Below are 64,860 nucleotides of genomic sequence, written 5' to 3' on the forward strand. Positions count from 1 at the left end.
ACCAGACGACTAGACTGAAATAACACCAGACGACTAGACTGAAATAACACCAGACGACTAGACTGAAATAACACCAGACGACTATACTGAAATAACACCAGACGACTATACTGAAATAACACCAGACGACTAGACTTAGATAACACCAGACGACTAGACTGAAGTAACACCAGACGACTAAACTGAAATAACACCAGACGACTAGACTGAAGTCATAAGAACCTTTTCTAATTCCTATTAACTCGATGTTCTTTAACTATATTTATACATAAATGCATATTGTAAAGCAGTATGCATTGTTAGAGGATGTTTTTAGTAGCAGTGTTTAAATGTCGAAGCTGCTTTTCCCAGGTTTACCTAAGAGACTGACTGTATATTGTGTTATTGTATTTGTCAGACTTGATTGTACCAAGTCCCTACACATGTTGTAATGCGCTTAGAGCCAAATATTCTTGTTTTTTGAAAGGGATAGGCGCAATATAAATACACTTTATTATTATTTATTAAGTAACACCAGACGACTAGACTGAAGTAACACCAGACGACTATATTGAAATAACATCAGACGACTAGACTGAAGTAACACCAGACGACTAGACTGAAGTAACACCAGACGACTAGACTGAAGTAACACCAGACGACTAGACTGAAGTAACACCAGACGACTAGACTGAAGTAACACCATAAACTAACAATGTTCCATAAAATTATTCACGACAAGACCCCCCCATACCTACAAGCAGCACTCCCACCTCTCGTAGCAGCCAACAACCCCTACCACAGACGCCGCCCCTTAGAACGAAGTATACCCCCACATCGAACAGAAACGTACAAAACATCCTTTTTTCCTTCGACAACAATACTCTGTAACCAACTACCTGAACAAATACAGTTAACCGACTCCCTCGGGGAATTTAAACATTACTTAACAAAAGACGACACACAAATTCCCGTTTACTTCTACAGTGGCAGTCGACAAACACAAATAATCCACACAAAAATGAGACTTAATATTAGTGATCTAAAGAAAGACTTAGTTGAGCGACACCTTGCGGAAAACAGCGTATGCGACTGTGGTGATGGAACAGAAACTGCAACACACTTCTTACTAGAATGCCGTTTACACTTAGCTGCAAGAAACAACACAATCAACAAACTAACCAACAACCTCATACACACAGATATTCTACTTCATGGAAACCCCTCCTTGCAAAAAAAAATTAAAAAAAAAAATCTGTTTAACAGTACAGGAATTTATTGGACAGTCCGGCCGTTTCAAACAGATAAACATGTAAAGTGAAAGCAAAATCGATACGTCTACTCCGTCTCTCTCTCTCTCTCTCTCTCTCTCTCTCTCTCTCTCTCTCTCTCTCTCTCTCTCTCTCTCTCTCTCTCTCTCTCTCTCTCTCTCTCTCTCTCTCTCTCTCTCTCTCTCTCTCTCTCTCTCTCTCTCTCTCTCTCTCTCTCTCTCTCTCTCTCTCCTTCTCTCTCTCTCTCCCTCCCTCTCTCCCTCCCTATCTCTTACTCGCTAACACCATAAATATTATATATGTATTCTTAAACGGATTTTTGTTTTGATGTACAATTTTCATTCAATTTTCCTTTCATGTTTGCTTGCTTTTCATTTAAACTGTACAATAGCCGCCATTTATATGTAATTTTCTAGAAAACTGTAAACACCACTATAAGCATTATGCTTGTTGTTGTTTACTCAATATGCGTTTTTTTTAAATAATGCATAAACGTTGAATAAAACAGTTTAAGCCAAGTAACACCAGACGACTAGACTGAAGTAACACCAGACGACTATACTGAAATAACACCAGACGACTATACTGACATAACACCAGACGACTAAACTGAAATGACACCAGACGACTAGACTGAAGTAACACCAGACGACTAGACTGAAATAACACCAGACGACTAGACTGAAATAACACCAGACGACTAGACTGAAGTAACACCAGACGACTAGACTGAAGTAACACCAGACGACTATACTGAAGTAACACCAGACGACTATGCTAAAGTAACACCAGACGACTAGACTGAAGTAACACCAGACGACTATACTGAAATAACACCAGACGACTATACTGAAGTATAACACCAGACGACTATATTGAAGTATAACACCAGACGACTATACTGAAATAACACCAGACGACTATACTGAAGTATAACACCAGACGACTATACTGAAGTATAACACTGGACGACTATACTGAAATAACACCAGACGACTATACTGAAATAACGCCAGACGACTAGACTGAAGTAACACCAGACGAATTGACTGAAGTAACACCAGACGACTATACTGAAGTAACACCAGACGACTAGACTGAAGTAACACCAGACGACTAGACTGAAGTAACACCAGACGACTATACTGAAGTAACACCAGACGACTAGACTGAAGTAACACCAGACGACTAGACTGAAGTAACACCAGACGACTGAACTGAAGTAACACCAGACGACTAGACTGAAGTAACACCAGACGACTAGACTGAAGTATAACACCAGACGACTAGACTGAAGTAACACCAGACGACTAGACTGAAGTAACACCAGACGACTAGACTAAAGTAACACCAGACGACTAGACTCAATGTCATCGAGTAACACCAGCCGACTATACTGAAATAACACCAGACGATTATACTGAAATAACACCAGACGACTAGACTGAAGTAACACCAGACGACTAGACTGAAGTAACACCAGACGACTAGACTGAAGTAACACCAGACGACTAGACTGAAGTAACACCAGACGACTAGACTGAAGTAACACCAGACGACTATACTGAAATAACACCAGACGACTAGACTGAAGTAACACCAGACGACTAGACTGAAGTAACACCAGACGACTAGACTGAAGTAACACCAGACGACTTGCCTGAAGTAACACCAGACGACTATACTGAAGTAACACCAGACGACTATACTGAAGTAACACCAGACGACTAGACTGAAGCAACACCAGACGACTGAACTGAAGTAACACCAGACGACTACACTGAAGTAACACCAGACGACTAGACTGAAGTAACACCAGACGACTATACTGAAGTAACACCAGACGACTATACTGAAGTAACACCAGACGACTAGACTGAAGCAACACTAGACGACTGAACTGAAGTAACACCAGACGACTAGACTGAAGTAACACCAGACGACTAGACTGAAGTAACACCAGACGACTAGACTGAAGAAACACCAGAGGACTATACTGAAATAACACCAGACGACTATACTGAAATAACACCAGACGACTATACTGAAATAACACCAGACGACTATACTGAAATAACACCAGACGACTAGACTTAGATAACACCAGACGACTAGACTGAAGTAACACCAGACGACTAAACTGAAATAACACCAGACGACTAGACTGAAGTCATAAGAACCTTTTCTAATTCCTATTAACTCGATGTTCTTTAACTATATTTATACATAAATGCATATTGTAAAGCAGTATGCATTGTTAGAGGATGTTTTTAGTAGCAGTGTTTAAATGTCGAAGCTGCTTTTCCCAGGTTTACCTAAGAGACTGACTGTATATTGTGTTATTGTATTTGTCAGACTTGATTGTACCAAGTCCCTACACATGTTGTAATGCGCTTAGAGCCAAATATTTTTGTATTTTTTTGTTAGCGATAGGCGCAATATAAATACACTTTATTATTATTTATTAAGTAACACCAGACGACTAGACTGAAGTAACACCAGACGACTATATTGAAATAACATCAGACGACTAGACTGAAGTAACACCAGACGACTAGACTGAAGTAACACCAGACGACTAGACTGAAGTAACACCAGACGACTAGACTGAAGTAACACCAGACGACTAGACTGAAGTAACACCATAAACTAACAATGTTCCATAAAATTATTCACGACAAGACCCCCCCCATACCTACAAGCAGCACTCCCACCTCTCGTAGCAGCCAACAACCCCTACCACAGACGCCGCCCCTTAGAACGAAGTATACCCCCACATCGAACAGAAACGTACAAAACATCCTTTTTTCCTTCGACAACAATACTCTGTAACCAACTACCTGAACAAATACAGTTAACCGACTCCCTCGGGGAATTTAAACATTACTTAACAAAAGACGACACACAAATTCCCGTTTACTTCTACAGTGGCAGTCGACAAACACAAATAATCCACACAAAAATGAGACTTAATATTAGTGATCTAAAGAAAGACTTAGTTGAGCGACACCTTGCGGAAAACAGCGTATGCGACTGTGGTGATGGAACAGAAACTGCAACACACTTCTTTCTAGAATGCCGTTTACACTTAGCTGCAAGAAACAACACAATCAACAAACTAACCAACAACCTCATACACACAGATGTTCTACTTCATGGAAACCCCTCCTTGCAAACAAAAATTAAAAAAAAAAATCTTTTTAACAGTGCAGGAATTTATTGGACAGTCCGGCCGTTTCCAACAGATAAACATGTAAAGTGAAAGCAAAATCGATACGTATACTCGTCTCTCTCTCTCTCTCTCTCTCTCTCTCTCTCTCTCTCTCTCTCTCTCTCTCTCTCTCTCTCTCTCTCTCTCTCTCTCTCTCCCTCTCTCTCTCTCTCCCTCCCTCCCTCCCTCCCTATCTCTTACTCGCTAACACCATCAATATTATATATGTATTCTTAAACGGATTTTTGTTTTGATGACAATTTTCATTCAATTTTCCTTTCATGTTTGCTTGCTTTTCATTTAAACTGTACAATAGCCGCCATTTATATGTAATTTTCTAGAAAACTGTGAACACCACTATAAGCATTATGCTTGTTGTTGTTTACTCAATATGCGTTTTTTTTAAATAATGCATAAACGTTGAATAAAACAGTTTAAACCAAGTAACACCAGACGACTAGACTGAAGTAACACCAGACGACTATACTGAAATAACACCAGACGACTATACTGACATAACACCAGACGACTAAACTGAAATGACACCAGACGACTAGACTGAAGTAACACCAGACGACTAGACTGAAATAACACCAGACGACTAGACTGAAATAACACCAGACGACTAGACTGAAGTAACACCAGACGACTAGACTGAAGTAACACCAGACGACTATACTGAAGTAACACCAGACGACTATGCTAAAGTAACACCAGACGACTAGACTGAAGTAACACCAGACGACTATACTGAAATAACACCAGACGACTATACTGAAGTATAACACCAGACGACTATATTGAAGTATAACACCAGACGACTATACTGAAATAACACCAGACGACTATACTGAAGTATAACACCAGACGACTATACTGAAGTATAACACTGGACGACTATACTGAAATAACACCAGACGACTATACTGAAATAACGCCAGACGACTAGACTGAAGTAACACCAGACGAATTGACTGAAGTAACACCAGACGACTATACTGAAGTAACACCAGACGACTAGACTGAAGTAACACCAGACGACTAGACTGAAGTAACACCAGACGACTAGACTGAAGTAACACCAGACGACTATACTGAAGTAACACCAGACGACTAGACTGAAGTAACACCAGACGACTGAACTGAAGTAACACCAGACGACTAGACTGAAGTAACACCAGACGACTAGACTGAAGTATAACACCAGACGACTAGACTGAAGTAACACCAGACGACTGAACTGAAGTAACACCAGACGACTAGACTGAAGTAACACCAGACGACTAGACTAAAGTAACACCAGACGACTAGACTCAATGTCATCGAGTAACACCAGCCGACTATACTGAAATAACACCAGACGATTATACTGAAATAACACCAGACGACTAGACTGAAGTAACACCAGACGACTAGACTGAAGTAACACCAGACGACTAGACTGAAGTAACACCAGACGACTAGACTGAAGTAACACCAGACGACTAGACTGAAGTAACACCAGACGACTATACTGAAATAACACCAGACGACTAGACTGAAGTAACACCAGACGACTAGACTGAAGTAACACCAGACGACTAGACTGAAGTAACACCAGACGACTTGCCTGAAGTAACACCAGACGACTATACTGAAGTAACACCAGACGACTATACTGAAGTAACACCAGACGACTAGACTGAAGCAACACCAGACGACTGAACTGAAGTAACACCAGACGACTACACTGAAGTAACACCAGACGACTAGACTGAAGTAACACCAGACGACTATACTGAAGTAACACCAGACGACTATACTGAAGTAACACCAGACGACTAGACTGAAGTAACACCAGACGACTAGACTGAAGTAACACCAGACGACTAGACTGAAGAAACACCAGAGGACTATACTGAAATAACACCAGACGACTAGACTGAAGTAACACCAGACGACTAGACTGAAGTAACACCAGACGACTAGACTGAAGTAACACCAGACGACTATACTGAAATAACACCAGACGACTAGACTGAAGTAACACCAGACGACTATACTGAAGTAACACCAGACGACTATACTGAAGTAGCACCAGACGACTATACTGAAGGAACACCAGACGACTAGACTGAAGTAACACCAGACGACTAGACTGAAGTAACACCAGACGACAATACTGAAGTAACACAAGACGACTAGACTGAAATAACACCAGACGACTATACTGAAGTAACACCAGACGACTATACTGAAATAACACCAGACGACTTTACTGAAACAACACCAGACGACAATACTGAAATAACACCAGAGTCAGACGACTATACTGAAATAACACCAGACGACTATACTGAAATAACATCAGACGACTCTACTGAAATAACACAAGACGACTATACTGAATGTCCACGAGTAACACCAGACGACTAGACTGAATGTCCACGAGTAACACCAGACGACTAGACTGAAATCGTATCGTCATCCTGATCCTGATCTTCAGCCACAATTGCTTTCTGAACTAAACGAAAACAAACTCATGTGCTTCACTTCTTCGTCGTTTTTGTTAGAAACTGTTCATTTTTTAAGCGAACGAAGAAGAAGAAGTAAAAGCAGAAGACACCCAAGACACATACATTTCTTCCTGGAAAAGAAGAAGAAGAAGAAACAGGTCATGATCATATTTGATCAAACAAATCGACAAAAAATGTACCAGCGCAGTTCAACTACTACACAATTCAATGTTCTACTCACGCTAAAAGTTGACACAACAAATCTCCGCCGTGCAGTTTTCACTTGAGGGTGCGAGAAGAGTTCAGGGTGGCTACCCCGCGTGCTTTATACCCGTGTGAAAGCCTTGTTGACCCTTGTGAGCGAGCACCGTGACAGTGGAGGCCTACTAGACCTTTGGCAGCTTCATCCAGTGGAACCCGCATGTTAAGACCTCCTCAACTCTGCGGACATCAGACAGGAGGGAGCGTTTGTTTGTCTGTTTGTTTGCTTAACGCCCAGCCGACCACGAAGGGCCATACCAGGGCGGAGGAGGGAGCGTTAACATCGAGGTCAATTTACAAGAGGTACTCAACAGACAATCTGGAACAGCAAGCTCATACAGGGGGAGGGAGTCTGATATTTGGGGAACGGGGGAGGGAGTCTGACATTGGGGGAAGGGGGGAGGGAGTCTAGCATTGGGGGAAGGGGGGAGGGAGTCTGACATTGGGGGAAGGGGGGAGGGAGTCTGGCATTGGGGAAGGGGGGAGGGAGTCTGACATTGGGGGAAGGGGGAAGGGAGTCTGGCATTGGGGGAAGGGGGGTGGGCTTAAAGGGCGGTTCCGCTGTACGTAGAAACAGTGTACGTGATGGTGGATGAATGGGTATGCGGGTGGTAGGGGGTGAGGGTGGGGGCATTGACACGTGACAATGGCTAGGGGTGGGTATTATAGGAGGTAGGGGTGGCGTGGGATTGTTCTTGTATTTACAACTTGGCAGTAACGGTGCCATAACGTGACGCACAATGACTGATGTATTGACGCTACAAGCAGTCTCCAGTGTGTGATTACCCGTTGAAGAGGAGCGCCAAGTCGGTTTTTAAGACTGTCGCACATGGGTCGGTAGAAGAAAATCTGCGTCCATATGGGAACATGCAGGCACTCCTTAAGCTAAGACTAACATGCAGGCACTCCTTAAGCTAAGACTAACATGCAGGCACTCTTACAGCTAAGAATAAAAATAAGTCAAGAGTAGTTAGTCATTGGAACTTTAGGGTGGACAGACAGACGGACAGACAGACAGCCAGCCAGCCAGCCAGCCAGACAGACAGACAGACAAACAGAGAGACAGAGAGACCGACTGACCGACAGACCGACCGACAGACAGACCGACAGACAGACAGACAGACAGACAGACAGACAGACAGACAGACATACAGACAGACAGCCAGACAGACAGACAGACCGACAGACAGACATACAGATCGACAGACAGACCGACAGATAGCCAGACAGACAGCAAGACCGACAGCCAGCCAGCCAGCCAGACAGACCGACAGACAGACAGACAGACAGCCAGACAGACAGACAGACAGACATACTGACAGACAGACATACTGACCGACAGACAGCCAGACAGTCAGACAGACCAACAGACCGACAGACAGACAGACAGACAGACAGACAGACCGGCCGACCGACCGACCGACTGACATACAGACTGACAGACAGACCGACAGACAGACCGCCAGACAGACCAACAGACACACCGCCAGGCAGCCAGACAGACAGACAGACCAACACACAGACTGACAGATAGACCGACCGACCGACCGACAGTCAGACAGACAGACCGACAGACCGACCCACAGACAGATAGACATACAGACAGCCAGACAGACAGACCGACAGACCGACCCACAGGCAGATAGACATACAGACAGACAGACAGATCGATCGACCGACAGACAGACCGATTGACCGACAGACAGACCGACAGACCGACAGACAGACCGCCAGACAGACTGACAGACCGACAGACCGACCGCCAGACAGACTGACAGACAGACCGACCGCCAGGCAGACCGACAGACCGACAGACAGACCGCCAGACAGACTGACAGACAGACCGCCAGACAGACCGACAGACCGACAGACAGACCGCCAGACAGACCGACAGACAGACCACCAGACAGACCGACAGACCGACAGACAGACCGCCAGACTGACTGACAGACCAACAGACAGACAGACAGACAGGCTGACCAACAGATAGACCGACCGACAGACAGATCGACCGACAGTTAGACCGACCGACCGACCGACAGACCGACAGACATATCGACCGACCGACCGACCGCCAGACAGCCAGACCGACCAACCGACCGACCAACAGACCGACAGACAGACAGACAGACAGACAGACAGACAGACCAACCGACAGACAGACAGACAGACAGACAGACAGACAAAGACATATGGTACAGATAATAAACTTAGCTTCGAAAAAGTTGCTGATACTCAGTTTGTGGCAGGAACAATACCTCGTGACACTGACCATCATACCTCGTGACACTGACCATCATACCTCGTGACACTGACCATCATACCTCGTGACACTGACCATCATACCTCGTGACACTGACCATCATACCTCGTGACTCTGACCATCATACTTCGTGACACTGACCACCATACCTCGTGACACTGACCACCATACCTCGTGACACTGACCATCATACCTCGTGACACTGACCACCATACCTCGTGACACTGACCATCATACCTCGTGACACTGACCACCATACCTCGTGACACTGACCACCATACCTCGTGACACTGACCATCATACCTCGTGACACTGACCATCATACCTCGTGACACTGACCATCATACCTCGTGACCCTGACCACCATACCTCGTGACACTGACCATCATACCTCGTGACACTGACCATCATACCTCGTGACACTGACCATCATACCTCCCGACACTGACCACCATACCTCGTGACACTGACCACCATACCTCGTGACACTGACCATCATACCTCGTGACCCTGACCACCATACCTCGTGACACTGACCACCATACCTCGTGACACTGGCCATCATATCTCGTGACACTGACCATCATACCTCGTGACACTGACCATCATACCTCGTGACCCTGACCATCATACCTCGTGACACTGACCATCATACCTCGTGACACTGACCATCATACCTCGTGACACTGACCATCATACCTCGTGACACTGACCATCATACCTCGTGACACTGACCACCATACCTCGTGACACTGACCACCATACCTCGTGACACTGACCATCATACTTCGTGACACTGACCACCATACCTCGTGACACTGACCACCATACCTCGTGACACTGACCACCATACCTTGTGACACTGACCACCATACCTCGTGACACTGACCACCATACCTCGTGACACTGACCATCATACCTCGTGACACTGACCACCATACCTCGTGACCCTGACCATCATACCTCGTGACACTGACCATCATACCTCGTGACACTGACCATCATACTTCGTGACACTGACCACCATACCTCGTGACACTGACCACCATACCTCGTGACACTGACCATCATACCTCGTGACACTGACCATCTTACCTCGTGACACTGACCATCATACCTCGTGACACTGACCATCATACCTCGTGACACTGACCATCATACCTCGTGACACTGACCACCATACCTCGTGACCCTGACCATCATACCTCGTGACACTGACCACCATACCTCGTGACACTGACCATCATACCTCGTGACACTGACCATCGAGTTTGAAGACAATTGGGTCGACGTTTGTGTGATTAGTGTTTGTGTGTGTGTGTGTGTGTGTGTGTGTGTGTGTGTGTGTTGGTGTCTGTGTACCCCCGTTTCCACAGGTTTGGTTGCCTAAATCACCATAAGGCAACCATCCACACGTGGATGGCAACCTAAACTCTGGATGGCAACCTAATTGTGTGGATGGTCGCTTCATTTAACAACGTTAAATTGACTTTTTTGACGGAAAGAATGTCATAACAATGTTCAAAATGACATTCTTTCCGTCCTCTATAGGCGACGAAATAGGTCAAATTTTGTGCATTTTTTAGTGCAAAATTCTTCGATGCCGGAGCGAGTACTGCACCCAGTGCTGTTGTAGTGCAAGTGCACTAGAAAGGCACTACACCCAGTGCCGCCTCTTAGGTAACCATCCACACTTTAGGTATCTGTGTGTGTGTGTGTGTGTGTGTGTGTGTGTGTGTGTGTGTGTGTGTGTGTGTGTGTGTGTGTGTGTGTGTGTGTGTGTGATACATAAGATGTAGAGGTTACATGCCGAGTCTCAGTGATTATTAAAAATAATGGTCGAAGTTAGCGGATCATGAAAAATGCGAGCTTCAGCGAGCTTTTTCATGACCGCGAACTGAGACCATTATTTTTAATAATCACTGAGACTCGGCATGTAACCTCTTTATTCCTCCTTTCTTCAGTTATTCAAAGAAAACAGGAGTTTTTGTGCGAAAGTTTCATCGAATCCGACTCACTCAACCAGTCAACCTGCGCAGGCGATCGATTGATGCGCGGTTGTATAGTTCCGTGCAAATCATTCCATTCTGTTAACACTTCTTGTCAGTTTCCTTGTTTTGGACTAAAATCAAGTACACAGATATGCTGTTATTCTGCTGTGGCGGTAAAGGCAGGTATTGTGTGTTCTGTTTATGTTTTAGTATCGCTTAAGATAATGTTCTTGCGTCAAATGGGACTAGCAGACGAACTTTTGCACCCGTGTTCCAACGTTAATTACTGTATGAAGTTCAGTTTTCTGGGGAAAATAGTGTATGAAACCGCTTTATGTTGTTTAAATTGATGAGATGTGTGCATTTGGTTGCGTGTGATCTGTTTATAAAATGAAATATTGTTGAAAACTGACCGTCGGATTGCAGTCAGTGTTGTCGAAGAAACTGAGTTAAAAGAAGGGGAACTACTCTTGTCGCGAGAGTATGAGTTACTTGCCTTGGGAATTTGCTTGTGATGAACGGTTTGTGCACAGCAGATCTAGATTCAGAAAACAACCGAACTCATGGATTTTATATGGATATTCATGTGTTCAGGCCTGTAGTTGTTAATTTAAATGCGGTATGTTTGTATTGTTTGCTCCAGAGATGTATACTTCGTACGTATAGAGCGTTCGGAACTTTTCAGTCGCAAAAGTAGTACCGAAACAGAACAGCTTCTCAACCCATTGCACTATCGAGGATTCAGGCTGTTGCTGGCTCGTTATTTGTTTGGTTGCTGGGTCATTATCGAAAAATAACTAGCTCTACAAGTTTACAGAGGTAAAGAAGCAGAGGGGGGAATAAGTTCCAATAACACCGTTCTTTGTGTTTTATTCTGGATTTTGGAATGTGTAGCAGTCCTTTTGTTTTTGGAATATTGTTTAAAGCTTATTCAAAATACTGAACTTCAGATACTGACTCTGTGTCACTGTGTGTGTGTGTGTGTGTGTGTGTGTGTGTGTGTGTGTGTGTGTGTGTGTGTGTGTGTGTGTGTGTGTGCTAACTGCTCTTCAGCAGACGCATTTGTGCTCAATTTATGATCCACTAGGTATGTGCCAGTCAGCATAACGTGTTTATCACTGTTTGTTAGGCCAGGGAAGAACTGAACCGTTGTGGTAAAATGCCGTCACCGTAATAAATAACAACTTGAAGACGAATACAAGTGCTCTTGACAAAAAGAGTCGGTGCATTTCTCACAAATAACCTATATGCTGGGTTAAGTTTAAGTTGTGTGCTAGTTTACTTTGAGACACACACACACACACACACACACACACACACACACACACACACACACACACACACACACACACATACACACACACGCACACACACACACATACACACACACACACACACACACTCACACATACACACACATACACACACATACACACACGCACCAGCGCATGCACGCGCACAGAAACATAGCCCCTTGCCACCCCCCTCCCCGGCCCCCAACAATATTCTACCATCATGGATGCTATTGTTAAACAATATTCTACCATCATGGATGCTATTGTTAAACAATATTCTACCATCATGGATGCTATCGTTAAACTCGAAATTGGCTGCTATGACGTGAACTGACGTAAATTGAAAATATCACGCACACACCACAGTAACAACAACAACAACATCACGCACACACCACAGTAACAACAACAACAACATCACGAAAACACAAACACTCGTCACCACCACCACAGTAACAACTGCAGGGCCGGACTAGGCTAAGAGGAGGGGGGGGGGGGGGGGGTTGCCAGTGGTGGTCCAGGGGGATGTTCCCCCGCCACCAAAACCCCCTGAAGCTGATGGGTAGGTCATTTTCTGAGATAGGAAAATGGTCGCTTCTTGCATGAAACGGCATAAAATAAACAATAATAAAAAAATGTTTTAAATAAGTGAGGTACATGTTTAGGCTAGGGGGGGGGGGGGGGGGTTGCACAACCCCCATAACCCCCTGCCTGTAGTCCGGCCCTGAACAACAACAACAACAACAACAACACACCTCTCTCTCTCTCTCTCTCTCTCTCTCTCTCTCTCTCTCTCTCTCTCTCTCTCTCTATCTCACTCTCTCTCTCTCTCTCTCTCTCTCTCTCTCTCTCTCTCTTTTTTTATTTGTATAAAATATTATGAAATATTTTGAAAGAAAAGGGTTGAAGTTATCACTTGTTCGCCATGTCTTGTTATCAGAATGTGTATTGATTATCAGTTTTAGAACGTGTCCAAGCTTCATTGCTACAGAGTCTCTTATATCACTGGCATTATCAGCTTCATTGCTACCGGTCAACGGTAGGCAATGAACTGGCTTTACACTGTATAAGCTGTATTCAATAAAGGGGAGGTCCATTATCTGAGAAAGGAAACAATGAACCAAGAAACAAAATTCCAGGAGCACATCCGCGACCCATACACAGTGTGCATGCACACTATTTTGTTCCTGCCTCTTGCCATCTCTGAGGTATGACAGACACACACACACACTTACATCCATTATAGTAGATATACAAACAGAAATACACACACACATACACGAACGTGTGTCTGCTTGCGTGTGTGTGTGTGAGTGTGTATGTGTTAGCTTGTATGCATGCATTATGGTGTTTGAGTCGAGTGTGCCTCTGTGCGGCACTCGCGCGCGCGTGTGTGTGTATGTGTGTGTGTGTGTGCCTATATATGTGCGTGTGTGTGTCTTCGTGTGTGTGTTGTTTGTTTTGTGCGTGCGTGCAGGCGTGCGTGCGTGTGTATGGTAGCGCGTCCGTGCGTGCATGTGTCTTTGTCTCTGTTGTTTTGAGTGTGAGAAAGCAAACTTTTGATAAATCAGGGAAAGAAAAACAGTTTGGGGCAGTGATCTTCAAAGTGACAGTGGACGTCCATTTCAGCACTGCGAAGCGGTCCTGCGCATCTACGCGACTTTGTTTGTTTGTCTGTTTATTAATGTGTGTGTGTGTGTGTGTGTGTGTGTGTGTGTGTGTGTGTGTGTGTGGATGTGTGTGTTAATTTGTATGTATGTGTGTGTATGTATGTGTTGGGGGGGGGGGGGAGTTGGAACGTATGCCTTTAGTTTCACAGTACTGTCACTGAAACGAATTACTATGCTAACAGTTCATTTTTCACACCAAAAAAGAAAAAAAAGCGCAGAACATTTTGTTTCTGGTTATAGCATGTTCGCGTAGAACAGACGCTTGGTCACAGATAGCACCTACTTTTAACGATTCCATGCGGAAGAGGTTTATCAAAATAACTTGTTTTAACACTATCTAAGTGATCTATGTCGGATATGTTATCCTCAAGGACATTTATTGAAAAAGAAACAACAGATCTAAATATTATCCGGAACAATGTTGTGTGCAAAGTTTCATGAAGATCTGTCCAGTGGTTTCCTCTGAATCGCTCACACACACACACCCGGGGCGGATCATTTAGTTTTTAAGAGGGGGTGGGGGTGGGGGGGGGGGGGGGGTGGGGTACTTAGAAAAACAAACACGGCTTCTACCACTCTTTTTTTCTTTGTCCTTTTACAACTATACGAGGAGGATGATGTCAGGACAAGCACACATTGTGCGACAGTCAGGTTTGATTTGCGGGATGGGGTCCGAGGCATTTGAGGGTAGGAGAGACGGGCGGGGCGGGGAACACAGCCATTGAAAAACTCGTCCACGTGCGTTTTAGATCTATTTACTTAGGTGACTAAAACTGCCGTAAAGGCAAAGGCCGCTTCGCCGGAAAAAAAAAATCACAAAGCTTACCAGAGTCGCAAAGCTTGGGACCTTTTTTTTTACAACAAAGTCACATTTCGTTGTTCTAGTCCGAGTGGATATGAAGATAATGGCGAGTTGAAAACACCGATTCTTTCGCCAGAAACACGTCTGTTTCCATACCGCAAAGAAGAAATGGACCGAGAGCTACTATATTAGCACGGCGCCGTGCGCACACTTGACCTCATTGAATTATTCACACAATACCATCTGGCGATCTCTAAATATAATTTAACAAGAAGAGCAAACGCTCGATCGAGTCACTTTCGCAGTTCTGAATATTATATGAGGCATCAGATGGACAGGAAGAAATTGCTATTCACAACACAATGAGTCACGTTCACATAAAATTTGAGCCCGGTCACTTTTATAGTTTCCGAGAAAAGCCCAACGTTAAGTTGTGTGTTGCCGAACAGAAAAGGCTAGTTATCTCCCTTGTTTTTCTGATAACGTTCGTAAAAGGCTACAGATGTAAATACTTTGATGTAAAGAATAATCCTACAAAGTTTCAATCACATCCGATGAACTTTGTCAAAGATATAAAATGTCTAATTTTTCCTTTGACGCTGACCTGTGACCTTGAAAAAGGTCAAAGGTCAACGAAACCATCGTTAAAGTGTAGAGGTCATTGGAGGTCACGACTAAACAAAATATGAGCCCGATCGCTTTGATAGTTTCCGAGAAAAGTCCAACGTTAAGGTGGTGTCTACGGACGGCCGGCCGGACAGACTAACACTGACCGATTACATAGTCACTTTTTCTCAAGTGACTCAAAAACAAACAAGTTGACATGTAAGCTTGATGGAACCGTTTAGTGAAATCAAGAAGTATCTCACTTCTAGCAGTGCAAATTAGACACCCGTACACACCCGTGGCGAATGCACACTGGACCGTGCGTATTCGCCGTCGCAATCAAGGCAAGTCATTTTATGAGAAACATTTGCAAGCGATGCAACTTGAATACACTCATATAACACCTTAAAGGTGGTCGTCTACATTTTTGCTTTTTCTCAATAATCTTATGGTTAGATTTCGCTAAAAAGTTATGTCAGATGATGAATGAACCATGGGGAAAAAAGTTATAGAAAAAAAAATATATGCAAAAAAAGATTTTATTTTTGGGTAACGTGACTCACGCTTCCAATATTTTGTTTTCTGTTTGCTGAGAACATGTGCTTTGCCTAAAAATACTGACCAATCAAATTCATGTCACTATGCTTATACCCACGCCCAAATAAGTGCAGCAACACTGAAGTGCTGTCCACGCTTTTTTTTTTAAACGCACGGGATATGAGAGGAGTTTTGCGCTTGGCATTTACCAAATAAGGATATCCTACTATGAGTACTGCGCTGGAATACTACAATGAATGTTCAAACGGCTACACTGGCTTCGTCTTTCGTGATCGAAAGAGGGTGTATTGTTGATATTTGTAGATAATATACTCTGCATTTTAATGGTCAAATGGCGATTGCGGTATAAAAATGTAGACAAGGACCTTTAACAAGAAAATGTGTTGCAGACTATTAGTACTATCTTGTGTTAAAAAGATTAAATACTATCCCTAATCGTTTTGACTCTACCCTCGTAAATGTTTTAGTGATACGACCAAAAACGGGTAAATATCAACCCCGAAAGAGCCTCAGTAATGCACCCCATTGCCCTCTCTACTGTGCCGGGTGTACGGTTTTTTTCAGACCTGTAAAGTTCCGTCTCACTGCATTACTTGGCCAGGCTCTTTCCTGTAAGCGTGACAGTTTTAAAAAGCACGAGAGTTCAAACGTATATATTGAAATGTGACATTGAGCGTGGGGCTCTTTTCGGGGAACAATGTGAGTGGGGCTCTTTTCGGGGAACAATGTGAGTGGGGCTCTTTTCGGGGAACAATGTGAGTGGGGCTCTTTTCGGGGAACAATGTGAGTGGGGCTCTTTTCGGGGAACAATGTGAGTGGGGCTCTTTTCGGGGAACAATGTGAGTGGGGCTCTTTTCGGGGAACAATGTGAGTGGGGCTCTTTTCGGGGAACAATGTGAGTGGGGTTCTTTTTGGGGAACAATGTGAGTGGGGCTCTTTTCGGTGAACAATGTGAGTGGGGCTCTTTTCGGGAAACAATGTGAGTGGGGCTCTTTTCGGGGAACAATGTGAGTGGGGCTCTTTTCGGGGAACAATGTGAGTGGGGCTCTTTTTGGGGAACAATGTGAGTGGGGGGGGGGGGGGGAACAATGTGAGTGGGGGGGGGAACAATGTGAGTGGGGCTCTTTTCGGGGAACAATGTGAGTGGGGCTCTTTTTGGGGAACAATGTGAGTGGGGGGGGGGGAACAATGTGAGTGGGGGGGGGGGGGGAACAATGTGAGTGGGGCTCTTTTCGGGGAACAATGTGAGTGGGGCTCTTTTTGGGGAACAATGTGAGTGGGGCTCTTTTTGGGGAACAATGTGAGTGGGGGGGGGGGAACAATGTGAGTGGGGCTCTTTTCGGGGAACAATGTGAGTGGGGCTCTTTTTGGGGAACAATGTGAGTGGGGGGGGGGGGGAACAATGTGAGTGGGGCTCTTTTCGGGGAACAATGTGAGTGGGGCTCTTTTCGGGGAACAATGTGAGTGGGGCTCTTTTTGGGGAACAATGTGAGGGGGGGGGAACAATGTGAGTGGGGCTCTTTTCGGGGAACAATGTGAGTGGGGCTCTTTTTGGGGAACAATGTGAGTGGGGGGGGGAACAATGTGAGTGGGGCTCTTTTCGGGGAATAATGTGAGTGGGGCTCTTTTCGGGGAACAATATGAGTGGGGCTCTTTTCGGGGAACAATGTGAGTGGGGGGGGGGAACAATGTGAGTGGGGCTCTGTTCGGGGAACAATGTGAGTGGGGCTCTTTTCGGGGAACAATGTGAGTGGTTTCCCGCTTGATTTGCGAAACTGTACGTGTATAGGGCTTAAACTGCGAAAGCTTCAAACAAGTGATTTTAACAGAAGTTAGTACTAATCGTTCTAAAACAAACTCTTCTTGATCACAATACTAAAGTTGTCTAGGTTATTTTTAGATAATTAAAAACGTCCTCTGCTAGCCGTCCGGACAGACCGACTTACTCTCTTGACTCTGTATTCTTCATAGCTTGCTCCATCAAGAACGTAGTTAAAGCCAAACTACAGAAAAGACTGCACTCTTTGAATTTGTGTCTGCAATTCCCACATATTGTTATCATTAGCAAAGAAGGAGCGCAATATCAATTTTCAGCAAAGAATAACTTTAGAAAAACACCTTTTTATGGACCGTCGTCCGTTTTGTGAGCACCTTTTTGGACTAAGTCATATAAAGAGAGAAGAGATTCAGATTCAGATTCAGATTCAAAACTTTAATACAAAGGGATAAAGGTTTTAGGCGATGCCTAATCTTCCAACCTGTCCCTTTTAGACATACATGACATTATACATTACAATTATATATTTATATAACATGTATTGAACAGCCAAACGAATAACTAATTAACTAAGAATTTGTAATCAGGTTAAAAGTAACAAAACACTAGTTATAATAACGTGGTTCATTGATTAATAAAATGATGATTAAGATGTTATGCAGTAACAGTTATGATTTTAAAGCGTAGGGAGAGAATTATTTTTGACAAAGATATTTTCGAACATTTTTTTTAAAAGATGAAAGGGTTTGACATGTTTTACAGTACATTGGAAGTATATTCCACACAAGCGATCCCCAGTAGGATAAACTAGATTTATACAAATCAATGCGTGGGAGCGGTAGCGTATAATTCAAAAGCCTCGCTCTACCAGGAGGACGCTCAAACAGGTCTTGGATGTATGAAGGTGTTTCATGGTTGTACATTTTAAACATGAAAACACTAGCATTTAAAAAGAACTGCTGATGTAGCGGAAGAATGTTCAGTTGAGTGTATTTTTCTTGAGTAGTCATATTGGGATCTCGGTTTAATAACTTTACACCTCTCTTGTGAAGTGTGTTTATTTTCTTTATATGAACATCACTGGCATTGCACCAGACAGTAGATGCATAGCAAATGTGAGAGAGACAGTGTGCGTGGAAAAACATTTTGAGGGCATCCACAGAAACAACGCACCAGAGCTTGTTAAGTAAGAAAAGGTTCCTAGAGAGAGAGAGAGAGAGAGAGAGAGAGAGAGAGAGAGAGAGAGAGAGAGACAGAGAGACAGAGACAGAGAGACAGAGAGAGAGACTGACAGACAGACATATACTGTGTGAGAGAGAGAGAGAGACAGAGAGAGAGAGACAGAGACAGAGAGACAGAGAGAGAGACAGAGTGAGAGACTGACAGACAGACAGATACTGTGAGAGAAAGAGAGAGAGAGAGAGAGAGAGAGAGAGAGAGAGAGAGAGAGAGAGAGAGAGAGAGAGAGAGAGACGATGGAGAGAGGGGGGAGAACAAGAAAGCAAAATAGAGAGAGAGAGGGAGATGGAAGGAGAGAGAGAAAGAGACGGAGAGAGATAAAGAGAGAGAGCCGGACAGAGAGAAAGCATAAAGATACCAACAAAGATACGACATGACAGATGCTATTACAACAGTGCTTTGTTCACAAACTCTAGTTCTTAACATTCCAACAACTTCAACTGTAATCAAAACGTTTAATTGTTAACAGCTCAAAACACATAAACAATAAGTGCAAGATTGTTGTTTGTTTGTTTGCTGAACGCCCAGTCCACAACGAAGGGTGATATCAGGGCGGTGCTGCTTTGGCATATAACGTGCGCCACACACAAGACAGAAGTCGCAGCCCAGGCTTCGTGTCTCACCCAATCACATTATTCTGACACCGGACCAACCAGTCCTGGCACTAACCCCATAATGCCAGACGGCAGGCGGAGCAGCCACTAGATTGCCAATTTTAAAGTCTTAGGTATGACCCGGCCGGGGTTCGAACCCACGACCTACCGCTCACTGGGCGGACCCCTTACCACTAGGCCACCGTGTTGCGGTAATTAGTGCAAGATCATGTCTGACCAAATAATTGACAAAAGTTAAAAGTATAATAACAATGGCAAGGCATTTTATTCGAGAAACCCCATGGGGGTACATAAACAAACAAAAAAACCAAAAAAAATATACAAGATCATGTCTGACCAAATAATTGACAAAAGTTAAAAGTATAATAACAATGGCAAGGCATTTTATTCGAGAAACCCCATGGGGGTACATAAACAAACAAAAAAACCAAAAAAAATATACAAGATCATGTCTGACCAAATAATTGACAAAAGTTAAAAGTATAATAACAATGGCAAGGCATTTTATTCGAGAAACCCCATGGGGGTACATAAACAAAACAAAAAAAACAAATATACAAGAACAAGAAAAAAATGCAGATTGTTTCAACTAATACATGTATCAACTCATTCCGTTGAAATGTTTTTTTTTTTTAAAGGTATGGATTTCATGTCTCAAACATAGAAATTCCCGGATTATGACTATCTTCATGTGTACATAACTTTGAGTGAAAAAAGCTACAATAAACTGCCTCATGTGACATGCACTTAACTTTGTACACTTTGCAAAGAATGGTGCCATGACATGTGTGCCAAGTTTCAGAAACATTATTTCATGGGCTCAAAAGTTATGATCGTTTGAAAAGAGGTGAAATCTACTGTCCCTGGTGTCTTTACCGCATCTTTTTTTAAGGACTTTTTCTATAATTTTGTTTCTCGTTCTCCGATAGGATGCGTATAGCCTTCACGGATGATGCGAACAACTTGCTCAGTAGCAGTTGCAGAAAATAACTGTTCACTCACGTGTTTTGAACACAGCTGTGCTGTATAAGAAAGAAGTAAAGAAGACAAAGAATCAAAAAGACAGAAGAATGAAGACATGATGTCATATAATTCCAAAAATATGACGTCAGATGGAGGCAACACTGTTTTTGGCTCACGAAGTGTAGCCTTTGCGTTCGTAACTTTTGTCTGTCTGTGCGTGCGTGCGTATGTATGTATGTGGTAGAAACTTTAACATTTCGTCATTTGAAGACGTCACATTATGACGTAAGAGGGTTAGACGTCACGCGAAGGAATTACTGAAAGTCTCGGTCATTGTTTTTATTTTGAGCGGGCCGAGACTAATTGGCAGTCGTGTCCCTGTAAGTAGGCTACATGCAGACAGACAGATCTAGATCTAGTGTCTCGCTTTCTTGCTCAGTGTCACCTATGCTTACTGTGTGTGTGTGTGTGTGTGTGTGTGTGTTTGTGTGTGTGTGTGTGTGTGTGTGTGTGTGTGTGTGTGTGTGTGTGTATGTGACGGAGTGATTGAGTTTGTGTTACTGTTTGTCGATTTCTTACGTGAGCCTTGAAGGCTTCGCCTCTTGTTTTTGGCTCACGTAAGTGTAGCCTATGCGATGCTAAACTTTGTCTGTCTGTGCGTGCGTGTGTGCGTGTGTGCGTGCGTGCGTGTGTGATAGAAACTTTAACATTTCCGAGTCTATGGATAAAGTTCGCATAAGAAGATTACGTCTCGGTCAAAAGTGTTTGACGTCAATTAATGCATCACTGATGACGTCATGCCTCCCTGTAGTCTTTCTCTCTCGCGCGGTGTGTGTGTTCATTTTGTGCACATGTGTTATTGTTACTGTTTGTGTATGTGAACTCGTGTGTGTGTGTGTGTGTGTGTGTGTGTGTGTGTGTGTGTGTGTGTGTGTGTGTGTGTGTGTGTGTGTGTGTGTGTGTGTAAGAAAGAGAGACTGAGAGAGAGAGAGTGTGTGTGTATGTGTTTGTGTGTGTGTGTGTGTGTGTGTGTCTGTGTGTGTGTGTGTGAGTTTGTGTGTATGTTTGTGTGTGTATGTGTGTTTGTTTGTAAAGGTGTGTGTGTCCGTCTGTCTATGTGTGTATGAGTGTGTGTTTTGTATGTATGACGGAGTGATTGAGTTTGTGTTACTGTTTGTCGATTTCTGACGGGAGCCTTGAAGGCTTCGCCTCTTGTTATTATTGTCGTCTTGATAGCGGCGAGACACAATCTGGCATTTGCTCTGACGAATCAGACAGTTGGAATGCTACGAAATGGAGCTGTGGAGATGGACATCGCCAGGTTTTTAAGAGCCTGCAAGAGCATTGTCTCGAGGTCATAACGGCTTACTAATTCGTAAATCGTGAACATCAAGCTACGGGAACAGTCACACAAACTCAATAATTTTAATTATTTATAGCGCTTCGGATTATTTTTTTATCATGCACACATGCAAACACACACGTAGTCACAGACAGATAGATGCATAAACTCACGCACTTGCACACCAAAACACCATGTCAAAGACATATTTAAAAAACAACACATAACAGCAGATCTTATATAAAGGAAAAAAGGTTTCAATCGCTGAGCTTTGTGCATTTAACCTTGATTGTGTAAAGTGTGTGTCCTAATCACTTAGCCACCTTGATATGAGTTTTGCAGACGTCATCGTCTTAAAATAGAACAGCGCTGTGGAGTGAGATTTTACTTTTTATTTCTTCAAAGTCATGAGGCTATATCTTTTGAGCCCATAAAAGAATGCTTCTGAAACCTGGCACACATGTAATGACACCATGGTTTGCAAAGTATGCAAAGTTGTGTGCATGTCACATTTGTTACCAGGACGTTACGAACGTTTGCAAATTGTTAACGAAAAACCGTTACAACGTCCATTCTGGGGTTCTGTTTGCTCTAAGCACTAGCGCGAATCCAGATGAGGGTCTTTGTCATCGTTCTGTGAAATGTAGAGAGGCTGCTATTTGTAGTTTTAGATTTATTGCATATCAACTGCAGCTACCCAGCAAAAACACCATTAAAACCCTGGATTTGTTGCCGTTTTTCAGGATTGTGGTCGCTCTTTTTTACACGCTGGATCAGCCTGACTGCGCGGCGGATTTGAACAAAATTTGTATGACTTGTCAGGTAAGACACCAAATACACTTTTTGATGTAAAATATGCAAAATATCATTCAGTTGAAGTCACTGTTTTGACGGTTGAAAGTGAATCATGCCGTAAAAAAACGCCATTTTTGAGGGTAGGCGTGGTCACGGACCCGTGACGTCATACCCAGACATTGCTCAGATTCCAGAAATTTTTGAGCAGAAGAAAGTATATTTCTGACCGAAAAAAAAGCTGTTTAAAACACACACACACACACACACACACACACACACACACACACACACACACACCATGAAGAACAATAACAAGCTAAATGCTTACGGACACAAACGCACTTGCCATCCCAACCCACACACACTGTCACACAAACAATGCCTAGTTTGAAGCATGGTTAATTGGTAATTTGGTATTCACACAGGATTTGTGCGCTTATCACATTACAAGCACTATCTTTCCAAGTGCCTGGCTCCTGGCGTGCTTGTACTTCTAGAACGACGCAGGGTGAGGCAAATTGGACCGGTACGTTCCAGAAGCTCTCGCTGCTCGAGGGACCTCCCAGGGTTTCGCCGTTGGACCATCTATAGATATAGTCCATACCTTCCAACCGTGCCCCCAGGTAAAGACGGTCACCCGACAAGGCTGAGGAAGAGACCCAGAAAGGGGAACTTTGAAAAACCCAATTTGGCTACTGCCCTTTGACGCGAACACCCGCTTACTTGACAGATACCATCTTACATTTGCTGAGACGCATAAGGCAGCTGGAATTTTCTTTATTTCTGGTCAAAAAAGGGGAAATCAGAGGTTACAAAATAAAACAGCTCTAAGTTAGCATGATCGCAAAGTAAAGTGCGAAGTGCTCTAGCCACTGAACTATCTACCTGTTTACTGCTCTACCCACTGAAATACCTACCTGTTTACAGCTCTACCCACTGAAATACCTACCTGTTTACTGCTCTACCCACTGAAATACCTACCTGTTTACTGCTCTTGCCGCTGAACTACCAACCTGTTCGCTGCCCTAACTACTGAACTACATACCTGTTCACTGCTCTAACCACTGAACTACTTACCTGTTCGTTGCCCTAACTACTTAACTACATACCTGTTCACTGCTCTAGCCACTGATCTACCTGCATATGTTCTCTGCTCTCGCCACTGGGGAACTACCTACCTGTTTTCTGCTCTAGCGACTGAACAACCTACCTGTTCTCTGCTCTAGCCACTGAACTACTTCCCTGTTCGTTGCCCTAACTACTTAACTACATACCTGTTCACTGCTCTAGCCACTGATCTACCTACATGTTCTCTGCTCTAGCCACTGGGGAACTACCTACCTGTTGTCTGCTCTAGCGACTGAACTACCTACCTGTTCTCTGCTCTAGCCACTGAACTACCTACCGTTGTGCAATTTCAGGAGTTCCACAATCCAAACATTTTTGCGGGGGTTGTCCAAGATGGCCAAACGTCCGTGATTGTCCTCGCAGAATGCCTTGCTGTCGTTGTAAGTTCCCGCCTGTGGCGAGAGGTCGAGAAAGAAGCACATGTTGTCCGGACGACTCAGGTAGTAACACTTCTCGATTGGACATGTGTCTGCACAATAGAACAGATATTTTCGAAAGACCTTTCCACGCGTTTTCATGCACATGTAGATGACAATCATTTTTGAGTTGGCTGTCAGACCGTACAACAAAACTTTCTTTTGGGAGGCAAAAGTCTCTTGGGCTAACCACACACACACACACACACACACACACACACACACACACACACACACACACACACACATACACACAGGGGCGGACGAGGGGGGTGCACAGGGTGCAGGTGCACACCCCCCCCCCCCCCCCTCCAGCAAAAACAAGAAGGGCAAAGCCCATACGACTCACATGCTTGACCTTGACAGCAATGACATCATACACTAAGAACTGCTTTACACATTTTTCCTACCAAAATACATGTGACCTTGACCCAAGGTCAAGGTCATCCAAGGTCATGCAACACAAAGCTGTTAATTCAAGACATAGGAAGTACAATGGTGCTTATTGGCTCTTTCTACCATGAGATATGGTCACTTTTAGTGGTTCACTACCTTATTTTGGTCACATTTCATAAGGGTCAAAGTGACCTTGACCATGATCATATGTGACCAAATGTGTCTCATGATGAAAGCATAACATGTGCCCCATATAATTTTTAAGTTTGAAACAGTTATCTTCCATAGTTCAGAGTCAAGGTCACTTCAAAATATGTATACAATCCAACTTTGAAGAGCTCCTGTGACCTTGACCTTGAAGCAAGGTAAACCAAACTGGTATCAAAAAATGGGGCTTACTTTGCCCTATATATCATATATAGGTGAGGTATTGAATCTCAAAAACTTCAGAGAAAATGTGAAAAATGTGAAAAATAGCTGTTTTTTAGGCAACATTTATGGCCCCTGCGACCTTGACCTTGAAGCAAGGTCAAGATGCTATGTATGTTTTTTGGGGCCTTGTCATCATACACCATCTTGCCAAATTTGGTACTGATAGACTGAATAGTGTCCAAGAAATATCCAACGTTAAAGTTTTCCGGACGTCCGGACGGACGGACGGACGGACGGACGACTCGGGTGAGTACATAGACTCACTTTTGCTTCGCATGTGAGTCAAAAAACCAGTCTGACCCAGCATATTTTAAATGGAAATTGTGAATTTGGAAAGCTGATTCTATGACCATTTCTAAGTTCAAATGGCACCAGATGGCACCATTTTGCTTCTTTGGGCCAAACAAATTTCCGGGGGGGGGGGGCATGCCCCCGGACCCCCTAGCAATTTCGGGCGCTTCGCGCCAATCACATTCACTTTCGATTCAAAGTGCACCCCCCCCCCCCCTTACAAAGCAACTGATCCGCCCCTGACACACACACACACACACACACACACACACACACACACACACACACACACACACACTCATACACGGTTTGAAGATTAGGCTGTAAACCTTTAATGTTTTCATTTTCAGCGCACTTACCCCACTCATTCAATGTTTCACTCCCTTACTCACTCTGTGGCTCACTCCCTCAGTCATTGTCGCCATTACTCACTCTGTGGCTCACTCCCTCAGTCATTGTCGCCATTACTCACTCTGTGGCTCACTCCCTCAGTCATTGTCGCCATTACTCACTCTGTGGCTCACTCCCTCAGTCATTGTCGCCATTACTCACTCTGTGGCTCACTCCCTCAGTCATTGTCGCCATTACTCACTCTGTGGCTCACTCCCTCAGTCATTGTCGCCATTACTCACTCTGTGGCTCACTCCCTCAGTCATTGTCGCCATTACTCACTCTGTGGCTCACTCCCTCAGTCATTGTCGCCATTACTCACTCTGTGGCTCACTCCCTAAGTCATTGTCGCCATTACTCACTCTGTGGCTCACTCCCTCAGTCATTGTCGCCATTACTCACTCTGTGGCTCACTCCCTCAGTCATTGTCGCCATTACTCACTCTGTGGCTCACTCCCTCAGTCATTGTCGCCATTACTCACTCTGTGGCTCACTCCCTAAGTCATTGTCGCCATTACTCACTCTGTGGCTCACTCCCTCAGTCATTGTCGCCATTACTCACTCTGTGGCTCACTCCCTCAGTCATTGTCGCCATTACTCACTCTGTGGCTCACTCCCTCAGTCATTGTCGCCATTACTCACACAATCTCTTGCTTATTTACGCACCAGGACAGTTAGCAAACAAACATCATGTGAAATTCGGACTCTATGATAACCGGGCACAAAGAACAGTGTCTATTTTATTCCATGTAGATCTCAAATCCACAGGCACACATCCTCTCTGCACAGTTCAAAGGTGCTACACATGAAACTATTCTTGGAATTCGAGCACTTTTCAACACCTGTATATTGGATTGGATTGGATAAGATTTACAGTCCAGTCACACACGTGTAAATGTTGTGCCCAGTTTTTGTTTCTGTCTCTGTTATTATTTTAGTTAGCAGGTCTAGTTGAGCACGTATTGTGTATCATGTACCCTCTACTAGTCATTGTGCATTTCTGCCGTGTGCTGACAAAACCGAGTAAGTCCATTTTTTTCAAAAATGATATTTTTTGTTCATCAAAGCTTAGAAATTAAGGCGCACCTTATGTGTAAATTGTGACTTTGTGAAATAAATAGATAAGGAGATATACAAAAGTAAGTCCACACCTTAAAAACTGTTTAAAGTACATCTGCCATGTGCTGACAAAACCGAGTAAGTCCATTTTTTCCCAAAAATGATATCTTTTTGTTCATCAAAACTAAGAAATCAAGAAGCAGCCTGTGTGTAAATTTTGACTTTGTAAAATAAATAGATAAGGAGATATAGAAAAGTAAGTCCACAACTTCAAACATTTCTCAAAAAAAATTACATGTCAATTTGCTGGTAAAGCCAAGTAAGTCCATCCACCAATCACAAGAACCTTTATGACGCTATAACCAATCAGAATGCAATGTTTTTGCCAGTATGACGTCAAAGTCAATACGAATATGACACGTGACGACTTAACTCCACAAGATTGAGCAATCTTGGGATCACACGCAAACATACACCTCACTCACTAACGCACACCCAAGAAAGTTTACAAGTGGAGACAGACATCACTGTGTATAAAAAGACTAAAGGAACCACATGTAACTTGCAAGCTTTATATAATAAACACAAATTTATGCACGAAACATCCACACATTTAACGTGTACACTCTACAAATACTACGAAAATTGACAACACATGAATTCACATGAAATTATCCTGGAACTCCAGTCCTAAGCACCCCCCCTATGGTTAAATAGCCTGTTAGTATACGGCGCTCAATAAGGTCGCATCACCAAATTACACGAACACAGACACATGATTTAACCACGACAGAGTACTTAGCTTTTCGGGATACACAACGCCCACCAAGGCCTCACATGTCCTTCCCTCCTCAGAAGGCCGCAGCTTCCTGATTCCGACCCCCTAGAAGAGTCCCCGACTGCCTAAGCACGTCGAACCCAGCTCCAGTCCTTCGGAGCTGTTCCCCAGATTCCTAGGCATGTAGAGTTGACCAGACTCCTTCCTCATGCTGTCTTCTGGTGGTCCTGCGTACACTCTGGGGGGAATCTACTGGTCGGAGTAACCCACGCCGCTCTTCTTGCGTTGCTGTGAGCCGTAGTCGCCTCCTGACAGCGTCCCATATGTCCAGATCACAACGCCTTCACGTGAACACACGTCCCTCCTCCGTTCTCTCTCCGGCCAACTGCATGTAAATAAAATCAGCACGTTAATACTGAACAATAACATCCCTAGCTACCTGGCGTGTATCGATGGTTGTGTTGGTGTTCATCGGTGATGCAAACCTTTAGCGCATCATACCGATGGACATCAAGATCGAAACTTTACACCAAGTAACCATGTATGGAAAAGGATAATTATTTAATACATTAGCTATACAACGGGGCTTCACAATATAGATTTATAGTTTGCTTAAACCTATAAACTTATTGTATTTGTCATGACCATATACGCCATGTGATATGTTACAAATAACTGGACAAACGTTCACTAAATGTTAGATTGTGGTATCCAACTTTAACATTACATCACACGACCACAATTGCATGACACAACACCCATATCCCCACATGTATGATACATACCCGCGTAATATTACACACTATAATATGAAGGTATAAAACAACATGCTCAATAACATGAGTATACAAAAGTTGTCGGAAAGTAGACCGCCATCTTGTATAAAATGTAATATTCCGTGTAAACAAATATTTAACAGTTATGTGCAAATAATCACACACATATAATTCCACTGTATGTTCACTGTATATCACTTCCAAACATGCATTAATATACATATAAATCCCGAGGCTCCCTATACGAATAGGTAGTAATGGACCGGTCGATGTAACTCTCATATTTCCCGTGCACATACCCACGGACATAAACACGCTTCAAAATCAAACGTGTCCCACAATATTACAACACTACTGAAACGTAAGCACAAACAAAACAAACATTAGACAACGACATCTACTCAGCCACAGCAATTCGAAACAATAGTCCACCCGCCAAGTCAATGACAACGCTCACCGTAAAAAACCGCCGGGTGATGGAATACTCGTGCCCGCCAGTACGTCTGCAACCGTACCGTTGACTCTCTCGGGTAGCACTGAACCAAAACCGTGCTAGTTCGCTGACGGGGTGCCAAAGTGTATTCGTACACCGCTGACCCGGACTATGTTAATTCTTCTCTTACTAAATAGCCTATAGATACGCTATAATATGATTTATGCATTACACTATATTATCTTACCAGGTGAAATGAAATTTTATTTAATTTGCACTACTGTGCCCAACAAATATTTACAAACTTTCGTTTTCTGCAGCTTGACCTGGTTTGTTCACCGCGCGTTACCGGGTGACTATAGCCCGTTCCACGATTCGGACACAAACTTGCAAATACGCGAAGTTACAGGCGTAAAGCATCTCACATCCCACACGCATACATTCTACAATAGTATTTGGACTCCCATGCTTATGTTGTAAATAACACAATTATTATATACACTCAAACATATAACAATTACATCATTTCGTGTATCTACAAAAAGCCTGTTTAAGCTTCTTTTGCAATCTCTAAAACCTCGGGTTGTGACACACCTCCATCACCAGCTCGAACTAACGGTAACCACCAACAGTGAGCACACTATATGTCAAGAGCAACCCGACTCATGAAGTCAGCGTCCACGTTGTTCACTCCTTCCTTATGCAATCCATGGCCACGTGAGGCAATGGGTACTGTCTCACTCGCACTGGTGTATCCTCGAGGACGGTGATTTCACATTCCTCAAGATTTGTAGTACGAGGAAGATCGGTGAATTGGTTCTCAAACTCAATCGTCAAATCCCTCAGCTCTTGTTGTTTTTGGGCGGGTAACACGTCATTGATGCTAACATCTTTGGGTCCCTCTCCCGCTTCTAATGGCACTAATGGAATGGTGTTCTGTCCTGCTGAGACTTCAGGCACTTCTTCCAGTTCCTCTTCTTCCAGCACCACTCCGACAACCGCTGGGATCTCTCTCCTCCTGACGTATCTCTTCAAGAGGTTGACGTGGAATAATTTCTTTTTACTCCCCACTTGAATCCGGTAGTCGTTCATGCCGCATCGCTCCTTGATGACGTAAGGTCCACGCCAAGCGATTTCCAGCTTGTTCTTTTTCATTGGAAGAAGCAGCAACACCTCATCTCCTTCCTTGAATTGTCTGTCTTCTGCCTTCCTGTCCGCTGCTCTTGCGTATCGCTCTGTCGCCTTCCCGAGGTTTTCTCTGGCAATCCTGCATGTCTCCTCAACTCGATTCCGCAGGTCCACAACATACTCGGCAGTGGTTCTCACTCCTTGGTCTGTCTCTTCCTTGGTCCACAGCTTCCGTAATACCTGCATAGGTCCTCTCACAGTTCGCCCATAGAGTAGTTCAAACGGTGAGAATTTTAACGACTCCTGAGGAACTTCCCTATATGCAAACAAACACGCCGGAATGAACCTGTCCCATTCCTTGGGTTGCTCCTGGCAGAGTCGTTTCAGCATCTGTTTCAGCGTACCATTGAAACGTTCAACTAGACCATTGCATTGCGCGTGGTATGGAGTTGTGTACATTCCATGTACTGACATCAGGTTGTACACCTCCTGCATCATTTCGCTCTTGAACTGGGTACCGTTATCTGACAACACTTTTTCAGGTATGCCCACTCTGGTCCAGTTCTCCCACAACGCTTCCGCCACATGTGGTGTATCGATTTTCTTGAGAGGGGTTGCTTCAGGATACCGGGTGGCATAGTCTACTGTTACCAGTATGAAACGGTGTCCTCGGTCTGACGGCGGATGAATCGGCCCTATGATGTCCACCGCTACCTGCTTGAACGGGACATCGATCAACGGCATTCTTTCCAATGGTACCGGCTTCACTTTCCCTTTTGCCGTAGTTCTCTGGCAAGCGTCACATGATGCCACGTATCGTCTGATGTCGGGGCACATACCAGGCCAATAGAATTCTGTCCATATCCTATTCCTGGTTCTCGTTCCCCCTAGGTGTCCTGCCATGGGTGCATCGTGAGCTAATCTCATCACCTCATTCTGGAACTCACTGGGCACCACTAACTGTCGGTGATCCACTCCATCTGCACCTGAGTATTCTCTGTACAACAAAGCTTTACGTATCACGAATCGAACATTCCCGGTTCCTTGTTGACGCCATGGCTTCTTTTCCACCGCCAACTCGTGCACACGTTTTAGGTGTGGATCCTCTTCTTGTGCTTGAGCCATTTCAGCACAGGTCCTTTGTGCTAAGGGGACTCCATTAATCTTCAATGTTAGATTCCCTCTCTCGTCCTTCCTTGCTTGTCCTCGTGTCTGAACTGCTGCGCACAAAGATGGAATCACATGTTTCTTTCCGTACACCGGAACTCTCACTTCCTTTCCATTTGGCAGGACCATGTAGTTTCCTATCAATACAGGAATTGCCATATTCTGAATAGCGACAGCTTCCACGTTCCCTACAAACACCGAAGATTCTAACTTCACGATGGCTATGGGAGCCTGTACTGTTCCATGCTCTCCAAACACTCCTGACACTTCACTTGTCCTGTTTGTGTACGTAGTCGGGTCGATGAGGTCAGCGCTAACACACAGCATTGGGCTTCCCGTGTCACGTATGGCTACCACTGCCTTCCCGTTCACCCTAACTGTCATGTCGAAAGTTTCTCCCTGAGTACGACGATCACACTTCCCACATAACCCTGAATGGATCTTGTAATTCGCTTCCACCTCCCGCATCAAGAAAACTTCTCTCACTGCAGTCTCCTCCGGTTCTGGACTGATGATAAGGGTTATTCCTGGACAGTTCCTCTTTACATGTCCGAACTTATGACATTTGTGACATTGTATGCCTGCCCCATACATTTCTCCGCCACCCCTCGGCTTCCCCGCTTCCGGGCAATTCCTTATGAGATGATCCCCTCCACATCCGAAACATTTGACAGTACTATCTTTTACCCTTTGTCCCTGGGTAAGTTGCACCTTACTGTCTGTCTTCCCATTGTTTCCTTTATCTTGGTTTTTCCCCCCTTTCTGTGATGAGTCGAAACCAGGACGTGCATCCACAAAACATTGAGCTTGCTCAACTGAATCAGCTACATTGGTGGCTTTGGACTGTCGAATGAACGTAGCGACAGACTGCGGGATGCCAGTAAGCAACTGTTCCAAAAGAACCAGGTCGAAGAGGTCCTTGTAAGTTCGTTGTTTTTCCGCTAGGTCCATCCAACTGTGCAGGTACCGCGTTATCCGGCTCACGTAGGTTGAAAACGTTTCTTCGCTCTTCCTTCTCGCTGCCCTGAACTTCTCTCGGTACGATTCTGCTGTACATCGGAATCCTCTCAATAACTCTTTCTTCACTAACTGGTAATCTCGAGCGTCCTCCTTCGACATATCCCCAATCAAGGTCGTCGCTTTCACGTTGAGTTTGGTACTCACGCGTCTCGCCCATGTTGTCTGGTCCCAGTCTAACTCCTCTGCGAATCTCTCGAATTTGGTAAGATAAGCTTCTATATCCTCCTTGTTCTCGTCGAATGCAGGAAGTGTTACTTTGGTAGATTCTACCATTCCATCCCTCGCCTTCTGATGAGCTCGTTGATTATTTGCTCTTTGTTCCTCTAATCGTTCTGCGTGCCTCTGTGCTTCATCTTGAAGTTTCTTCATCTCATCGATTCTTTCAGACTCCATTCTTTCCATACGTTGAACTTTGGCCTCCTCAAAGTCACGCTGCTTTTGGGCCTCTTCACGTGCTTCTCCCAGTTTCCTTTCCTCCATCTCACGCTGCTTCTGGGCTATACTCTCCATACGTTGAGCTTTTGCATCCTCGAAGTCACGTTGCTTCTGAGCTTCCACCCGTGCTTCTTCCAGCTTCCTTTCCTCCATCGCCAATTTCTTCTTCTCTAAGCTCAACCTCTCCTTGTTGGCCCGTACGTCCTCTATCTCCTTTATCTTAGCGTCGGCGAATGCTCGAAGACTATCTCCCTTCAACTCCATCTGCGTTCCTAAAGTCATGAACTTCTGGTAGTACGTAATGGACTCCCCTTCTTCACGTCCTGGACTATGTAGAAGCTTCTCTCGAGTTGATTTTGCCTTCCTCATGAGTTCAGATGTAACTAATCCGGTTAAACTATCAGTCGGCACGTCCTGTGACCTAAGTCGCCCTGACACCGGAGAATCCACACTATCACCTCCTGTCGCCATTTCAGATGAAAACGCGCTACTTGAAAAATATTTGCATGCACGCGAAAGGAAAACGCATCAAACTGCGTACCGAAGCCCACCGAGAAATCGGACGAAATCCGCGTAAGTTATTGACATTTGGTTATACTTTACCACAATCAATAGCCACATAGCCTTAGCGTAATACCGGAATGAAACTTTACTTTAACCGAATCCGAATATAGAATACATGCGTATTTGCTAGTTCGATCTGCTTCAGTGGCGCCGTCTGACTTTAACGGATGGACTAAAGATGAATCCTTTGTGGCTAAGTAACCCAACACCTCTCAACCGCTGAGAGATGTCCAGTCCCCTCCAACCGCCCACGGGATGTCTAAACAGTCACCACATTTCAAATCAAACGGTCACCACTACCTCACACAAACCAACAAACACCACACACAAACTATGCCAACAACACAAACAAACACAACAACAAACAAATTTGGTTCCAAAAAAAAATAAATAACTAAAGGGTTCCAGAGCTTCGCCTCGAAAGCATATCACTCATGGTTCCCCGGCATCTCCACCATTGACACGTGACGACTTAACTCCACAAGATTGAGCAATCTTGGGATCACACGCAAACATACACCTCACTCACTAACGCACACCCAAGAAAGTTTACAAGTGGAGACAGACATCACTGTGTATAAAAAGACTAAAGGAACCACATGTAACTTGCAAGCTTTATATAATAAACACAAATTTATGCACGAAACATCCACACATTTAACGTGTACACTCTACAAATACTACGAAAATTGACAACACATGAATTCACATGAAATTATCCTGGAACTCCAGTCCTAAGCACCCCCCCTATGGTTAAATAGCCTGTTAGTATACGGCGCTCAATAAGGTCGCATCACCAAATTACACGAACACAGACACATGATTTAACCACGACAGAGTACTTAGCTTTTCGGGATACACAACGCCCACCAAGGCCTCACATGTCCTTCCCTCCTCAGAAGGCCGCAGCTTCCTGATTCCGACCCCCTAGAAGAGTCCCCGACTGCCTAAGCACGTCGAACCCAGCTCCAGTCCTTCGGAGCTGTTCCCCAGATTCCTAGGCATGTAGAGTTGACCAGACTCCTTCCTCATGCTGTCTTCTGGTGGTCCTGCGTACACTCTGGGGGGAATCTACTGGTCGGAGTAACCCACGCCGCTCTTCTTGCGTTGCTGTGAGCCGTAGTCGCCTCCTGACAGCGTCCCATATGTCCAGATCACAACGCCTTCACGTGAACACACGTCCCTCCTCCGTTCTCTCTCCGGCCAACTGCATGTAAATAAAATCAGCACGTTAATACTGAACAATAACATCCCTAGCTACCTGGCGTGTATCGATGGTTGTGTTGGTGTTCATCGGTGATGCAAACCTTTAGCGCATCATACCGATGGACATCAAGATCGAAACTTTACACCAAGTAACCATGTATGGAAAAGGATAATTATTTAATACATTAGCTATACAACGGGGCTTCACAATATAGATTTATAGTTTGCTTAAACCTATAAACTTATTGTATTTGTCATGACCATATACGCCATGTGATATGTTACAAATAACTGGACAAACGTTCACTAATGTTAGATTGTGGTATCCAACTTTAACATTACATCACACGACCACAATTGCATGACACAACACCCATATCCCCACATGTATGATACATACCCGCGTAATATTACACACTATAATATGAAGGTATAAAACAACATGCTCAATAACATGAGTATACAAAAGTTGTCGGAAAGTAGACCGCCATCTTGTATAAAATGTAATATTCCGTGTAAACAAATATTTAACAGTTATGTGCAAATAATCACACACATATAATTCCACTGTATGTTCACTGTATATCACTTCCAAACATGCATTAATATACATATAAATCCCGAGGCTCCCTATACGAATAGGTAGTAATGGACCGGTCGATGTAACTCTCATATTTCCCGTGCACATACCCACGGACATAAACACGCTTCAAAATCAAACGTGTCCCACAATATTACAACACTACTGAAACGTAAACACAAACAAAACAAACATTAGACAACGACATCTACTCAGCCACAGCAATTCGAAACAATAGTCCACCCGCCAAGTCAATGACAACGCTCACCGTAAAAAACCGCCGGGTGATGGAGTACTCGCGCCCGCCAGTACGTCTGCAACCGTACCGTTGACTCTCTCGGGTAGCACTGAACCAAAACCGTGCTAGTTCGCTGACGGGGTGCCAAAGTGTATTCGTACACCGCTGACCCGGACTATGTTAATTCTTCTCTTACTAAATAGCCTATAGATACGCTATAATATAATTTATGCATTACACTATATTATCTTACCAGGTGAAATGAAATGTTATTTAATTTGCACTACTGTGCCCAACAAATATTTACAAACTTTCGTTTTCTGCAGCTTGACCTGGTTTGTTCACCGCGCGTTACCGGGTGACTATAGCCCGTTCCACGATTCGGACACAAACTTGCAAATACGCGAAGTTACAGGCGTAAAGCATCTCACATCCCACACGCATACATTCTACAATAGTATTTGGACTCCCATGCTTATGTTGTAAATAACACAATTATTATATACACTCAAACATATAACAATTACATCATTTCGTGTATCTACAAAAAGCCTGTTTAAGCTTCTTTTGCAATCTCTAAAACCTCGGGTTGTGACAGAATATTCTTGCGGCATTTTACTTGTTAGTAGGGGTGCTAGATTTGGTGCAAGCATGGCTGCTAAAGAAGAAGTGTTGTCAAGATAAATAACAAAACAGTGAAAATAACGTTAACATTACGAATTTGCACAAGATGGAGAGAGAGAGAGAGAGAGAGAGAGAGAGAGAGAGAGAGAGAGAGAGAGAGACTAAACAGGGAGAGAGAGACTAAACAGGGAGAGAGTGAGAGAGGGGAAAGAAATCAGGGTCGAGGGGGGGGGGGGGAGGATGGAGGGAGAGAGAGAAACAAAGGGAAAGAGGAATTAGGGAGGGAGGAAGAGAGTAAGAGGGAGAGAGATAGCGAGAGAGGTAGGGAAGGATAGAAAGAGAGATGGAGGGAGGAAAAGAGAGATATAGGGAGGGATAGAGGGAGAGAGAGAGAGAGACAAGGATCGTCAGGATAATTATATATAGATAGAGAAGAAAAATGGTTAAAATAAAACGTCATAAGGTGACGTCATTATGTCTCGCCTTATCGAAAGAGGTCATTTGTGTGTTCTAAACTTTAAATGACGTCATTTGTGAGTTCTAAACTTAAAATGACGTATTTTCTGTATGGGTCGTCTGACAAGAATTTTAAAACTATCATTATAGGAAAATTGGGAACCCCTTGGACTTACTTGGTTTTGTCAAAACATTCATGCACACTTAAAAAGTTGTTTTTTTAGGTTGTGGACTTACTTGTTCATATCTGCTTATCTAAGCACTCTAAAAAGTAGAAATTAGCACACAAGATGCGCATTGATTTCTTCTTTTTGATGAACAAAAAATATCATTTTGAAAAAAAAATGACTTACCAAAGCGGAAGGTCGTTGGTTCGAATCCCGGCCGCACCTGACGGGTAATTAAGGTGAAGATTTTTCCGATATCCCAGGTCAACTTACGTGCAGGCCCGCTGGTGCCTTATCACCTTTCGTGTGTACACGCAAGCACAAGACCAAGTGCGCACGGAAAAGATCGTGCAGTCCAAAGCAGAGTTCGGTGGGTTATAGAAACACGAAAATACCCAGCATGCTTTCACCGAAAACGGCGTATGGCTGCCTAAATGGTTTTGTAAAAACGGTCATCCACGTACAAATCCACTCGTGCAAAAGCACACGTGTACGTGGGAGTTTCAGCCCACGAACGCAAAAGAAGAAGAAGAAGCAGAACTAAAACGCCTTCACAAAAATTGCGTCCTCGCTGTTAAAACCCGTCAATCGGGACAGTGAATATTTCCGTACCATGTCCACACGGCACCTGAATTGCTTAATATCAATTCAAACGTAACCCATCTATAAATAGATTCAGGAAACATTGACACCTGCAATAAAATCACTTTCGTGCCTGTGCTAGCATTTTAATGTCCAGAAATATTTCTTAATAACAATTTCAAGAAACGATTTTTAAGACATCAAACCCGGGTAAATAGTGTTTGATTTGAATTTCAAATAATGTGATTTAAGGCTGTAACTATAGTAGTAACCGTACCACCCAAACTTACAACAACAAAACATTACCGGAACAAAACAACATGCTGTGTAGCTTAAAAAATTGTACGTGAATAATATGTATTTTAGCAAATCACCGCAATCTGATATGCTCATCATTCTCCAAGGCACTCAAACTAACACTCACGTACACAGTCATACACAAGAACCAGCTTTTACTCTTGACTGGACATAGTCCTTAGATCAAGACTGGTTTTAATCAGAACAAACACACAAACGCCCACATTGTTACAGGTTCGCTTCGAAAGTATCTGTGAGAATCGTACCGAAATGAGCCAGAGCGTTGTTTAGAGATCAAATAAGCAAAGGGAAGTAAGCGCTCTAATGTGCACACGACATGTGTAATAGAGTAAGCGAGAGTTATACGGAACGTTTCTCCTGGCACCTGAGAGAATAACGCATTGAAATGAACAAGCGACTTTCATCCTCAAAAAAAGCATTACTTTTTCTTCCAAATGTTTTGACAAAACCAAGTAAGTCCACTTGCTTAGATCTGTCACATTTTTTAGATCTGATATAATGGAAAAAAGTGACAAAACCAAGTAAGTCCACAAAATGCCCAACAAAACAAAAACCATCCATCAGATCATTATCAAACTCGGGTTGTAAACGTACATTAATGCTATTTATCTTATTATCTCTGTAGGTTGATCAAGATAATCGTCACTTTTGAGAAATGTAATAAAACAGAAAAAGTCGTTTATCTCAGAACTAGCTTCAGTGGACTTACTCGGTTTTGTCAGCACACGGCAGATTTTAGTTAATGGACTGATGATGTCATTTGTATGGAGTCGACGCACGTGCGAGGATATGTATGTGTGGGAGGGGGGGGGGGGGGGCGCGGGAGATGGATGTTATGTAACGTATATATTGTGTGTGATACGTGGAAAATGTGATACTATCTATTTGCATGTGTGATACAGGGACAAAGTGATATCTGTAGGCCTAGGCCTATACTAGTGATTACTGTGTGTGATACATGAAATGTGATATGAATGCTGTTTTTATATGTTATACTCTTACTTTCTGCCTATGTCTTAATCCCAAGCGCAAGACACATTCTTCTATGTGAAAATTGAAGCCAATAAAATTTGAGTTGAGTGAGGTTACCCTCATGGAAATTCGGGCTGCTTTCTCCCCGGGGAAAGCGAGCTGCCATACATACGGCGCTACCCATATTTTTTTTTCCTGCATGCGTGTATTCATGTTTCCTGAGACTTAATGCCGTGTGAGATGGAATTTTTTTTGTTTTGTTTACTTTATTCCAAGTCCCACGGGTATTTGATGGACATTTTTATCTATGCCTATACAATTTTGCCAGGAAAGACCCTTTTGTCAATCGTGGGATCTTTAACGTGCACACCCCAATGTAGTGTACACGAAGGGACCTCGGTTTTTCGTCTCATCCGAAAGACTAGCACTTGAACCCACCACCTAGGTTAGGAAAGGGGGGAGAAAATTGCGGCCTGACCCAGGCCTGAACACGCAACCTCTCGCTTCCGAGCGCAAGTGCGTTACCACTCGGCCACCCAGTCTTCCTATATTTGTTCTGCACAAGTTTTACTAGACCTGTGAATTCAACGCATTAATCAATATACTTTCAGGACACTAAGGGGAGGAAGAGAAAGGTGGACCCACCTGACGCAATGCGGTAGTAGTCAACACCAATTTGCGGACGGAGGAACTTTCTGTCGACGTAGATCCTTTTGAACAGAAGGCAGTGGTTGTTTTGATTGCGGTGAAAGAACGAAGAACACCAGGGCTTTGTCGAGCACAGACCAGCGCAGGTCATCAGGGTGACGTTTTTCTCTAGGTCAGCCCTGCTGACGCTGTCAGGCCAGTAGTTTCTGAAGTAAAGGTCAGGGCCCCAGTTGATTGGAGCTTCTTGGCTGAAGCAAACTTCCACACACAGGCTGGTCACCAACAGTAGGAATCTGTCAACAACGTTACGCGTTTGGTTTATGTATGTTTTGTTCACATTTTGCTATTCCCAGCGAAGCTGGAGGTATCCCACGAACGCATTTTCATACCGATAATACATGATAAAGAAGGATTCTTTGTGCCCGGCCATTGAAGATGGAAGTTCACCAAAAATTGGGACCATACTAACAAAAATACGGTGGGTGCAATAGGCGCCCTCATTTTTTGAGCAAACGCCAACCAAGGCCGCTTTGGACGGGTAGAAATTCTGTAGTTTCCAAGACTTGGTTTGTGTGGTTGTTCAAGACTATGGATAAAGCTCGCGTAAGAAGATTACGTCACGGTCAAAAGTCTTTGACATCAATTAATACATCATGACGTCATGCCTCCCTGCAGTCTTTTTCTCTCGCGCGGTGTGTGTGTGTGTGTGTGTGTGTGTGTGTGTGTGTGTGTGTGTGTGTGTGTGTGTTCATTTTGTGCACATGTGTTAGTGTTAGTGTTAGTGTGTGTGTGTGTGTGTGTATGTGTGTGTGTGTGTGTGTGTGCGCGTGCGTGAGTCTGTACTCGTGTGTGTGTGTGTGTGTGTGTGTGTGTGTGTGTGTGTGTGTGTGTGTAAGAAAGACTGAGAGAGAGAGAAAGAGTGTGTGTGTGTGTGTGAATGTGTATGTGTGCATGAGTTTGTGTGTATGTTTGAGTGTGTATGAGTGTGTATATGTGTTTGTTTGTAAAGGTGTGTGTGTCCGTCTGTCTATGTGCGTATTTGTTTGTTTGTTTGCTTAACGCCCAGCCGACCACGAAGGGCCTTAATTATCAGGGCGGTGCTGCTTTGAGATATAACGTGCGCCACACACAAGGCAGAAGTCGCAGCACAGACTTCATGTCTCACCCAGTCACATTATTCTGACACGGGACCAACCAGTCCTAGCATGCACTAACCCCATAATGCCAGACGCCAGGTGGAGCAGCCACTAGATTGCCAATTTTAAAGTCTTAGGTATGACCCGGCCTGGGTTCTAACCCACGACCTCCCGGTCTCGGGGCGGACGCTTTACCACTAGGCCAACCGTGTATGTGCGTACGAGTGTGTGTTTTGTGTGTATGAGATGTGTGTGAGTCAATGTGTGTGTGTGTGTGTGTGTGTGTGTGTGTGTGTGTGTGGGTGTGTGAGTGCGTACATGCGTGCGTATGTACATGTGTGTGTGTGTGTGTGTGTTTGTGTGGGTGTCTGTTTGAAAAGAGAGAAAGAGAGAGAGAGAAAGAGAGAGAGAGAGAGAGAGAGAGAGAGAGAGAGAGAGAGAGAGAGAGAGAGTGGGTGGGTGTGTTTGTGCGTGTGCGTAAGTGTTTGTGTGTGTGTATGTGTGTTTGTTTGTAAAGGTGTGTATGTCCGTCTGTCTATATGTGCGTATGGAGGTGTGTTTTGTGTGAATGAAGTGTGTGTGAGAGAGTGAGTGAGTGCGTGTGAGTGAGTGTGTATGTGTGTACGTGTGTAACTTGGGGTAAGTGTGTGTGTGTGTGTGTGTGTGTGTGTTCGTTCGTGTGTGTGTGTGTGTGTTTGAGAGAGAGAGAGAGAGAGAGAGAGAGAGAGAGAGAAAGAGAGAGAGAGAAAGAGAGAGAGAGAGAGAGAGAAAGAGAGAGAAAGAGAGAGAGAGAGAGAGAGAGAGAGAGAGAGAGAGAGAGAGAGAGAGAGAGAGAGAGAGGTTTGTCTTTCGCTGGGGTATGCAGTGCCTTGGCGTTGCACATCTACTTAATTACAATTGTTGCCCACACACTCACACACACACACACACACACACACACACACACACACACACACACACACACACCATAAAGAACAATAACAAGCTAAATGCTTACGGACACGTTACGCTTTGACGGATGGCCCTACCTCTACCCAGTCGTCAATATATGTGTGAAATACAATGGGCAGTGAACAGATAGAGCGCGACACGTTTGAAATGTTGAACATGTCAGTTTGAACGGACACTCTCATTCCATGGAACTTTGTCAACACATAATTTTGGTTCATGTTTCGATATTTGAGTGTTCGAATACCATTTCCCCAAATCAATCCCTACTTGAATGGGCATATGATATTGCCTTATCAATGAAACCTCTCTTACTCTGCATCGCGGGAAAAATAAGAATACTTACAGGACAGCCATGACTGAGTTTGTCAAAGAAACAAAGAAAGTTTCCGTTGCGACGATAGCTAACACTGGCTCCTGCAAGGTACCTACACCAGATCCAGACATAACACGTCTTTGTCCATAATGACGTCGTCCCCTATCATGTTGATGACGTCGGATTATTTTATTGTGAAAGCAATGACGGAGGTCTCGGTCAATCTAACCTTCGGCATCTCAAATTTTGAAGCAAAAGTTGTTGTTTCGGCTTGCAATTTCTTTTTTCGATTTGACTGGAGATATAAAACAAGTCGCGTAAGGCGAAAATAAAATATTTAGTCAAGTAGCTGTCGAACTCACAGAATGAAACTGAACGCAACGCAACGCAGCAAGACCGTATACTCGTAGCATCGTCACTCCACCGCCCGTGGCAAAGGCAGTGCCCGTGGAATTGGCAAGAAGAGCGGGATATTCGTTGCGCTGAGAAGGATAGCACGCTTTTCTGTACCTCTCTTCGTTTTAACTTTCTGAGCATGTTTTTAATCCAAACATATCATATCTATATATTTTTGGAATCAGGAACCGACAAGGAATAAGATGAAAGTGTTTTTAAATTGATTTCGAAAAAAAAATTTGATAATAATTTTTATATATTTAATTTTCAGAGCTTGTTTTTAATCCGAATATAACATATTTATATGTTTTTGGAATCAGCAAATGATGGAGAATAAGATAAACGTAAATTTGGATCGTTTTATAAATTTTTATTTTTTTTTACAATTTTCAGATTTTTAATGACCAAAGTCATTAATTAATTTTTAAGCCACCAAGCTGAAATGCAATACCAAAGTCCGGGCTTCGTCGAAGATTACTTGACCAAAATTTCAACCAATTTGGTTGAAAAATGAGGGCGTGACAGTGCCGCCTCAACTTTCACGAAAAGCCGGATATGACGTCATCAAAGACATTTATCAAAAAAATGAAAAAAACGTTCGGGGATTTCATACCCAGGAACTCTCATGCCAAATTTCATAAAGATCGGCCCAGTAGTTTAGTCTGAATCGCTCTACACACACACACACACACACACACGCGCACACACGCACGCACATACACCACGACCCTCGTTTTGATTCCCCCTCGATGTTAAAATATTTAGTCAAAACTTGACTAAATATAAAAACAAAAACATTTCTGTGCCCAATTTTGAAGCTCAATTAGAAGCATAAAACAGCCAAACATTAATTAAAAGTGTAAGAGTGATTACAGTGTTCAGAAATTGTGTTTGATACCAAGTTGAGTTATCCCGCTTCACCACAGAAGAAATACACCTCTTGTCCTGCAAAATCTTGAACAGTGATGCTTTTACTACCCCCACCCCCTACCCACTGGGACAGAAAAGAGTGCATATTCTCCTCCAATTAGAAAAGTAAGATAATCAGATGATCAGAAACTGAAGAAGAGAAGTAGGAAAGCAAAATAGAACATAAAATATAGTGATTTTACTGGTGAATTCAGAAAAAACAACTTTTGTACCCATTTTTAAAGCTCAATTAGAAACATGGAACACAGACACAGATACATTAAAAGTGCTAGAGTGGTTACAGTGTTCAGAAATTGTGTTTGATACCAAGTTGAGTTATCCCTCTTCACCACAGTTAAAAGAAATACACCTCTTGTCGAGGAAAATCTTGAACTGGCATGCTTTTACTACCCCCACCCCCTACCCATTTTGACAGAAAAGAGTGCATATCCTCTTCCAATTAGAAAAACAAGTCAAAGTAACTGGATTTTTTTTAAATACATTTTTTCTGTCAGTCCAAGGATTGCTTAGTCCATTAAAAACAAACAGACTAGGATTAAACGCACTCATTTTAAGATAACATTAACATGATATATCAGACATAGACTTATTCATGCAATTACTACTGAAGAAACTGTTTACATTTTACTGTGATTTTGTAAACAAATTACCAATTAATTGATCAAAATTCAAGAAGACTTACAAAATTCAAGAAGACTTACAAAGGAACAAAATAAAGTATGAAACATAGTTACTGTCCTGGTAATATGAGAAAAAAAACTCTTTTGTATCAGTGTTGAAAGTAATTTTCAAGCATGAAACACAAATAAACATATGATATAAAGTGTTAAAGTGGTCAGGATGCGCTGAAACTTAGGTAAATTCAATGGAAAAAAGATACACACCGTCATGCGCAAAATCTTGAAATGTAATGATTTTACTAACCCTACCCCCTACCCATTATGAGAGAAAATAGTGCATTTGCTCTACCTATGAGACAAGTAAGTAAAAGCGACATGTCACTTTTCAAATATTATTTTGATGTAAGTTCTGGCTTGTTGAGAGAACAAAATGAAAATAAAAGGGGCATTTTGCTGATTCAGTAGATAATAAATACAACTTGAATATGGTGTCGCTCTTACGTAACGTAACTATTCATTCATTTAATAAAATTCTACTGTGCAAATGTTAATAAATGAAATCGTGTTTGTCCACACATGAAAAAGACTGATAGTGATAGAGGATCAAAATAGAGTGTCACGGTCCGTGACAGAGAAAGGGCTGCGTAGTGTAAAATTTGTCACGGGATTTACCTGTTACCTGTATTTTTGCTGAGTGTGTGAGCGAAGGTGACGGGCGTGTGGAGTTTCCCGTGTCATTCTTTTTCACGTGTATTACGATTTTTCGTGTGGGGTGTGAAGGGTTGAGTTGTTGTTGTGTAGTCTGTTCAGGGCAGACCCCACCAGTCTTTGTATTGCAGGTTCATAGTAGTTGTTATTGACCGTATGCTATGTTTTGTTCTGTTTTTGTTACGTCGTTTGTTCCGTTAACTTCAGGTAGCGACAGGATTAGAAGAAAACACGCTCATGTTGTTTGTTGTTTGACCACGTGTATGGTTTCTTTGCTAAGTTAACCTGAAATGTTAAAGCATAGGTCGGCGTTGATTGTTTTGCTTATTGTCTGCTTTGTAGACGTATGGCTCGCCATTTTTGCCGGAGCTAAATTGTGAAACGTGTTTTGATTCAATGTGGAACGGGGCTTTTTCCCGCATTGATATTATAATGTTGATATGGCAGTGTATGGAGGTAGGGCTATTTCGTATAAACCATGTGCGAACCTGACAAAAGCCGAGTTCTTTTTCAGGCTTTTGTGTGTTTACCTCGACACTGTACTGTCCTGTCGAGGGGGTCTCGCCAACACCATGGCTCGTCGTACGAGGGCTGGAGCTTGGCTGGCAGTGGTGCCAGTCTCCTGCTACGGGGATGCAGCGTTTTGCGGATGGCACGTCGCCGTCGCATCATCGACGGATGTGTTTTTTCGTGTAAGGTTCTAACGAATTCGAGTTCATAATTAATTATTCTTGCATTGACAGTCTGGTTTGATATCGAACTGAACTTATCTCAAATAGGCTGGTTAGTTACAAAGTCCGAATGTCCTGATGGAAAGTCTGGATTCACATGATGACCGTAGCAGTGACGAACTTGATTTTTTGTTTGTTTGTTTGTTTGCTTAACGCCCAGCCGACCACGAAGGGCCATATCAGGGCGGTAACGAACTTGATGAAGATCACTTGATGATGATGATAATTAGTAGACGAGCTCCTTTTGCTCCTCGCTGGTGGAACACACTGGTGGCGTAGCTTGATTAGTTCACCCTTATTCCAGCGGATCCTAGACGCTCGAACCCCTGGATCAAAGTATTACAACGGTATCCTAGGATCAAGGTTAATTTTGACTTCCAGGGCCGGACTACCGGGGGGGTTAAGGGGGTTGCGCAACCCCCCCCCCCCCCCCCCCCCTAGCCTAAACATGTACCTTACTTATTTAATTTTTTTTATTGTTGCTTATTTTATGCCGTTTCATGCAAGGAGCGACCATTTTCCTGTCTCAGAATATGACCTACCCGTCAGCTTCAGGAGCCCCCTGACCCCCACAACGAGGGGGGGGGTGGGTTCTAGGGTTTCCGGCCCCCACCCCCCCAGCCAAAAAATAAAAATATTGAATGAGGTATGCATTTCTTTATTTTACATTGAGTTTCAATTTTTGGGGTATTATTCAGTGACAAAATCTGCTGCCTGAAACTGGTAATGATCATCCTCAGAATGCACCAGATTGCACCATTTTGCATCCTTTTTTTCAAATTTTTCCGGGGGGGGGCATGCCCCCGGACCCCCCTAGCAAGCTAGGCGCTTCGCGCCGTCGGCTCGGCGCTTCGCGCCTTCACACCCATATCTTCACAATATACTTTTGAAAAAAAACAGTCATAAAATGAACTGATCCGCCCCTGCCGCCAGGGGGGACATCCCCCTGGGCCACCACTGGCAACCCCCCCCCCCTCCTCTTCGCCTAGTCCGGCCCTGACTTCTTGCCCCATCTTCATGTCGGGCGGTTCGCAGACAAACCAAGCATGGTTACTGAATAAAATACTATATGCCGAATTAACTTGCAACATGTATGTTTATGATTAACTTCCTTAAACATTCTAAAACACAATATATGCGATATGGATGTGTGTGTATAATAGCTGTTCCTTGATGGACGCTCGATATTATAACGACACCTTACCTTCTTGATGCTCAGTTTGAGTAGGACTAAAGAACACTCCTTACTTGATGGACGCTCGATATTATAACGACACCTTACCTTCTTGATGCTCCGTTTGAGTAGGACTAAAGAACACTCCTTACTAGATGGACGCTCGATATTATAACGACACCTTACCTTCTTGATGCTCCGTTTGAGTAGGACTAAAGAACACTCCTTACTTGATGGACGCTCGATATTATAACGACACCTTACCTTCTTGATGCTCCGTTTGAGTAGGACTAAAGAACACTCCTTACTTGATGGACGCTCGATATTATAACGACACCTTACCTTCTTGATGCTCCGTTTGAGTAGGACTAAAGAACACTCCTTTCTTGATGGACGCTCGATATTATAACGACACCTTACCTTCTTGATGCTCCGTTTGAGTAGGACTAAAGAACACTCCTTACTTGATGGACGCTCGATATTATAACGACACCTTACCTTCTTGATGCTCCGTTTGAGTAGGACTAAAGAACACTCCTTACTTGACGGACGCTCGATATTATAACGACACCTTACCTTCTTGATGCTCCGTTTGAGTAGGACTAAAGAACACTCCTTACTTGATGGACGCTCGATATTATAACGACACCTTACCTTCTTGATGCTCCGTTTGAGTAGGACTAAAGAACACTCCTTACTTGATGGACGCTCGATATTATAACGACACCTTACCTTCCTGATGCTCCGTTTGAGTAGGACTAAAGAACACTCCTTACTTGATGGACGCTCGATATTATAACGACACCTTACCTTCTTGATGCTCCGTTTGAGTAGGACTAAAGAACACTCCTTACTTGATGGACGCTCGATATTATAACGACACCTTACCTTCTTGATGCTCCGTTTGAGTAGGACTAAAGAACACTCCTTACTTGATGGACGCTCGATATTATAACGACACCTTACCTTCTTGATGCTCCGTTTGAGTAGGACTAAAGAACACTCCTTACTTGATGGACGCTCGATATTATAACGACACCTTACCTTCTTGATGCTCCGTTTGAGTAGGACTAAAGAACACTCCTTACTTGATGGACGCTCGATATTATAACGACACCTTACCTTCTTGATGCTCCGTTTGAGTAGGACTAAAGAACACTCCTTACTTGACGGACGCTCGATATTATAACGACACCTTACCTTCTTGATGCTCCGTTTGAGTAGGACTAAAGAACACTCCTTACTTGATGGACGCTCGATATTATAACGACACTTACCTTCTTGATGCTCCGTTTGAGTAGGACTAAAGAACACTCCTTACTTGATGGACGCTCGATATTATAACGACACCTTACCTTCCTGATGCTCCGTTTGAGTAGGACTAAAGAACACTCCTTACTTGATGGACGCTCGATATTATAACGACACCTTACCTTCTTGATGCTCCGTTTGAGTAGGACTAAAGAACACTCCTTACTTGATGGACGCTCGATATTATAACGACACCTTACCTTCTTGATGCTCCGTTTGAGTAGGACTAAAGAACACTCCTTACTTGATGGACGCTCGATATTATAACGACACCTTACCTTCTTGATGCTCCGTTTGAGTAGGACTAAAGAACACTCCTTACTTGATGGACGCTCGATATTATAACGACACCTTACCTTCTTGATGCTCCGTTTGAGTAGGACTAAAGAACACTCCTTACTTGATGGACGCTCGATATTATAACGACACCTTACCTTCTTGATGCTCCGTTTGAGTAGGACTAAAGAACACTCCTTACTTGATGGACGCTCGATATTATAACGACACCTTACCTTCTTGATGCTCCGTTTGAGTAGGACTAAAGAACACTCCTTACTTGATGGACGCTCGATATTATAACGACACCTTACCTTCTTGATGCTCCGTTTGAGTAGGACTAAAGAACACTCCTTACTTGACGGACGCTCGATATTATAACGACACCTTACCTTCTTGATGCTCCGTTTGAGTAGGACTAAAGAACACTCCTTACTTGATGGACGCTCGATATTATAACGACACCTTACCTTCTTGATGCTCCGTTTGAGTAGGACTAAAGAACACTCCTTACTTGATGGACGCTCGATATTATAACGACACCTTACCTTCTTGATGCTCCGTTTGAGTAGGACTAAAGAACACTCCTTACTTGATGGACGCTCGATATTATAACGACACCTTACCTTCTTGATGCTCCGTTTGAGTAGGACTAAAGAACACTCCTTACTTGATGGACGCTCGATATTATAAGGACACCTTACCTTCTTGATGCTCCGTTTGAGTAGGACTAAAGAACACTCCTTACTTGATGGACGCTCGATATTATAACGACACCTTACCTTCTTGATGCTCCGTTTGAGTAAGACTAAAGAACACTCCTTACTTGACGGGCACTTCGTTTACGGAATAACTTACCTCTTGATGCTCCTTTCCGGACACGACTAAACGAGTCTGTGCGGCTGCGGCTTACATCTCATGGCCTTGGGATGGCAGCTCGGATGCCGGCGGCTTTCAACGGTGGTTACAACAGGATTCTTGTTTCGACTTGCTTTACGGCTCGCGCAAATCTTATTTCCATTCCTGACACTGTCCTGTGTCTTGTTTCCCACTTATAGCCTATTCAGAACCCGGCAAATAGAGCGACGGTAATGGCTCTAGTTCTCTTCCATTAGCGGTTCAGCTGCTTCTCTCCAATGACAGTTTGCATTCCCACAATGCAACTCCATGACGTAAATTCTCATACTAATGACGCAGTAATGACGTCGATTCACCATGTAGATTCTCATACTAGTGACGAAGTAATGACGTCGTTTCTACATGTCTCCAAAGTCTCGTGTAGACTCTTACCTTAATGACGCAACAAAATATTTCAGTCTCGGCTAAACAAGAGTTGTTTGGAGTTGAGTCGTAACAATCAAAACGTGTAATTGTTAACAGCTCGAGAAACATAAACAATGAGTGGAAGATCCTGTCTGACCAAATAAATGACAATAGTTAAAGTGTGTCTAAACCCTGCAAGTACAGGTTTGAGTGTGTGTAGAGGGGTTCCAGTTACGACATTTTTCTGCACTTTAACCGCTCTGCGCTCAGCCGTTCGCCAACTGGCATGCGTACTAAATTTGCTCATCCGGACTTTGCCGAGAAAACCCGAGAACTCCCGACGCGCCAGCCAAGTGCCTGTGACGTAGACATGGGAAGAGAGCACAATGGACGACAGTCAGTCGTGGCGCACAAAACGTGGTGAACCACAATCGTGTTGTACCATATATGTTTGAACCTCGGGCACGAGAAAATGAAAGGAACGTGGAGGAAAATCATCTTTCTGACAACAGCAGCATGATTAATCGCCTTGGGAACACAGACTGGTGAGTAACGAAGTCACGTTTTATTTTGGGTACAAGCAACCGAGAAAAGGACATTCTGACAGGATGTGTCAAGCTTGGAGTCTAGATCTAGATCTGAACTGTGACATGAGTACCGTTTGTGTGGGTGTTTGTGCACTAGGCTATGCTAACTTGGTTTTTCAGTCTGTCTCCAGAGCTAGTGTCTATTTTGGACATGACCTGGTTATATGCAAGAAATTCACTAGGCCTCCAGAATGAACATTTTATAGAAGCAAACTCACGAAGATCGACACGCACGAGCTTTTGACGAAGGCGAATCTGGCAGTCCCTAGTGTTTACATTTTGAGTTGGCAAGTTACATTTTTAGAACTAATGTTATTATTTCTTTCTGATGAAATCTAAGAATACTTCCAACATGTGTGCATTCGCAACACTCGGCGGAAGGATAGAAACGAGTGAAGATTGTTTGTGATACTTTCAGGTCTGAATGTGCCAACTGTGTGGAGATGGAGAAAGGCAACTGCTGCACAGAGTCTACTAAAATTATGAAGAAGCTGAACTGTCCCAGGCAGGTATGTATTACTTTTTACTTGGCATTAGTTAAATTACTTTTTTTTCAATGAAAAGAGCAAAGGAAAAGTGTGACTATTTTGCAACATAGATGCAGAGGTTATTCATTACTATAAATAGTCTGTAAAGCCTTAACTTCATAATGTCTGTTGGAAGTTTAGTTCTTACACTGCTCCCATGGGGTCGCCTTCACGCGGCGGGAGTGTTTCCACTAAGCTTCCCCACCCCTTTACTTCTCTTCTTTTGTCTTATTTCTGCCTTACCAGTCCTTTCACCTATATTTCCTTCCAAGAAAACTCTCCCTACTATTCCCTGCAGTTTTCCGATTCCTTTCTTGTTGTCTTATTTCTACCTGACTGGATCCATCACCTTTATTTCACTTACCAAAAGTCTTCTTTTCCACATCCTTATTTCTCTGCCCCCCGCATGTCGTAAGAGGCGACTAACGGATTCTGTTTCTCCTTTTACCCTTGTTAAGTGTTTCTTGTATAGAATATAGTCAATGTTTGTAAAGATTTTAGTCAAGCAGTATGTAAGAAATGTTAAGTCCTTTGTACTGGAAACTTGCATTCTCCCAGTAAGGTCATATATATTGTACTACGTTGCAAGCCCCTGGAACAATTTTTTGATTCGTGCTTTTGTGAACAAGAAACAATTAACAAGTGGCTCTATCCCATCTCCCCCCTTTCCCCTATCCCATCTCCCCCCTTTCCCCGTCGCGATATAACCTTGAATGGTTGAAAACGACGTTAAACACCAAATAAAGAAAGACAGAAGTTCTTACACTAATTTCATAGTTAACCATAAGTTATAACAATACTGTTATGTTTGCAGACCTCCCGAAAAAATTGGCATTACATGCATCACGCAGCTCCCATAATTTGAAAGCGTCTGCCTAAACACGGATATGCTGGAGACGGCATATTACCAGTACCGGGAGGAGCATGGGTTTTTACAGGCTACTCTTAAGGAGTAAGTGACACACCTATCTTTCTTTACCAAGCATGTGCTTGTCACATCATCGTGATGTGTTGGCAGATACTTCTAGGTCTGTTCCACATGACAAATGTACCCCGTACACCCATCCATTCACACACCTGAAGAAGAAGGTGACAGAAGATTTTTTTTAATTTGCAGGTTTAAAGCAATCCTTGTTTTTCATGTCTTAAAAACTTTTTCTTCTCACAAAGTTGAAAGTTGGTCCATTAAAAAAACCCATTAAATTAAAAGATAAGACATACAAGTGCACACATAGTATTTCCTCTTCTTGTCGATCACGCGTCTATATTGTGATGTGTTTGACATGGTATGATGCATATAATATATTATATACAAACCAGTAAATATTATTTTGTTATCCTCGGATCTCTCCACACTGAAGTCCAGAAGTGAATAATAGATTCATAGTTTATACACTTTGTGTGAAACAAGATTAACATAATGCTGGAAAGAAACACATTTTGGAAAGTACATTTTAAACATAAATAACTAGGTAAAATGAAAGATTTACATGGATCTTGTCATACTGTCACACACACACACACACACACACACACACACACACACACACACACACACACACACACACACACACAGCCAGCCAGCCATGAAACAAGCCATTCTATCAATTCACGAAAAATAAGTGTTCTTCCCCCCACTTTCCACACCTTTTGTAGGAACACCCTGCCGGACTATGCAACACACACTTATGTCACAGATTTTGTGATTATTTTTCAGGAAGTACCGCTACATAGGATTCTGACAGCTTGTGAGGTGGTGCCATGGTGTGCTAGGGAGGAAAATCAGGATACCTTTACCTTCATGTGGAGTACGGGCCATCAGATATGCATTTCCGTCTGATGTACTACTACAGAGGTTTTGAGTGGTCTGAGCTTGAATGAAAATGGTAACATGAAAATGTATTTATAATCTAATGCATCACTTATGAAATAAAAGAGTAAAATCTGTAATTCCTTGCAAGTGCATTTTGTTCAGTATTGTCGTTGGTGTCGACATCAGCGGGGAAAAGTGGGATCAGTTTGGTTATCTTGTACTGTATGGTGCTGCAGCTTCTTATCGGTATGGGGGGGGGGGGGGGGGGGGTGATATGCAGCGGCCCAAAAGTCAGGTTTGTCACAAAATTCCTCTGGGAAGGAAGCTTCAAAGGCACCTGGATCCTTTGTCAGCTTCTCAAACAGACTTGAAGCAATCTTGACACGTGACCTGTAAATGTAACAGTGGATAGCTCAGGATGAGATAGTCGTGAAAAGGCATTATTAGCACGGAACCAAGTACAGCTTTTATGCTTGCAAAAATGCATTTTAGGAAGAATGCTGCAGTTCTAGCGAATACCCAACTGAACAAAATTAAATGTAATATTTCTCTCTCTGTCTTTTCCCTCTTCAGTTGTGTGTGTGAGTGTGTGTTTGGGTAAATTGCCAGAATTCTGGAGTATAAGAAAAGAAGAGGATTTTCATTTGTGTGTGTGTCTGCTAAAAACCAGCAGTCAGTAATTACCCTGCATGTAACTTACCATAAGCTCGTGGCCCTTTGCACTTCCTCACACTGTACTCTCCTTTCTTTCCTTTTGGGAATGTGATGGACAACGTCGGATTTCCTTCTTCATCAAGCGCATCACCCCTGTCCCCATTTTCATTGTAATGCAGAGTGGCAAGGAACAGCCTGAAAACAGGATACAAATTTAAATGCACTGAATTAATGACTCTCACTCTCAGTAATAATTCCACGCTTTACTAAATATTAGACAGATACCTCATTCAAAATTACTCTGCACCCCCCCCCCCCCTCCATGTGTATTTATTGTATAATTCTCATTAATAGATCTTATCCAAAAAAAAAAGCATAACTGAATGTGTAAATTGTAATATTGTTTGTTCATCTATTAGTTGCCTCCCTTCAAATTTATTTTTGAACAATTCCGAGAATACAATTTTAACTATAACTCAATGTCATACATAAAACAAGGAAGATAAATTGTGTAGAGATCTCAATTCCTTATTTTCATTTTTTTTTTTAAAGGATATCACTATGCAATGTCATTAACAATTGCATCAAAATTATCTCCCTTGATCTCTCTTGCACAAGACATTTGTTTCAACTACATGTACATGTATTTGTTTGTTAGATTTGGGAGATTTTACAGGAATGAATCTAACAATCAATGACCTAGATATTTCTACATTGTAAAAAAAAATCTGCTGGAGGTATGATGTGTGTTTATGTGTGTTTTGAGTGTGATTGTGTGTGTGTGTATATGTGAATGTGACTGTTTGCGTGTGAATGTGTGTGTGTGTGTGTGTCCGTCCGTCTATGTGTCAATCTGGATCAAAGTGTATGTGCATGTCTATGCGTATGTGTGGTGTATGTGTCTGTCCGTCTGTCTCTGTGATTCTGGATCAAAGAAAGTGTATATGCATGTCTATGGGTGTGGTTGTGTGTGTCTGTGTCTGTTTGTGTGCTTGTGTGTGTCTTTCTGTGTGTATCTCTTCGTTATTATTTTATTGGCAAGACAGAGTCAGAAATCAGAATTTTTGAGAGTCTCAGTCTCCCTCCTACACATATTCACACGGACACACATACCTTACATAAACGATGGAGATGCAACGCACTACGTCTGCCGTTAAATTTAATCATGCACCGCCAACAGAAACATAACGATCACTTGCCTTCATCACTTTTCTTTTCCGTCGACTTTGAGTCTTTCTCCGGTTCGACACTTCTTCGTCAGCCGTCTCAACTGTCTTTTATGCAGCATTCAAATTCTTCTTTACATTGATAAACGTTAGTGGGATCCCTGACGGGACAGAATCCTCCAACAACCTCCGACTCGGACGATAACCGAGTTCGGATTCGAACAAGGGAGCTGTGAACTGTTCTGCAAATGCATCATCTGCAAAATGGTGTCCACTCGTTGGTTGTGAATAAACCGTTTCCACAAAGTCAATCCAAGCTTTCCTTCTGTGAAAGACTTGAGGGAACCCGTGAGTAAGCTTACTTATTCCCGGCATGTTTGCATGGATAGTATTGCAACCGTAAACGACGCAGAAACGATCTACTCATGCTGACTCGTGTTTGCAGAAAGTTAGATCTAGATCCATGGAGAGGGCGCTGCTTCCGCTCCCACTCCCATTCCCATCTCTACGTCATCTGCCGACGTTTCTATTTTTAGCATCATCGTCTTGTTTCAGCTGAAGGCTGGCAGGTGCGAGCTTTTACGGACTTTTCCCACTCGCTGCGTCTGCTCCTCGCATCTTCGGGCCTTTGAAGGGGTGGGAATGGAATGCATCTGGGTGTATGTTTGCGTTGGTAATAAGGGTTTTGGGTTGAAAAATGGGGTTTAGATACACTTTAAAAGTAGTCTACATGCCCTATTCAGAGTGTCGTCTCCTTCAACCAGCTCTGCTACCACAGCAGTGCAAATGCAAAGAAAGGCGACATGGAAAGGTTGGAGAAGATTGTGAAGAGAGCAGGCTCCACCATTTGCTCTGAGCTTCAGCCTCTCAGCACTCGATTCGTGGCGCTGAAGAACACACCGGTGACACTGTGACGGTTCCCCTACGCTTTGTGTTCGGTGCCCTGACCCTTTGTGTTCGGTTCCCACTCGGTTCCCACACGCCAAAATTCGCGGACAAAACATCCATTTATGGTAGTATTACGCAATGTTGCTCTCTGAGAATGGTCTTGTTAGATCTGTGAGTGTTTACACTACATGCCTAGGTGCTGTTGGATTGAAGGTTTTTGATATTTTAGCCGTTATTAGGTAGAATGCCTTCCACTTTACTGCAAAACTGCATAATTCGTAGCATCGGCAAGAAATATCCTACCAAAAAATGCCTGCTTGGAACTGTCCGTGGTCCAGCAAAAAGTTCAACATGTCTGTAGCAGACAGCCCAAGTTTCAAGATTGTAGGGCCATCCAAACAGCCGTAATAATAAAAACAACAAAAGTAGTCAGTGAAATTGGCTGTGTTCGGTCCCCCCACACTTTTGTGACGTAGGCGTGACGGTTCCCATAATTCATTGTGTCGGTCCCCACTTTCTGTGTCGGACCCCACTTTCGACCTAATTTCTCTGTGACGGACCCCACAACCAGCCTATTTTGTGTCGGTCCCCACACCTTCTTGGATTTATGACTTGCCGGTTACTTGTATCATTGTATTCATTGAATCTAATTGTCTCGGAGTTATTTTTCAGCAAAAACCGGCAAGGCAGCACCTTTTGTGATACCAAGTAAGTCAGATGACATCAGTATGTGTGTGTGTGTGTGTGTGTGTGTGTGAGAGAGAGAGAGAGAGAGAGAGAGAGAGAGAGAGAGAGAGAGAGAGAGAGAGAGAGAGAGAGAGAGAGAGAGAGAGAGAGAGAGGGAGAGAGAGAGTTGTGTTTCCGTACCCGCGACAGCGTTTTTCCAGCGGCGCGACGAAAATCAAGCACATAGAAAATGACCAGGAGTGTTTCCACACGCGCGACGCGTTAGCGGCGCGACAAGCGGCAAGCGACGCGATTTTTTTGAAAGGGTCCTGGAGCGATTTTTTCGCGTTGTCGCGCGGCAACGCGGGAGTTTACAGATTTTACCGCATGTTTAAAACGCAAGTACGGAAACACGTCACGCGTTTGCGCGCGTTTTCTTTTGTCGCTGCCGCTGTCGCGGGTACGGAAACAGAACTTACCGCGAGTACGACACTACCGCGAGTACGACACTACCGCGAGTATAACACTACCGCGTGTCACACTACCGCGAGTATAACATTACCGCGTGTCATTTTATGACTTCCATGGCTGAAGGCAAAGGTTGAAATGTTTCCTTGAAATATAAAACAAAAAGGCCTGGTCTGTTCTCTGAACACTAATTCAATGTTTGTCATGCTAACCAAGAACTCAAAACGATCAGAACACACTATCAGAATACATATAGAATGGGTTGCTTCCAATCAAAGTTAGAACACAAACTCACAAGAAGTAAGTTTGCATGCGTTCTCTCTACGGTTATGGTACTCGCGGTTGTGGTACGCGCGGTAGTGTGACACGCGGCAGTGTTATACTCGCGGTAGTGTCGTACTCGCGGTAGTGTGACACGCGGTAGTGTTACACGCGGTAGTGTCGTACTCGCGGTAGTGTGACACGCGGTAGTGACGCTCGCGGTAGTGTCGCATAACCGGAGTGATCTGGAAAGGTGTCAATCTCTCTCTCTCTCTCTCTCACTCTCTCTCTCTCTCTCTCTCTCTCTCTCTCTCTCACACACACACACACACACACACACACACACACACACACACACACACACACACACACACACACACACACACACACATACTGATGTCATCTGACTTAGGGGACGGTGGGGCAGGTTGGGCCGTGGGGCAGGTTGAGTCAGCCCTACAAAATGCTCAAAGACGTAATATTTCTTCCGTTTTCTTTCCGTTGCTTGTTTTTGAATAACCGGAACTTTTGTTGGCGCGAAATTTGACCGGTGCAACGCGTGTGGATCAACGCAGTCTGGAATACGCCTCTCGTTTCGACAACTTAAGTAAATTTTTGGCTCCTTGAAACTTTTTGAACTGATTTAGTGACTGTTCATCGTTGATATTGTTAGTTGTGACTTGTTGTTCAGAAATTAAGCAGCTATTTCTTCACAGTAGCTTAAATTGTCAGCTGCTTGTCAATGATGAGCAGCGATTGAAACTTCGAAAGTAGGCTACACATGGTGGGGTAGGTTGGGTGGGGCAGGTTGGGCCACTGTATCCACTCCTCACACTGACTGTCAGTTCAGCCAAACAGTAGGCATAATGATATTTTGTGGCATCGATCATTCAGGCACTGCATCATTCAATATCATAACTGCAAACACTGCATTGCATTGATTTTCTTTTCAGGTATGATTTATAGTAATTTTTACAGTATGTCAGCTGATACAAATAATTCTTTTTTTTAAATGCCCGCCTTCTATGGATGTTAAAAAACTATTATGATGTACTTTAATTTAAATTGAAATAACATAATTGTTTAGTGTTGATTTTGAAACAATTTCACATCAATATTCTATCTATCCAAACATATGTTTGCAGTTATTGACCTAACCTGCCCCAAGGTGTGACCCAACCTGCCCCAAAGTGGGGCAGGTTGGGTCAGCTGCAGTTGGTGTCTTTAACTGTTAATTACTCAAAGAAAATGACGTAAAAATGTACCTTTTTATATTTAGTCAAGTTTTGACTAAATATTTTAACATCGAGGGGGAATCGAAACGAGGGTCGTGGTGTATGTGCGTGTGTGCGTGTGTGTGTGTGTGTGTGTGTGTGTAGAGCGATTCAGACTAAACTACTGGACCGATCTTTATGAAATTTGACATGAGAGTTCCTGGGTATGAAATCCCCGAACGTTTTTTTCATTTTTTTGATAAATGTCTTTGATGACGTCATATCCGGCTTTTCGTGAAAGTTGAGGCGGCACTGTCACGCCCTCATTTTTCAACCAAATTGGTTGAAATTTTGGTCAAGTAATGTTCGACGAAGCCCGGACTTCGGTATTGCATTTCAGCTTGGTGGCTTAAAAATTGATTAATGACTTTGGTCATTAAAAATCTGAAAATTGTAAAAAAAAATAAAAATTTATAAAACGATCCAAATTTACGTTTATCTTATTTTCCATCATTTGCTGATTCCAAAAACATATAAATATGTTATATTCGGATTAAAAACAAGCTCTGAAAATTAAATATATAAACATTATTATCAAAATTAAATTGTCCAAATCAATTTAAAAACACTTTCATCTTATTCCTTGTCGGTTCCTGATTCCAAAAACATATAGATATGATATGTTTGGATTAAAAACACGCTCAGAAAGTTAAAACAAAGAGAGGTACAGAAACGCGTGCTATCCTTCTTAGCGCAACTACTACCCCGCTCTTCTTGTCAATTTCACTGCCTTTGCCATGAGCGGTGGACTGACGATGCTACGAGTATACGGTCTTGCTGAAAAATGGCATTGCGTTCAGTTTCATTCTGTGAGTTCGACAGCTACTTGACTAAATATTGTATTTTCGCCTTACGCGACTTGTTCTTTCTTATTAAGTTCTTGAATGATTAAAGATTATTTTGAACTATTTATATTGTGTTTTTTTCTTCCTGTATTTGAACTACGAGACGAAAGCCAAAAGGTGTCCCAACCTGCCCCACCCTCCCCTACTTGGTATCACAAAAGGTGCTGCCTTGCCGGTTTTTGCTGAAAAATAACTCCGAGACAATTAGATTCAATGAATACAATGATACAAGTAACCGGCAAGTAAATCCAAGAAGGTGTGGGGACCGACACAAAATAGGCTGGTTGTGGGGTCCGTCACAGAGAAATTAGGTCGAAAGTGGGGTCCGACACAGAAAGTGGGGACCGACACAATGAATTATGGGAACCGTCACGCCTACGTCACAAAAGTGTGGGGGGACCGAACACAGCCAATTTCACTGACTACTTTTGTTGTTTTTATTATTTCGGCTGTTTGGATGGCCCTACAATCTTGAAACTTGGGCTGTCTGCTACAGACATGTTGAACTTTTTGCTGGACCACGGACAGTTCCAAGCAGGCATTTTTTGGTATGATATTTCTTGCCGATGCTACGAATTATGCAGTTTTGCAGTAAAGTGGAAGGCATTCTACCTAATAACGGCTAAAATATCAAAAACCTTCAATCCAACAGCACCTAGGCATGTAGTGTAAACACTCACAGATCTAACAAGACCATTCTCAGAGAGCAACATTGCGTAATACTACCATAAATGGATGTTTTGTCCGCGAATTTTGGCGTGTGGGAACCGAGTGGGAACCGAACACAAAGGGTCAGGGCACCGAACACAAAGCGTAGGGGAACCGTCACAGTGTCACCGGTGTGAAGAAGCTGAGCATGATCCGCTCTGACGACCGCCACCCTCTGCACCAGGCGCTCGCATCGTGCGAGCCCACGCGTGAGTCATCACGCCGTTTGAGGTGCTGGCGGGCCAGGACGAACCGGATGAGGGACTCGTTCCTCCCGATGGCTGTACGACTCTACAACCAGTCCCTGTGAATGTGATAGACTTGAGTGATGTGAAATTTGACTGTGAGGACTATGGGTGATGTGAACTGTGATGTGAGGACTATGGGTGATGTGAACTGTGACTGCGGAAGGACAATGAGTGCTGTGAACTGTGACTTGGAGGACTATGGGTGATGTGTAGTAGGTGTGAGCGATGGTAGAGTAGAGGACGTGTGATTGGCGGGGGGGGGGGGGGGGGGGGGGTAAGAGTGAAATGTTGACGTCTGTTTACTTTGTATGATGGGGGGGGGGGTTATGATGTAATGTAATGTATGATGATGTACTATGTGTTGATTGCGTATGTATGGGGGTTATGATGTAATGTATATATGTATGACTAGATGAATACCCGGCTTCGCCGGGGTGAATCGCGAGACAGAGACAGACAGCGTGGCGGTTCACCACAATCACCTTTGAAGGCGAAGTCCTGTCAAACGGGATTGAGAATTTTATAAAAAACCACTCGTGTTGTAACCTATACATATCTATAAATATATAGAGATAGGTGACAGTGTATTTTTCGCGTGGCTATAAATTGATTCGACCTTTTCACTTTGACAGTAAGAACAACTTACGGGTGCAAGGGAAGCGTTCTGGACAGCGCAGTGACATTCTAAAAATAGTAACGTAGAAACGGGAATATGGATTGAAGCCACACGAAGGAAGGGAGATAAACGCAAAACACTGGAGAAGATAAGGAAGAGTTACTGGGAATGGTGAAATGAACAGAAAAACCAAAATCGGTTCAGCGCTGCGCGCTGAGAGCACGTGTTGAAATATATCATCGATGATATTGTGTCCGGGGTGTAGCTGAATACGGTGTCCAAATTTGAAAAAGATCCACCGAGAACTTTGGCGTTGTGATGTGGTCTAGCGGCTTTGGTGTGTCGGTATGGGGGCCCGGGTAGCTGAGGTGGAACCAAAATCGGTTCAGCGCTGCGCGCTGAGAGCACGTGTTGAAATATCGGGTGTACCTGAATATGCCCACCAAATTTGAAGCAGATCCATCGAGAACTTTGGCCGTGCATCGCGCACACACACACACACACACAGACAGACAGACACAAGTCGTATATATATATATATAGATGATGTATTCTGTGTCGATTGTGAATGTATGGTGGGGTGAGGGGGTATGATGTAATTTAATGTACGATGATATATTTGGTGTTTGATAGTGTATGATTGTTTGTTAGTTGTAGATTATAGTACGATGTTTGATGTTGTAATGTTTGTGCGTGTGTTATAATGCAATATGTTATGATGTAATGTATGATGATGTATTCGGTGTTTGATAGTGGATGTATGCTTGTTAGTTGTAGATCTAGTACGATGTTTGAGGCTGTAATGTTTGTGCGGGTGTCATATGTAGCCGTACGAGGGTTCCAGTGTGTGAGTTGTGCATGGCCGGGCGCTAGAGTGCTGCATGAATGAGTAAGTGCATGTGGAGTTGTATGGCTGGGTGAATTGTGGGTTGCGTACGTCCGAGGGGCACATGTAGCCTGTGTGTCTGAAGTAGTGGGTATGTTTGCGTAAGGGTGTGCTGATATTGAACTTCAGTTGTTGCTTTGTAAATGTCTATGTATCAGTGTATTATGTCTTGCCACACACATGATGAGGACAATAAAATTTCTTGTATCTTGTATCTAACAGTAACAATGGGAAATCATGTTATTCAAGAAACCCCATGAGTGTAAATAAAATTAAAACAAATAAAAAATATACAAGAACAAGACAAAAATGCAGACTGTTTCAACTAATACATCTATAAACTCATTCCGTTGAAAAAGTTTTATTTGAAAAGGTATGGTCTCAATAAAAGAAATTCCCGGATTATGACTATATTCATGTATACATAACATTGCGGAAAAAAGGCTACAATTAACTACATATATATAATTGTTTACTTATCAACACCAATTTAGAATTCTTTTAAAATACATGTTAGCAATTGAATTAAGCTTAGCAATACTTTTTTCATTGTTGTGAAAAATAAAAGTTGAAACTTAATCACATTAGGATTATTGCCATACTTAAATGAAATACATTTTTTCTGAGAAATTGCAATTAAACACATAATGAAATTCATCACCAACCCCGCCATTATTGCACTTTACACACACTCTTTTATTCTGTAATACATTCATAAACCTTCCTTTCTTGATAGGCAACTTGTGATTTAGCGTTCTAAAGCGCAAAAATAATAATCCCAAAATGTGTGGTAATACACTGAGCACAAAAAATTAAGGATATTTTTTCAGTGGTATACCCCAGATGTTAAACAGCATTTTTTTTGGTCAGAAATATACGTGTATTTGAATATCAGTCTTTTTTCTGCTCAAAAATGTGTTTCTGGAATATGAGCAATATTTGGGTATGACGTCGCAGGTCCGTGACCACGCCTACCCTCAAAAATGGCTTTTTTTGACGGCATGATTCACTTTCAACTGTCGAAACGTTGACTTAAACTGAATGATATTTTGCCTATTTTACACCAAAAAGTTTCTTTGGTGTCTTACCTAACAAGTCATACAAATTTTGTTCAAATCCGCCGCGCAGTCAGGCTGATCCAGCGTGTAAAAGAGAGCGACCACAATACTGAACAAGAAGAGCAAACGCTCGATCGAGTCACTTTCGCAGTTCTGAATATTATATGAGGCATCAGATGGACAGGAAGAAATTGCTATTCACAACACAATGAGTCACGTTCACATAAAATTTGAGCCCGGTCACTTTTATAGTTTCCGAGAAAAGCCCAACGTTAAGTTGTGTGTTGCCGAACAGAAAAGGCTAGTTATCTCCCTTGTTTTTCTGATAACGTTCGTAAAAGGCTACAGATGTAAATACTTTGATGTAAAGAATAATCCTACAAAGTTTCAATCACATCCGATGAACTTTGTCAAAGATATAAAATGTATAATTTTTCCTTTGACGCTGACCTGTGACCTTGAAAAAGGTCAAAGGTCAACGAAACCATCGTTAAAGTGTAGAGGTCATTGGAGGTCACGACTAAACAAAATATGAGCCCGATCGCTTTGATAGTTTCCGAGAAAAGTCCAACGTTAAGGTGGTGTCTACGGACGGCCGGCCGGACGGCCGGCCGGACAGACTAACACTGACCGATTACATAGAGTCACTTTTTCTCAAGTGACTCAAAAAACGGCAAAAAATCCAGGGTTTTAATTGTGTTTTTGCTGGGTAGCTGCAGTTGATATGCAATAAATCTAAAACTACAAATAGCAGCCTCTCTACATTTCACATAACGATGACAAAGGCCCTCATCTGGATTCGCGCTAGTACTTAGAGCAAACAGAATCCAAGAATGGACGTTGTAACGATTTTTCGTTAAAAATGTGTAAAGGTTTGTGTAATGAATGGCGGTTATGGTGTTTATAGTTGAAGGGATATAACTAGTGCTTTTTGTAATACAAAGAGTTTGTCAGGAGTTGTTTAACTTTGCCAGTGGAAAGTTTTGACAACTCAGTAAAATTCCATGGTTAGCTACGGGCGGGTCAAACTGGGTTCGCAGCACGTGAGTTTACAACTGTGCGAGTTGTTCACGTTATAATCGCAACCGCCTGATTTTGTGAGTTGTGATTGTAAACTGCCTGACAATTGAAAGTCATTCGACCTGGGCTCTCGGATGAGAAAACCTGCTCTTGCTTTTGATGTCAACTTTGGAAGAAAACATTTGATCTTGATGTCAACCCTGGAACCGGGAAACATTGCCGGGATGACTTGGACTTTTGTATGGGTGCCGCCATATTGGAAGATGAGGTACTTTGCTAGTTTTGTGTGAACTTGAACATTTCTTTTGTATGCGCGGACATGACTTGTGTACTTGAATAATTTCGGAATTGTATACTTTTCTTGTGCTCGGTTGGTGTGTTTTTGAATATTGTTAGTTGTTACAGTAGGGTGTTATATTTTGTAACAGGCCGCCCCAGTCTGACTTGTGCGGGGTGGTGCCAGTGTGGCGAGGGTGCGATGGAGGCCGTAAGGTTGAAGGCTAGCTACATCGTCACCTCTACATAACGTAAAAGTTATGTTTTGTTTATTTGCTTTCTTGTCCTTGTAAATATGTTATGACGTTGACAATGAATGAGTGAGTTTCACAAGGTCGTGGACAATGAATGAATGAGTTTCAAAAGGTAATGAATTGATTATTGTGAGCAAGAAAATATTTGAGAATTTGAAGAATGAGTTGATAATTGCTATGTCAGAAACAAACCAATTTGTATGTTCTAATTAAACCATTGGCTATTGTTTGGAAAGAATGAGTTGGTGAAAGACTACAAATTCTTCTAATCTTCTCTCTGCTTTCCTAAACTTCTGAGCGGGAGTCAGATGATTGACTGTGTGTGTGTGTGTGCACATATAAAGAATCTGGAAGGAGATTAATAAGGATAAATACGGATCTTCTTTATTTCAAATCTCTTACAGTTTGTAACGTCCAAGAAACACATGTTTCATGTGACATGCACTTAACTTTGTACACTTTGCAAATAATGGTGCCATGACATGTGTGCCAAGTTTCAGAAACATTATTTCATGGGCTCAAAAGTTATGATCGTTTGAAAAGAGGTGAAATCTACTTTATCCTATATACGTGAGAGAGACACCCGTGAGATAATAATCGTTCAAATCACACGTGTGTATATCATGTAAATGAGGTCATGTCAAGCAAGTCTGGCAGGGACCTGTTTTTCCACTGCTTATGATGCCAAAGTCACCGAGACAAACGTCATTATAGAAACAAAAATTGCGCTCGCTAATTACCCTCGGTGAATCTTTAGAACTAACACGTCACGCCACACTTTTAGAGTGACGTTTCTTTGCTTTGACGTAATAGATTGCACGAGGCTTTAGAAGAGATCGAGGTTCCAAAAACAAGCGTCTTCAATTTAGCTGCCTCGTTTGCAAGACATTTTTAGTAAAATACACGTAAGTACATTATGTAGGATAAACAGAATACTACATGGCTTGCTGTGTCGTACCAGATTTACACTCGTACTTGCTTTTTCAAATAGTGAACAGCTCGCTTTCGCTCGCAGTTCAATATTTAAAAAAAACAACTCGTGTAAATCTGGTACGACACAGCAAGCCATGTAGTATTCTCTATGTCCCTGGTGTCTTTCGCGCAACTTGTTTTAAGGACCTTTTTCTATAATTGTGTTTCTCGTTCTCCGATAGGATGCGTATATAGCCTTGACGGATGATGCAAAAAACAACTTTCTCAGTAGCAGTTGCAGAAAATAACTGTTCACGTGTTTTGAACACAGCTGTGCTGTTTAAGAAAGAAGTAAAGAAGACAAAGAATCAAAAAGACAGAAGAATGAAGACATGACGTCATATAATTCCAAAAATATGACGGCAGATGGAGGCAACACTGGTTTTTTTTCATCGTCGTCTTGATAGCGGCGAGACACAATCTGGCATTTGCTGTGACGAATCAGACAGTTGGAATGCTACGAAATGGAGCTGTGGAGATGGACATCGCCAAGTGTTTAAGTCTGCAAGGGCATTGTCTCGAGGTCAT

The 64,860-nt window shown here is 43.1% G+C and overlaps 1 protein-coding gene and 3 long non-coding RNA genes across 5 annotated transcripts; 1 reads left to right on the top strand and 3 right to left on the bottom strand.

The window, feature by feature from the left end:
• Nucleotides 1-22,415: 22,415 nt before the first annotated feature.
• LOC138946840 (uncharacterized) lies at nucleotides 22,416-41,885 on the bottom strand. The gene is made up of 4 exons (XM_070318247.1): nucleotides 41,767-41,885; nucleotides 39,334-39,629; nucleotides 24,538-24,729; nucleotides 22,416-23,778 (listed from the first exon to the last, which is right to left on the bottom strand). The coding sequence occupies exons 1-4, from the start codon at nucleotides 41,865-41,867 to the stop codon at nucleotides 23,531-23,533; spliced, it is 837 nt and encodes a 278-aa protein (XP_070174348.1). The 5' UTR covers nucleotides 41,868-41,885; the 3' UTR covers nucleotides 22,416-23,530.
• LOC138946839 (uncharacterized) lies at nucleotides 34,148-36,095 on the bottom strand. Its single transcript, XR_011449431.1, has 2 exons — nucleotides 35,600-36,095; nucleotides 34,148-34,752 (listed from the first exon to the last, which is right to left on the bottom strand). It is a non-coding gene; the product is annotated as an uncharacterized lncRNA (long non-coding RNA).
• Nucleotides 41,886-49,318: 7,433 nt separating the features above from the next.
• LOC138946841 (uncharacterized) lies at nucleotides 49,319-52,107 on the top strand. 2 transcript variants are annotated; one of them, XR_011449433.1, is made up of 4 exons: nucleotides 49,319-49,690; nucleotides 50,151-50,241; nucleotides 51,074-51,211; nucleotides 51,977-52,107. It is a non-coding gene; the product is annotated as an uncharacterized lncRNA (long non-coding RNA). The 2 variants fall into 2 exon arrangements; XR_011449432.1 differs by having other exon boundaries at nucleotides 49,319-50,241.
• LOC138946842 (uncharacterized) lies at nucleotides 51,350-53,248 on the bottom strand. Its single transcript, XR_011449434.1, has 2 exons — nucleotides 52,773-53,248; nucleotides 51,350-52,462 (listed from the first exon to the last, which is right to left on the bottom strand). It is a non-coding gene; the product is annotated as an uncharacterized lncRNA (long non-coding RNA).
• Nucleotides 53,249-64,860: the final 11,612 nt, after the last annotated feature.

The sequence above is a fragment of the Littorina saxatilis genome, linkage group LG14 (genome assembly GCF_037325665.1).
Source record: "Littorina saxatilis isolate snail1 linkage group LG14, US_GU_Lsax_2.0, whole genome shotgun sequence".
Classification (NCBI taxonomy): Eukaryota; Metazoa; Mollusca; class Gastropoda; order Littorinimorpha; family Littorinidae; genus Littorina; species Littorina saxatilis.

Coding starts and splice junctions, on each gene's coding strand:
- LOC138946840 (XM_070318247.1), bottom strand. CDS start 41,867: ATGTCTGGATCTGGTGTAGGTACCTTGCAGGAGCCAGTGTTAGCTATC. Junction 24,730..39,333: donor CTACTACCGCATTGCGTCAG/GTGGGTCCACCT, acceptor TCTATTGTGCAG/ACACATGTCCAATCGAGAAG. Junction 23,779..24,537: donor ACTCCTGAAATTGCACAACG/GTAGGTAGTTCA, acceptor TCTCTTCCTCAG/CCTTGTCGGGTGACCGTCTT.